Raw genomic sequence first — 72,089 nt, forward strand, 5'->3', positions numbered from 1 at the left:
TATACTGAATTACTTACTGGCTAACTTCATTAGCATTTCAGTAATGTAATGCCTTAATTGTTCTATGAAATTGCTTTAATCTTTCTCTCCTCAGTAATGAGAAATGCCTCACCCTATTGTAAAACTTTTGAAGTATTGTGTGCAGTTCTGAATCTCCCTGACCCTTTCAAACAGCATCTCTAGAAGACAACACTTGCTGAACTTTTAAGTATGCCTTCCCAAACCTGAATTCTGCCTATCTCCTCAGCCAATTCCTTCCCATTCACCATTTCCAGTAATCAAGATTCCCTTGTTTCTTGTAGCCCTTTGATTTTGCAAGGGAAGAATTTGATACCATAAAGTCAAGTCCACACAAAGCAGTAAAAGGATATTATGGTTCATTCAAATATATCTGCTAATTCCCAGAAACTGCTTTTCCTGAATCCACACTCTTGCCTCTCCTCACCTTGAAGACTATATTCCCTGTCTCAGAAATCCTCTCTTTTCACTCTCTTCCATGAGTGCATTTATCATACAGTTATCATCTAAGTGAGCTGTAATCATTGACAAATATTTTATTTTTCCTGGATCTATATTTCACCTGGCAATTTTGTCTTTATCGCAAGTTGATTTGGGAGGTCCCCATAGAAAAATTCTTTCAAAACTGGTTTTATAACTAAATGCTTGTGTGTCTTGCATGAGTCATTTAACCTTTCTGAGTCTTAATTTCCTCAACTGAGAGATAGGCTCAGTGACTTCTGACTAAATGGGTTAAAAAGATTGCATTAAGAATGAAATGTAAAACAAAATAACATGTAAATTATAAAATGGAGAAATAAACTATGTCCTACATTTGAGGATGTATTTTATCATCAACATCTATTTCTAATCTAATAATAAAAGAATGAGAGAAAGAAAGAATGAGAGAAAGAAAGAATGAGAGAAAGAAAGAATGAGAGAAAGAATGAGAGAAAGAGACAAAGAAATAGAAAGGAGAGACAGAGAAAAATACGAAGACAGTGGAAAAAAGTATTCTATGTGTAGCCCACAATAGTTAAACTTGTAAATTAAATGATACTTGATGGGGAAAGGGCAAGATTTGTGTTGCTTTTGTTTTTGTTTTGTTTGAGTAGATTGAAATCAGCAGCTCTTGAGAAAAGTCTGCCTTTGCATTCTAAAAAAAAAAAAAAAAAAAAAAAAACCCTGAAACACATGATTTGCACATGTATTTAATACAGTTACAACAAAAAATTGAGAATAAATAATTTATTGAGTGAATTTTATTCGTCTTAAGACACTGACCTTTCTCTACAAAGATAACTGCAGTTGCCTCCAGCTACGTGACTTACTTGAGATTTTTTTTTTCATTAGTGAAAGCAGTTTTGGCAACTCTATTCTTGAAATGAGATGTCAACCAAATGCTCAAATATTTACGAATTGACATTTTGTGTCTTTTAAATATTCAGTCTTTCAAGGTGCATGCGTCCTCCCTAGTGTATAGCTATGAAGATTCAGTTGCAAAAAAAAAAAAACCCATTGAAATAAAAAGGATGTGTTATAACACATGACTTGAAATCTTAATGTGGTGCCACAGATCAGTCTAACCAATAAGCATCAAAGTTCAGTTCCAGCATCAGTATTTTTATGATAATTTTCTGTTTTTTTTTTTTTTCCATTTTCTCCTGTGACTGGGTTATAGAAGGCTCCAGGTAATGTTTGTGTTGTAAAATTGAGGCCAGTAATTTAATCCCCCCATAAAACTCGCTCACAATTACAATAGCATTGAAATGGTACATAAATGAGTTCTTCATAAAGCAGAAAAGAAAAATGGTGCAACAGTTAAGCTTTTTAATGATGGGCACTAAAGCAATGCTGCTGATTAGATTCTTTGCTAATTACCTTCTGTTACTTAGATGGGATGTATTTCAGCAGAATACAAACATCTATTCAGAAATAGTTGTTTTCTTGGTAACAATATGAAAACATTTGACTCTGAAGTTGAAAACTACCTCTCAGGATTGTATCATCCAGTCCTCAGCTTGCCGACAAATAAAATCACGTGCCATCTGAAACATGGCCAGAATGGCTTCTATTCTACAAGGTTGTATCCACTTTACATAAGGAGGTGAAAAAGCGCAGCAGTAATATTTACGCTGAAACTTGAAAACCAAAAGGTCTGGGTGAAGAGCTTTGGAAATGGGGACCAGACTAGAAAAGCACCGAGGCAAAGATGAGTTAAGTCTGTGAATAAAGGAGAAAGTAGTCCAGGATGAATTTAGAGAGTTAGGAAGAAGTGACATGGGCTTTCTAGGCCAGCCCAAGATATTAGTGTTTTAGTTTAAGGGTTATTGAAAAGCCTGGAGGGCCTAATTAAAAAATAATATCTAATTAAGTCTTAAGAAAATCACCTGTATGCCCAATGAACAATGGGCTGCATGAGTTAAAGATGAAAATAGGGAGCCATATTACAAGTCTGTAGGGAATGAATTGTGACACCTGTACCCCTTCCCATTTGATCTACTGAAGCTCTAAATGGCAAGGTCACTGTATTTGGAGATAAGACCTTTAAGACGATAACTAAGGTTAAATAAGGGCAAAAGAGTAGACTTCTAATCCAAAAGGAAAGGTGAACATATGAGAGGAGAAGACACACGAGAAGCCAGGAACATACAGAGGAAAGGCTGTGTGAGGACGAGAACACAGTGAGAAGGTGGCCGTCTGCAGCAAGGACACCAGGTCTCTGCAGAAACCAACCTTCCTGGCACCTTGACCTTAGATGTCGAGACTTCAGAGTTGTGAGAAAATAAGTTTCTGTTGATTTAACAGAATATCACATACTGGGTGATATTCTGTTATGGCAGCCTGAGCAGAATAATATCCAGGTTACTGAGTAAACTTGGTAAGTAATAAAGGTGGTTTATATTATGTTGCTTAAAATCCAAATGGGGAGAAATAATATACAGAGACAAATACAGAGAGACAAAAATAAACAAGGATAAAATGTGTTTTAAAGGTGGAGTTTTCTACCTGCTCATGAATTGGGTGTAGAGTAAGTGACAGAGAAATGGCAACAATAGACCTATGGTTATATGACAGCATCATTTTCTTATTCAGAGACAGATGGACGAGGAGCACTTCAGGGGGAAATTGGTGGTTCTTCCTCTAACATGCTAATTTTGATATTCTTTTGGAGATATAAAGACATAGGATATATGAGCAATACTTCAGAAAGTTATATATTTGGAAGTCATTTTCACCTCCTATAAAAGCGATAGTATTCCACTTGTTAAATTTCCAGTTATCCAGAATTTATTACTTAACAGATGAACTTTAATACCCACAGGTGCATGTGCATAAACACACACACACACACACACACACACTCTTGCCCAATTTCAACCAAGATTTATTAAATGGCTACTACATTGCAAGACTGTGATATCCTCTTGGATCGTGATTTTTCCCTGGTGAAACACAGAACCTAATATCTATTAAACCTAATAGATATTAAAAGTTTGCAGACAAGAGGAAATATGGATTGAGTATTTTGTCTACATATATAGACATATATAGACTATATAATTTTTATATAATATACATTTATATATATTTTCATATATTTTAAATATACTTTTATATTTAGTTATTTATAAATATATACAAATATATAAATATTTTTATATTATAAAATACATAATATATAAATATGTATTATATATATAAAGCAGACTTTAATTGTCTGCTTTTTGGTCTATATTTTATCTATATATATAGATATTAAAGTACAATGTGATGGTATTAGTCTGTTTTTACGCTGCTGTGATACATACCTTAGTCTGGGCAAAAGAAAGAGGTTTAATGGGACTCACAGATTCACATAGCTGGAGAGGCCTCACAACCACGGCAGATGGCATGGAGGAGCAAGTCGCATCTTATGTGGATGGCGGCAGGCAAAGAGAGAGCTTGTGCAGCAAACTCCCATTTTTAAAGCCATGAGATGTTATGAGACTTATCCTCTATCACAACAGCACAGGAAAAACCCACCCCATAATTCAATCATCTTCCACTGGGTCCCTCCCACAACTTCAGAAATTAGCTGGGCCCAGAGCCAGTAGACTAGGGTGGCCTGGGACTTAGGGAGACACCAGCTGACACAGGTAAGATAGGGCTTGCGCCATTCTTTCCCCAACCCCAAGTAGTGCAGCTCTTAGCCATAAAAGTGACTCTTTCCTTCTGCTTAAGAAAAGCAGAGTGAAGAGTAAAAAGGACTTGGTCTTGCATCTTGTATACCAGCTCAGCCACAGGATAGGACACTGGGTCGAGTTGTGAGGCCCACATTCCAGGTCCTAGCTCTTGGATGACATTTTTAGACATATCCTGGGCCAACAGGGAACCCACTGCTTTGAAAGGAAGGACCCAGTTTTGGCAGGATTCATCAGTCACTGACTAAAGAGCCCTTGGGCCCTGAATCATCACCAGCTATACCCAGGGAGGATGGCATGGGCCTTGGGCTCTGAGATATCTTGGCTCCAGAGGAGATCCAGTACATTCCCGGCTGTAGTGGCTACAGTTAAAGTCTCCTTCTATTTGAGAAAAGCAGAGGAAAAACTACAGAGAACTTTGTCTTGCATGCTAAATACTAGCTTGACCACAGTGGGTTAGAGCAATAAGCAGGCTCTTGAGGTCCCCATGTTTAGGTACAGGCTTTTGGACAGCATTTCTGCATCTACACTGGGCCAGAGGAGAGTCCACTGCTCTCAAAGGTGAGTTCCAGTCCTTGCAAACTGACTGAAGACCTCTTGCATTTAAGAGCTGGCAGTAGTTCTTAAGGTAGGAGCCTGGTGGGCCCCCCAACCTTCCATGGGCCAGTGGTGGAGATGGCCACAGAATGAGGCTCTGGTGTCCATGGAAAGGAGAGGAAAGAGTGGAAAGCAATTTATATTGTGGTTTGTATGCCAGCTTAGCTGCAGTAAAAGAGAACATCAGGTAAATTGCTGAGGTTTTTGACGCCAGTCCCTGGCTCCCAGACAGCATTTCTGATCACTGGGGCTTGGGGGAGCTCACCACCCTCAAGAAAGGGCCTTAGGCAAGGCCCAGTGTTGTACTGGCTCTAGGTCTGACCCAGCAAAGTCCCAGTGGTGGTGGCCACAGAGGTGCTGCATCACCACACCCCCCGTTTCAAGTGGATCAGCACAGAGAGAGAAAGAAAGAAAGAAAGAGAGAGACAGACAGACAGACAGAGACAGACAGACATTCCATACGTTTGGAAGAAAATAAGGGAAAAGGACAAGAATCTCTGCCTGGTAATCCAGAGAATTCTTTAAGATCTTATCCAAGACCACTAAGGTGATACCCTCTACAAGTCTGCCAAAGTCGCAGCATTATTAGGCTTGGGGAACAAGTGCATTTGAATACCTTGAAAACCTTTCCAAGTAAGAAAGGCACACGCAAGCCCAGACTGTGAAGACTACAATAAATACCTAACTCTTCAATGCCCAGACACCAAAGAACATCTACAAGCATCAACGCAATCCAGGAAAACATGATGACCTCACCAAACAACCTAAATAAGCCAGCAGGGACAAATCCTGGAGAAACAGGGATATATGACCTTTCAGACAGATAATTCAAAATAGCTGTTTTGCAGAAACTCATAGAAATTCAAGACAACCTAGAGAAGGCATTCAAAATTTTATCAGATAAATTTTTCCAACAATACATCAGAAAGCTCTTTCACCATGATCAACTGGGATATATCCCAGCGAATCATATGGACAAAGTCCATATGATTATTTCAACTGATGTTGAGAAAGCATTTGATAAAGTTCAGTATCTCTTCATGATTAAAAAAAAAAAAAAAAAAAAAAAAAAGGTTGGTATAGAAAGAACATGTCGGCCGGGTGCAGTGGCTCATGCCTGTAATCCCAGCACTTTGGGAGGCCAAGGCGGGTGGATCACGAGGTCAGGAGATCGAGAGCATCCTGGCTAACACGGTGAAACCCTGTCTCTACTAAAAAATACAAAAACTTAGCCGGGCGTGGTGGCGGGCGCCTGTAGTCCCAGCTACTCGGGAGGCTGAGGCAGGAGAATGGCACGAACCCGGGAGGCGGAGCTTGCAGTGAGCTGAGATCCAGCCACTGCACTCCAGCCTGGGTGACAGAGCAAGACTCCGTCTCAAAAAAAAAAAAAAAAAAAAAAGATCATGTCTCAGCATAATAAAGCCATATATGACAGACCCACAACTAAGATGTAACTGAATGTGGAAAAACTGACAGTATTTCCTCTTAAATCTGGAACATGACAAGAATGCCCACATTCACGACTGTTATTCAGCATAGTACTAGAAGTCTTAGCTAGAGCAGTTAGACAAGAGAATGAAATAAATGGTATCCCAGTTAGAAAGAAAAAAGTCAAATTATCCTCGTTTGCAGATGATATAATCTTAAATTCTGAAAAACCTAAAGATTCTACAAAAAAATTAAAACTGATCAACAATTCAGTAAAGTTGCAGGATACAAAACCATACAAAAGTAAGTAGCATTTCTACATGCCAACAGTGAACAATCTGAAAAGGAAATTGCAACATTAATCCCAGGTGCAATAGTCACAAATTAATTACATTTATACCCAGGAATTAAACACCCAGGAATTTACCAAAAAGTGAAATATTTCTACAATGAAAACTATAAAACACTGATGAAAGAAATTTAAAAAGGACACAAAAAATGGAAAGATATTTTATATTCACGGATTGGAAGAATTCATATTGTTAAAATGTCCACACTACTCAAAGCAATCTACGGATTCATGCAATCCCTATTGAAATACCAATGACATTCTTCACATAAATTGAAAAAAAAAAAAAAGACTATGAAATTTATATGGAATCACAAAAGACCCAGAATAGCCAAAGGCATCCCGAAAAAAAGAACAAAATTCAAGGAATCATGTCCAAATTATACTACTGAGTTATAGTAACAAAAACAGCATGATACTGGCATAAGGATAGACATACAAACACATGTAAAAAAATAGAGAACCCAGAAACAAATCTACAACCTACAGTGAACTCAATTTTGATGAAAGTTCTAAGAACATACACTGAGGAAAAGACAATATCCTCAATAAATGGTGCTGGGAAAACTGAATATCCACAATGCAGAAGAATGAAACTAATTCCCGGTATTTTGCCATATATAAAACTAAAATCAAAATGAAATAAAAGCTTAAATATAAGACCACAAACTATGAAACTACTATAAGAAAACATTGAGGCAACTTTTCAGGACATTAGTCTGAACAAAATTTTCTTGAGTAATTCCCCACAAGCACAGACAAGCAAAGCAAAAATGGACAAATGGGATTACATCAAGTTAAAAAGATTCTGGCACAGCAAAGGAAAGAATCAACAAAGTGAAGAGATGACTCACTGAATGGGAGAAAATATTTGCAAACCATCCATCTGACAAGGGATCAATAACCAGAATATATAAGGAACTCAAAGAATTCTATAGGAAAAATTCCAGTAATCCTATTTAAAAATGGACAAAATATTTGAATAGATATTCTCAAAAGAAGACACACAAATGGCAAACAGGCATATGAAAAGGTGCTCAACATCACTGATCATCAGAGAAATTCAAATGCAAACTACAATGAGATATCATCTTGCCTCAGTTAAAATGGCTTATATCCAAAAGTCAAGTAATAACAAAAGCTGAAAAAATAAATAAATAATATTTTTAAAAATCTGCAATACTTAAACCTTTTGGGCCAGACGCAGTGGCTCACACCTGTAATCCCAGCACTTTGGAAGGCTGAGACAGGTGGATCACGAGGTCAGGAGTTCGAGACCAGCCTGACCATCATGGTGAAACCCCATCTCTTCTAAAATCCAAAAACCTAACCGGGTGTGGTGACGCGTGCCTGTAGTCCCAGCTACTGGGGAGGCTGAGGCAGGGGAATTGCTTGAACCCAGGTGGTGGAGGTTGTAGTGAGCTGAGACCACACTATCGCACTCCAGCCTGGGGGACAGAGTAAGACTGTAAAAATAAAAAAGTAACAAAAGCTGGTGAGTATGTAGAGAAAAGGGAAACCTTGAACACTGTTGATGGGAATGGAAGTCAGTACAATGACCATGGAGAACAGTTTGAAGGTTCCTGAAAAAAACTAAAAATAGAGTTACCATGTGATCTAGCAATCCCACTGCTGGGTATATACCCAAAACAAAGGAAATCAGTATATCTAAGAGATACTTGCACTTCCATGTTTGTTGCACCACTGTTCACCATAGCTAAGATTTGGAAGCAACCTAAGTGTCTATCAACAAATGAATGGATAAAGAAAATGTGGTACTTATACACAATGGAGTACCAGTCAGCCATTTTAAAAAAAATGAGATCCTGTCATTTGCAACAATATAGATGGAACTGGAGGTCATTTTGTTAAGTGAAATAAGCCAGGTACAGAAAGACAAACATCACATATTCTCACTTAATTCTGGGTTCCAAAAATCACAATAATTGAACTAATGGAGATAAATAGAAGGATGATTACTAAAGGCTGGTAAAGGCAGTTGGGGATAAGGGCAAGGTGGGGATGGTTAATAGGTTAAAAAAAAAAGAATGAATAATACCTAGTATTTGATAGAACAACAGGGGGCCTATACTCAATAATAATTTAATTGTCCATTTTAAAATAGCTAAAAGAATATAAATGGATTGTTTGTAACACAAAGGAAAAATGTTTGAGGGGATGGATACCCAATTTTCCATGAAATTGCTATTATGCACTGCATGCCTGTACCAAAATATATCATGAACCCCATAAATACACCTACCGTCTACCCATAAAAATTAAATAGTAGGCCAGGCACGGTGGCTCAAGCCTGTAATCCCAGCACTTTGGGAGGCCGAGACGGGTGGATCACGAGGTCAGGAGATCGAGACCAGCCTGGCTAACACGGTGAAATCCCGTCTCTACTAAAAATACAAAAAACTAGCCGGGCGAGGTGGCGGGCGCCTGTAGTCCCAGCTATTTGGGAGGCTGAGGCAGGAGAATGGCGTAAACCTGGGAGGCAGAGCTTGTAGTGAGCTGAGATCCGGCCACTGCACTCCAGCCTGGGTGACAGAGCAAGACTCTTGTCTCAAAAAAAAAAAAAAAAAAAATTAAATACTAAAAATAATTAAAATTGAAATTTAATTTAAAAATAAACAGGATTTTAGACTTTAGATGTCTTATTTTAATTAAGACATACAAAATATTGAATGAAGGAAAATGAATAAAAGAACACAAATGGAAGGATACTAGAAAGAGAACTATGCTTAAACTATTCTTAATTGTAATTTAATGGACAATATGTTTTGTGGGAGCAGAGGATAGATATGATATCTGTAAATATTATTTAAATGAATCATGTGGTTATCCAGACATTAAAATACTTATGTTGGTTCCTTTGGAAATAAATTACATATTCAATAAGTTAGTTAAATATAGTTATTGATAATATTAATAGTATACATAATTTGATGATAGTTAACTCTAGGCTTATAGCATGTTGAATCATCATACTGATATGACAAAAATTAGAATTATTATATTACACAGGCAGTAGTCATCCCTTATTCACAGCACAGTTTGTTACCTGTTGTCAACTATGGCCTGAAGGTAGGTAAATACAGTCAAGTAAGATACTTTTAGAGAGAGACAGCAAATTCTCATAATTTTCATTACAGTATATTGTCATAATTGTTCTATTTTATTATTGTTGTTAATCTTTTACTGTGCCTAATTTATAAATTAAACTTTACCATATGTATGAATTTATTGGGGAAAAAAACACAGTACATATAGGGTTCCATACTATCTGGGCTTCAGGCATCCACAAGGGGTCTTGAATAAGGAGGGAACTATTGTAATGTAAATGAGTCATAACAAGTTTCTTTATGGCTCCCTTTCTACCTCTCCCTCTCCCTTCATTTTCCTTTGTCTCTCATTCCTTCTTTCCTTCCTTCTCTCCCTCCTTCCCTCCCTCACTCCCTTCCTTTTTTCCTTCCTTCCTCCCAACAGCCATGTAATCTTGAATGCAAATCCTTCCTTGATCAAGATACCCCTTTCAGATGAGTTTTAACCAAAATGTTGATTGCAGGCTGAGAGATTCTGCAGCAGAGAACCCAGCTAAGCTCTATCTTGATTACCGACTCACAGAAACTGAAATAATAAATGACCATTACCTTAGGATGCTAATTCTATGTAATTTTGTTAGGTAGTAAGAGATAACTGATAGAGTAAATGTGGCTGGAATGTATTGAGAGTTACAGAGCTGGAATAAGATAAAGATGGGGACATAAGCCGGGGTCAAATTTTAGCAGTCTTGTAGATTATGATAAGAACTTTAGCATTTTTTCTACATGCAGTGGGAAGTCATTGAATGATATGGAGTAACAATGGTCACATGACCTGAATAACTTTTTTTAAAAGATCACTCCAGTCACTATATAGTGGAAAAATTGTGTCTGAATAGGTATAAGAAACCTTGAGATTAGTAATTCACAGGAGAGACAGCAGCTCTGTGAACTCCAGTAGTCAAAAGTAGCTTTGCAAAGGAAGAATTGCACTTACCTTTATAAATTGCTTAGGATATGGATGGGTCAAAGAGGAGAGGGAGAATAGTCGATGATAGGAAGAAAGAGTTGAGAGTAGTTTTGAATATGGGAATGGATGAGCCTTATGTATAGAGAATGGTTATGATTTGATTGCAATAGGGAGTCTACATTAATAAATAAAAAATAATTTGGATCAAGAAGAAACTGAATTTCATCACCTTATCAGAAAAGAGCAACAGAATGGGACTTGGAGAGTCAGAGACTCAGGGTGAACTCACATTCATAACTTATTGATAATAAGCCTCCCAGAGAGGCTCCTTAGAGAAGCTCTTCCAACTGTAGCAATGTGATCAAGGTAAATACTTTTATCATTCACACACAGGGAGAAAATACTGAATCTATTAAGAGAATAAATTAGTTATGAAAACAGATTATGTGCATCATATGACAAAGTATCCATATGGAGTACACTACATCAGAACTCGGGTAGAGCTTTAAACATGTGAATGATAGAAGATAAAAGTATAACATTCTTTAATTTTCAACCGTTTCAATGAGCTGGGAGATCAAACTTTAGACATTTTCTGTCTAAACTGAGTGCAGAAATAGGAGGATTAAGAAAACAACAGAAAACGTACTGAAGTTGATAACTGAGGACCTGAATGAAAAAACACCTCACTTTATTTTGTGACAACAAAAACAAAACAAAATAAGAACAGAATTTCATATTTGAGATATGAAATTCAAATACAAATTACCTTTCAATATTTGTATAGTTCTGTGGAAGGTAAAACCCTCTCTTCTGTCTGATTTCTGTTTAGAGAGAAAGCACAGAGAGAGTTTCCTCTCAAATCATATCCTAGGTTTCTCAGGAACAATGCCTTTAAAATATGTCAGTCTCTTGCAGCTGGCAAAGTAACTCATCGGAGCTCAGGTACATGACAGCCTCTACTCTTGGAAGAACTAAGTGGAGGCACAAAAGGCCTCTTGTGAAAAGCCTCTGGTGTTTTAATATTGCTAATTTCTACCCATCTGGCAACACTATGTGTAGGAAAACACAGGGTACAAAAACTGGTGACCACTCAACCATATAAGTGCTTCACAGTTAGCACTTTAAGAATTATTTACATTAGATCCCAAATAGAGTTTGCTTTTACTGTGGTTTGGTGAAGTTTAACCAAACAGTCGTCGAAGACAAACATTAGGGTTTGTGTCAATATCAAGCCTCTTTCCAACTTGGGGACTTTGACTAAGAACTTACAGTTGTTACAATAAATTATTGTAAATACAGGATGGTTTTCTTTTCTCATAGAGTTGTAGTGATGATTATATGTGAATACACACTTAAATACTTTTGCTGGCACAAACACTATTAGGTAATTTTTAGTTACTTTCAATGCCACTTGATATTTATACTATCCCTATAATCCAGATATGACCTTTATTTTTTCAGATAAGAAGCAATTTAATATCTTCAAACTTAAATCTACCTAAATTTAAACTTATTTTTATAATTTATATTTATATAATTGATGTTATAAATGAGGAAAAAAATCCAGCCATAATTTATCATCAATGAATGAATGCTACTCATACTCTGGTACCTTAAACATAAACTTCACATCTAGTTACATATTTAGAATATACAGGTGTTACACTCATTTTTAAAACTTATTTTTCCACTTACAATGTACTCTATACATCTTACCATATAAATATATATATAACATATATATGTTAATTGTATCATTTTTATTTTTCACTGTTACTTTCCAAGTACTTAATACAAATATCTTTAACTACTGGACACCCAAAGAACATTTGCTCTGTGAATGAAATAATTATCTTTGTTATTCTGTTGTTTAAATTTTTCATAGTTTATTCAATAAAATACACGCTGTTAAGTATGTACGAGGGTAGACAAATATGAACATAAACTTTTTTGATTATTTCCTAAAATTCCTCCATTTTTAAAAGCGTTTACTAGAGGTGAATTAAAGGGAGAAAAATATTAAGAGCCAAAAATTATTTTTGTTTTTCTTCCATCATTATACAATGCTACTATCTCAGCTAAACTTGATAAAGTGTAAAGAATAAATATTCTCATTATTGTCAAAGTAGAAAACTCTGTCTTTAAATTCTATTTTATTTTTCTTATTCTTAATAAATGTCAGCTCCCCACAAGCACTAGTGAAAGATGAAGAATATTCATTAATAAGTTATGTCTTATACAAAAATCTCATGGTGATGAAATTCAATATGTAAAAATGTATGTTGACCAAGATTTGTTATAAGTTGCTAAATTTAAAATTGCTTTTAAAATCACAATATCCAGTGAAGATATGCTAATAGCCAATAAGTACATGAAAAGATAGTGAGCATCATTAGCCATAGGAAAATGCATATCAAAACCAAAATGAGATACTAATTTACACCCACAGGATGGTTAAAACAAAAAGACAATTACAAATAATACCAAGAATGTGGTAAAATTGAAACCTTCATACTTTGATTACAGAATTATAAAGTGGCACAGTTACTTTGGAAAACTGCCTGGCAGCTCCTCAACTAGTTAAAGAAATTACCATAAGATGCAGCAATTTCACTTTTAGATATATACCCAAGAGACCTGAATGTTCATGTCCACACAAAATCTTGTATGTGAATCCTCATGGCACCATTAATCATAAATACCCCAAAATGGAAATAACTCAATTGTTCATAAATTGAAACAAAAATAACAAAATGTGATACATCCATACAATGGAATATTATTCAGCCATACAAAGAAAGGAAGTAACGATTTATTCTACAAGAGGAATAATTCTTGAAATCATTATGCTAAATCAAAGCAGCACAAAAGAGAAACAATCAGTGCTGTTTAAAATGGTGGGATCAAGCAAGCTGGCTTCACTCCCCTTACCTTCATATACATACCAATATATATCTATATCTATCTATCTGTATATGTACATATATATATACACACACACAATAACACACACTATATGTTATATATACACACAAATATGTATATTGGAATGAATATATACACACACACAGTGCTGAGATTATCAGCAGCAATATCTCAATATCCAACTCAAATATGAGGATGAAACAATTCGCAGGGCCACAAAGAAGTGTACAAACTCTAAAAATCAGACTTCCTCATTCGCAACATCCCACCCTCCATCTGCCTGGCACCAAGCACATGAAAAATTTTCCCATAATATATGGTTTCTACAATGAAATAAATGAGATTGAGATAGACAACCCTGCTTCCCCACTGTCTTGGGTTTCCTGTGCCTCAAGCCACGGAAGCATCACAAGTAACTTACGTGAGAAATATCCCTGATGATAGCCAGAGACAGAAGGGAGGTGAGACTACCATCCTTACCCTCAGCCTCAGGCCTGGAATCTCTCCTCTGTAACTCAGCCCAAGATTTCAGATCAGAGTGGTTATGCAGTAGCACTGCATTGTAGGGGGTAGGTTCCACAGGTCCCCTGGGCACAAACCTCTAGCCAACTCTTCCAAACTGCTGTCATATCTTCTCAGGAACCTTCCCCCAATCTGGACAGGCAGTATTCTGATATTCTAATAGAGTTGAAACAAACCTGGGCTTAAGGTGCCATCTAGTGCCAAAGAGAGCGAGCGAGCGAGCAGAAACAAAAATTAAAGGGATATTCAATAGGTAAACTACAAAGACTCTCTATGCAAATATTTCCAATAAACAAAACAGTCAGAGCAGACTGGAATGAATAATTAGTCCCTCAATGCAAAGACAGACATTCCTCAAACAAACAAAAAAAAAAACAGCAAGCAGGAAAACCATGATCTCCTCAAACAAAGCAAAGAATCAGTGACCAGCCTGAGTGAGATGGCAAAATGTGAGCTCTCTAACCAATAATTCAAAATAGCAGTTTTAAGGAAATTCAGTGCTTTCCAAGTCAACACGTAAAGCAATTCAGAAATTTATCAGAGAAATTTAACAAACAAACTGAAATAATAAAAAAGATTTTACACAGAAATCTTGGAACTGAAAAATACATTTGCTGAATTGAAAACTCATTAGGGACTGTCAACAACCAAATAGATCCAGCAAAGAATCAGTGAGCTCAAAGATAGCCTATTTTAAAATACACAGAGGAGAAAAAAAAAGTGAGAAGGAAAAAGATTCACTACAAGACAGAAAATTGCCTCAGGCTAGGTGTGGTGGCTTATGTCTGTAATCCCAGCACCTGGAGAGGCGGAGGCAGGAGGATCAATTGAGGTCAGGAGTTCAAGACCAGCCTGGCCAACATGGTGAAACCCCATCTCTACTAAAAATACAAAAATTAGTTGGGTGTGGTGCTGCATACCTGTGATCCCAGCTGCTTGAGAGGCTGAGGCAGGAGAATCACTTGAACCTTGGAGGTGGAAGCTGCTGTGAGCCGAGATTGCACTGCTGCACTCCAGCCTGGGCAACAGAGTGAGACTCCATCCCCACTACAAAAAAAAAAAAAAAAAAAAAAAATTGCCTGAAAAGATCACATCTGAGAAAGAAGTTAAGAGAAAGGAATAGAAAGCTTATTTTAAAAAAAAAAAAAAAAAAAAAAAAAAAAAAACTTCCCAAAACTTGAGAAGGAGATAAATATTCAAGTACAGTAAGGTCGGAGAAACAAATTTCACCCCAATAAGACTAACCCAATAACATAGTTTGAATGCCCTCTTCAAAACTCATGTTGAGATTTAATCCCCAGTGTTGGAGGTAGGTGGGAGGTCTTTAGGTCTTGGGGCCAGATCCCTTCTATAAGGCTTGGTGCTGTCCTCATGATAGTGAGTGAGTTCTTGTGAGATCTAGTTGTTTAAAAGTGTGTGGAATCTTCCCCTTTACTCTCTCTTGATTGTGCTGTAGTCATGTGATATGCCTGTTCCTGCTTCATTTTCCACCATGAATAAGAGCTCCTGAGGCCTCCCCAGATGCCAAACAGATGCCAACTCTATGCTTGTTCAACCCACAGAAAAATGAGCCAATTACACCTCTTGAATAAAATAATCAAACTCTTGAACCTCAAGGACAAATAATATATTCTAAAAGCAGTAAGAGAAAAGAGGAAAATAACATAAAAAAGATCTCCAATTTATCTGGCAACAGACTTCTCAATAGAAGCCACACAAGCTAGGAGGGACTGGGACAATATTTTCAAAGTGCTGAAAGAAAAAAAAAAACAAAACAAAACTGCCATCCAAAAATCCAGCAAAGCTATCCTTTAAATATGACGAAGTCTTCCCCAGATAAACAAAAGTTGAGACAATTGACCACTACCAGAACTATCTTCCAAGAAATGCTAAAAGGAGTTCTTCATTCTGAAAGAAACAACAAAACAAAACAAAACACTAACGTACAAAAGGAAAATATTTGTCATTTCTTTAAAAATACTTGTTGTATCTATGAAATGTTTTTTGCAAACCTCATGATAACCACAATGCAAAAACTTATAATAGAATCACTAAAAATAAAAAAGAAGGAATTAAAATATACCACCAGAGTACTTAACCACAAGGAAGATAGGAAGGAATAGAAAAGTTACAAAATAACCAGAAAATAATTAACAAAGGAGTAAGATTTTAGTATCCATAATAACACTTAATGAAAATGAATACAATCCTTCAATGAAAAGGCAAAGAGTGTCTGAATGGATAAAAATATAAGACCCAACTATGAGCTGGGTCTACAAGAAACCTACTTCACTTATAAAGACACAAATACCCTGAAAGTGAAAAAGATATTGCACGTAAGTAGAAAACAAAGAATATGAGTAGCTATACTTAGAAAAAAAACTACAGGTTCAAGACTATAAGATGAGAAAAAGAAAGTCATCATACAATGATTAAGAGATCAATTCTGCAAGAAGATATAACAATAATAAATATACATGCACCCAACACTAAAGCACACAAATGTATATAGCAATCATTGATAGATCTAAAGTGAGAAATAGACTGCAATATAACAATAATAGGGGACTTCAACATGCCTCTTTCAGTAATGAACAGATCATCTAGACAAAAAAACCAACAAGACTTTGGAATTATTCTACAGACTGGACCAGATAAGCTTAACTGACATTTATCAAGCTTTTTACCCAGCAGCTGCAAAATACACATTCTTTTCATCAGTGCATGGGCCATTCTACAGAACAGACCATACTGTAGGACACAAAACATGTTTCAACAAACTTAAAAAAGTAGACATCCTACCAATTATCTTTTCTGACCTCAATGGAATAAAACTAGCAATTAATAACAAGAGGAAACCCAGAAACTACACAACACCTGAAAATTAAGCAACCTTCTCTTGAACAGTGAAGGGGTCAATGAAGATATTAAGACGGAAAATTAAAAACTTTTTGAAACAAAGAAAAATGGAAAGACAATAATTTCTTCCACAAATATTTCTAGGAAAACTTGGTAACCATATGCAGAAGAATGTAACTGGACACCTATCTCTCACCATATACAAAAATCAAATAAAAATGGATAAAAGTGTTACATCTGAGACCTGAAATTATGAAACTAATACCATAAAGCTTTTGGAAAATACCTCAGGACATAGGAAACTAGTAGCACAAAGCTTTCGGAAAATACCTTAGGCAAAAATTTTGTGTAAGACCTCAGAAGCACAAGCAACAAAAGCAAAAATAGAGAAACAGGATATGTGAAGCTAAAAAGCTTCTGCACAGCAAACAATCAACAAAGTGAACTGGCAACCCACAGAACTGAAGAAAATATTTGCAAGTGATCCACCTGAAAAGGAATTAAAAACTGGAATATATAAGGAGCTCAAATAACTCAATAGCAATAAAATGAATAATCTGAATAAAAGTAGGCCACGGATCTGAATAGACATTTCTAAAAAGCAAATGTACAAATGGCCATTAGTATATGAAATAATGCTCAACATCACTAATCATCAGAGAAATGCAAATCAAAACCATAATGAGATATCATATCACTCCAGTTAAATGGCCTGTATCAAAAAGACGGGCAACAACAGATACTGGTGAGGATGCGGAATAAGGGGAACCCACATACACTGTTGGTGGGAATGTAAATTAGTACAGCCACTATGCAGAATGGTAAAGAGGTTCCTCAAAAAATTAAAAACAGAACTTCCATATGACCCAGCAGTTCCACTACTGTGTGTATATCCAAAAGAAAGGAAATCAACATATTGAAGAGATATCTGCACTCCCATGTTTATTGCAGCAGTATTCCCAATAACCAAAATATGGAATCAATCTAAGTGCCCATCGGTGGATAAATTGGTAAAGAAAATGTGGCATATATACACAATAGAATATTATTCAGCCACAAAAAAAATTTTTATTTTTTACTTTGCAGTGATTGTGAAAGTTAGCTGTGGGTTTGTAATATGTGGCCTTCATTATTTTGATGTATGCTTCCTCAATACCCAGTTTGTTGAGGGTTTTTATCACAAGGTGATTTTTTTTTTTTTTTTTTTTTTTAGAAGGAGTCTTGCTTTGTCACCTAGGCTGGAGTGCAGTGGCACAATCTTGGCTCACTGCAACCTCCACCTCCTGGGTTCAAGCAATTCTCTGCTTCAGCCTCCCAAGTAGCTAGGATTATAGGCTCCCACCGCCATGCCCAGCTAATTTTCATATTTTTAGTAGATATGGGGTTTCACCCCATATCTTGATCAGGCTGGTCTTGAACTCCTGACCTTGTGATCCACCTGCCTCGGTCTCCCAAAGTACTGGGATTACAGGCATGAGCCACTGCACCCAACCCATAAAGTGATGTTTTACATTATCAGTCCCCAGGTGTGCTCCTTCTCTGGGTCACTACTCTGCCTGGGGTTGTATCCTCACCACCTACACGATGTGCTCTCTGACTGTACCACACTTTCCATGCATCTGCACAATCGTTAAGAGAAGACACTCGCTGAGTTTTATTCACCAGAATATCCTAAACCATAGCACAGTGCTTGGAATCCAAAAAACATTCCATAAATATTTTGCTTATGGGATAAAAACATTGAATGTTTTTAATGAAAGCATATATATATATATATATATATATATATATATATATATATATATATGAATGTGCAGCATTTAATAGTGTTTGAGTTGATCATGGTATTGTGTACAGGCAGACACGGATCAGCCTAATTTATTTTAACCACCTAAATAAGTCTCAAATATCAAAACATAAGTCATTTGCTCATATATGACCTTTCTCGATGAATTATTAATCTTTCCGTAACTGAGCTTTACTAGTGTTCATGTCAAATCAACTCTGAGAAATGTCAGGCATCTCAAATAAACAGTCATCCTCCCAATGGAGTGACAATGTCAGAAAAGGAGTCAAGTGAATAGACAGGTATGTCCTAAGGAAGAAAATATAAATTAACAATGACTTTATCAAGATTCTACAAGGCAAACAGATTTAATAATCACCTTCAGCCATTTCTCTCTATACAGAAACACTCTCTTCTTGGTATCTATTTAATTAAATAGTCTTTACACAAAATCAATAATTAGTCACTCTGAAGAGTTGAGGGATTTTAAGGTCAGTAGAAGTCATAAACAGTCAGCTTTACTGAGTCAAACCAAATCACTGAATAAATTACAAAGAAAATTCAGACTTGGAAAGGGTGGCTCTATGCAACTAAAAGGAGTTTCTAGTATTATTGATCATTCGTAGGGCAATTTTGTCAGTACAAAATCTACTTCCTTAATAAATAATACAGTGAAGACAAACAAACTACTTAATAGCATGCAAACATTGCTTTAAGGGTAATACCTTGACTTCTTTGCTTCTTGAAAAGTTTGCGGTCATAAAACTAGCAATTATTTATTCTATACCTATACCTATTCTATACCAAGCAATGTGCTAGGTACTTTAATATATAACTTCTAGTATAACTGCTATTAACATTAGATATTATAATACATCATTTTGTCAGAGTCTAGTGTGTTAACTATTACACAATGGAACTCCATATAATCCGGCATTTTGGAAAAGAGTAAACTGATGATGATAGGAGAGAGAAATTTGCCCACATAAGATACATACTAAATGACAGAACTGGAATTCAAATACAAGGCTATTTGACTCAAAAGCCAAAGGTTTTCCTCTAGTAAATTAGATCAACTGAATATATAAATAAGATAAATTAATGGATGAATTATTTTATGAGCTTTGTACAACATGGCGATATAATCACTTTATTCCAATAGCTCTTTAAAATATTATTACAGAAATTGCAAACACTACATATTTTAATGATCCCCAGATAACCATTATCTAGTATCAACAATTATCAACTCATGAATTTTATATATATATATATATATATATACACACACACTATTTCTCCCATATCTGGATTATTTACAGGAAAATTTCAGACATATCATTTTATCCTTAAGTGTTTCAATGTCATCTCTGAAACATAGGATTTATATATTTTTAAACATTCACACGATTGTCATGTATTAAATAATTTGTTAACATTATAAAGTATCTAGCCAGCATCTAATGTACCCAATTACTCCATTAATATTATCTCTTACAGTGTGGTTTTATGCATCAGAATGCATAAAAGTCATAGATCATGATCTAGTGATGTCTCAAAAACCTTATTAATCTATAGAATGTCTCTGTCTCTCCCTCTCTGCCTGTATTAGTCCATTTTCATGCTGCTATGAAGAAATACCCAAGACTGAGTAATTTATAAGGAAAGAGGTTTAATTGACTTACACTTTCTCATGGCTGGGAAAGCCTCAGGAAACGTACAATCATGGCAGAAGGTCAAGGGGAAGAAAGGTACCTTCTTCTCAGGGCAATAGGAAGGAAAAGTGCTGAGAAAAGGGGGAAATGCACCTTATAAAACCATCAGATCTTGTGAGAACTCACTATCCCAAGAACATCATGGGGGTAACCGCCCCCATGTTTCAATTATCTCCCACCAGTTCCCTCCTATGACATTACCATGGCATAATGGTGGGGAATATGGGAACTACAATTCAAGATGAAATTTGTGGGCACACAACCAAACCATATTATTCCATTCCTGGTCTCTCCCAAATCTCATGCCCTCACATTTCAAAACACAATCATGCCTTTCCAACAGTCCCCAAAGTCTTTGCTCATCCCAGCATTAACCCAAAAGTTCAAGTCCAAAGTCCCATCTGAGACAAGGCAAGTCTTTTCCGCCTATGAGCCTGTAAAACTGAAAGCAAGTTAGTTACTTCCCAGATACAGAGGTACAGGCATTGGGAAATAAACCCGTTCCAAATGGGAAAAATAGCCAAAACAAAGGGGCTACAGGCCGAATGCAAATCTGAAATCCAATAGGGCAGTCATTAAACCTTAAAGTTACAAAATCATACCTCCTCTCTCTTTTCTTCTCTCCTAATTTTTTTTTTTATTATACTTTAAGTTCTAGGGTACATGTGCACAACGTGCAGGTTTGTTACATATGTATACCAGTACCATGTTGGTGTGCTGCACCCATTAACTCGTCATTTACATTAAGTATATCTCCTAATGCTATCCCTCCCCCATACCCCCTTCCCCACAATAAGCCCCAGTGTGTGATGTTCCCCTTCCCATGTCCAAGTGATCTCAATGTTCAATTCCCACCGATGAGTGAGAACATGTGGTGTTTGGTTTTCTGTTCTTGAGATAGTTTGCTGAGAATGATGGTTTCCAGCTGCATCCATATCCCTACAAAGGACACAAACTCATCCTTTTTTATGGCTGCATAGTATTCCATGGTGTATATGTGCCACATTTTCTAGAACCAGATCATTTGCCCTGCAGTTTCCCTTGGTTCACATTTTGCTCATTGCACCCACAGTGTATTATTTACTATGACCATTTGTATTCTGTATTTTCTGCAAACTGATAGGTCTGAGTCAGGGTTTCTTAATCTCAGTACTGTTGACATTTTTAAAAATTAAGTGATTCTGATAACTCTTGGTTGTGGGTGGCCTTCCTGTGCTGTGTAGGATGTTTAGCAACGTTCCTGGCCTCTACCCACTAGATGCCATTAGTACCTCGCCATTTGTGACAGTGAAAAAATGTCTCCAGATATTGCCAGATGTCTCCTGGAGACAAAATTGCACCTGGTTGAGAACATTGCTCTAGGCCAAAGTTTTTGTGGTTTTGTCGTTCTGTTTTATTTACTATTATTAGGTTGGTGCAAAATTAATTAATGGTAAAAACTACAATTATGCACCAACCCATATTATTTTTAGACTAATTCCTAGGAGATGTTGTCTTTTGTCAGTTCTCTCTTTTACTGATGGTGGCAGCCTTCAATGAACAGTTTTCATACCTATAAAATCATTGCGGGTTGCAGAATGGTGACTTTCTACTTCTACCAATTCTTTCGTATTTGTTTTCCTTTTTTATTTGTTTTTGGCTGAGATATTTCTATTAAGAGAATGTTTTCCTTATTGATTATTTGGTTAGTCTGATATAAAGTTTGTATAATAAAGGCAGAATAATGCTTGATCTTTTTTCCTGTTACCAGTTTACAGAAAAGTCCCAGCCTTCTCCAAAGATAACTAGAACTGATAATTTTTGTCTTTATAATAGTGAATTTTTGATAAAATCATATTACATAAATTTAAATCCATTGTAATTAGTATTCCTATAGATGATCTACTTATCTTTGGCAAATATGACCTCTTCCATTTGATTACTGAATTCTTTAGTTTTGATATGACTACACTAGTCTTTGAGTACTTCCTTAATATTTTGTATAAATACATGTTTTAGGTTAATCCTTTATATTTTCTGCATAGGCTTAGAATCAGGCATTTCTCCAAAAAGCTCTCGTTTCTTTTATTAAAATCCGTTACTACTTAACTGGTAATAATTATATTTTATTCCTTAAATTACTACAGAAAACTATTTATACTGCTTAGATGGGATTAAGGGGAAAATAATATTTATTTTTGCAAATCTTATTTTAGCAGTACCTATAAAGATATTGAAGACACAATCCTTGTACCAGCAGCAGCTAGTAGAGTATTTTGTGAATAGTTGGTGTCTCAGAAATGGTTGCTATGCAAAGGAATAAATGGTTTCTAGTGGAGTAATATTAGTGACATTAACATCTGTGCTGAGATATCAAATGGACATATTTTCAGTAACTTTCTTTCTTCCCCAACATTCAAACTTGGTTGCAAAGAAAGCTACCATTTTGAAAAGAACATAGATCTTCTTTATTAAAGGAACTCAAAATACATTAAGCAGGGTAGCCATGATCTTAAGTTAAAAATAAAGTTATCTGTCCACATTATAAAAGAATAAGAGTCAAAGAAAATCACATTAATTTTCAGTACCTGTAGAACAAATTAGCAAATGTTGTGACCATCTGTGAAAGACACCAGGGCCACATAAGACATGAAATTATTTAATGTGTTAAATCCATTTAAAATGTTTGTATCCTGTTAGTTCTAACATAATTACTATGTTAATTTCTGTGTGTTTTGCATATTAAACGGAACGCACTCTGGGAAGCTAATGGCCGCTATGTCAGCTTTTTTATTAAATCACAAAATAAACATGCACAATGCTGCTTCCAAAGATAATTAGTTTACTATTTCTGCCAAAGTTTAAATATTGGGTATGCTTTGAAGATTTGACTTCCATTTGATGTGGCGGTGGGCATGTGGTAGTTTCTAGATTCTTCAAATAATCTTCAAGGCAAGAGCGTTTTTAGAGGAGAGAGAATTAAAACGTTTTGTTTTCATGCTTTACCCTTAATTTTTAGCATTGCAGTTACAAAAATAACAAAAGTCTATAGCATAGCTCTACATAGAACTATACTAGATAATGGGGGATGGACCAGACAAGTATAAATGTTTCTTGGTGCAAAGCATTTTAATCAAGTGTGAAATATTAGATGCAAAATAGTCTAGATCACACTGCTTTTGTTTGTTTGTTTTTTGAGATGGAATCTTGCTCTGTCACCCAGGCTGGAGTGCAACGGAACAATCTTGGCTCACTGCAACCTCCACCTCCCAGGTTCAAGTGATTCTCCTGCCTCAGCCTCCTGAGTAGCTGGGATTACAGGAGCCTGCCACCACACCTGGCTAATTTTTGTATTTTTTATGAGAGACAGGGTTTCACCATGTTGGCCAGGCTGGTCTTGAACTCCTGACCTTAGGTGATCTGCCCACCTTGGCCTCCCAAAGTGCTGGGATTACAGGCTTGAGTCACTGCCTGGCCGATTCCACTGTTTTTGAGCAAAAGCCACATGAAGTTGACGAGAAAGCCCTTGCCTATTCCAGCTCCAGAAAGAATATGTGTATCTGTTTGACAAAGATGAAAACTAATCAAACTAAACCAACATCAAAAATAAAAGCAAGACAAATAAGCCTATGAACAGTTGCAGGCTGTCTCCAGTGAGTTTCACTCACATTCTTCTCCATAGAGAAGCCTGATCCACACAGCACTGCTACATGCTTGCCACGGTAGGCATTTAATGTCAAGATCACTGCTTCAGAGAAGACAAAGTATGCAGCCTGCGTTTCCTCATCTACTTCTCACACCTTTTCTTAGGAATAACCTGGGAAGATACTTTTGTGTGGTGGACAATTGCTATTGTGGGGCCCCTGATAGACTTCTTTTAACCTCAGCTCCATTGACTACATTTGATATCATCTCAGGCATTTCCCTTTAGTTCTCTGAGTCCTAGTTTCCATTCTTATAAAGTAGAAGCAACACTCAACTTGTCACGTATCTTTTGCAACATCAAGTGCGGTAACTATGCAAAGAACAATCCAGCTCCTGGCATGTGACACATGCTTTATATGTATGCAATTTACATATACTTAAGTTATGATTAATATTTGTTTATTTATCAGTAGTGGCCTTTTAGGGGGATAGAAATGCCCAGCTTTTTTTCTTTAATTCCAGACAGACAGACCATGGATGATCTTGGCTTCTAATGCTAAAGAAAGAATGTTAATAATATTAAGTTATACTAATTTTATGTTACTATCTATTCCTGTTAAACAATATAAAGTAATTGTTTTATTTGCCATCTGACACTATAAACTTTTAATTTTTGAACATATTTTACATATTTTTTCTCATTTGGTCTTTCCTCATTTCATCTGAGTAATGAAATGAGGACCAGTATTGATGTATGTAGTGATCTATACCAGGAAATCCACAGTGGTTAATGGAATTGACCAAAGCTAGTGTGTGACAAAGTCAGGAGCAAATCCCAAGTGTTATTGCAGTTAGCTCAAGACTGGCTTCACGGCCAGGTGCAGTGGCTCACGCTTACAATCCCAGCACTTTGGGAGGCCAAGGTGGGCAGATCACCTGAGGTCAGGAATTTGAGACCAGCCTGGCCAAGATGTTGCAACCCCGTCTCTACGAAAAACAAAAAAGTTAGCTGGGTATGGTGGCGCACCCCTGTAATCCCAGCTACTGGGGAGCCTGAGGCAGGAGAATCCATTGCCTCCCTAGAGGCGGAGGTTTCAGTGAGCCAAGATCGCACTACTGCACTCCAGCTTGGATGACAAAGCAAGACTCCTTTTCAAAAAAAAAAAGAAAAAAAAAAAAAAAGGAAAGAAAGATTGAAAGATTGAAAGATTGGTTTCACCATTCAGATGATGACTTTCCTAAGGTGAGTTGAGTATTAAGTACATTTCTCCCTTCTGATTGGAACTTTCTCCTTTCTGATTTCTTCTTTAGTTTTTTTGGTTGCATTCACATGAGAAAATTCCAAAATTCAGCAGGTGAAAGACTTTCAGACTGATTTGCATCTCTAGTAACTATAATGAGGTTAGCCTTTTTAAGGTTTTACATAAAATGTGTACATAAAATCATCCTAAAGCCTTTGCATTCATAAAAAATGCTTATTATTTTTGTTGACTCAAGATCATTCTTGTTTTCATCAATGATTACCCTCAGCTATAATAAAGTGATACTCAAAGGCAGCATTCCCTAAAGTGCATTCTGACAATGCATAATTAAGCCTTCCTAGACAACTGCATGCAAAATTAACCTCCCTTTTTTCAGTGCTTTGAGTATTTGGTCGTCTTCCATAGCAGTTTTCATAACATCATTTTTATCCAGGTTTTCTACTGACATTGTGTAGAGGCATTAATTTGTTTTGTGACTTTTGGCCAAGTCAGCCAGTGTCCTTAATATTCAGTCTCCTGATTGTAAAATGGAGGACAACAATACCTTCTTCATTGTGTCTTTTGAAAGGATTTAGATGATTAATTTTGCAAAATATCTGGCACAAGGCTTACCATTCAGTAAATCCTCAACACATATGGGTATCCTTCACTTCTGTATCCAGATTATTTTTAAATGCCATATTAAAAAATTAAGTAAATCAATTTTGTTTATTTTTCAAGTTTATTCTAATCACTACTTTCTTGAATATATCAGTGTAGTATTAAATAATATTTTGAGGTATATATATATATAGAGAGAGAGAGTTATGTACTTTTGTTCAATAGCTTTGGATAATTTAGGTTTACTTTGCCCCTTCTTTCTACTTTACCAAATTACATTTTCTCCAGAGCAGTTCTCAGCTACACTACCTTAAGGAGTCATGGTAGTATTCTTCTCAAGAAGTACAGAATTAAAACTACAGGTCAGTCTTAGCTGACACTCTTAGGAGCTCACACATTTACTCATGCCCTATTACTCTTGAACCAAACATTAGGGCTAAATTATGTTTGACGTCTGGAAACATTATTTCCCAACAGGGTTTTTGATCTTTCACATAAATAAAGACCTGGCAAACCTCTCCCTGCTTTCTGTCCCTAGCCCGGACAGAAGAATATTTCGAGTAAATGCAGTTTAAGACTAAGTTGGGAATGTTCTCTTTGTTTTAAATTCTTACCTTTTAATTTTCATGGGTACATAGTAGGTATATATATTTATGAGGTACATGAGATATTTTGATACAGGCATACAATGAATAATAATCACATCAGGGTAAATAGGGTATCCATCACCTTAAGCATTTATCACTTCTTTGCCTTATAAGTATTTTAATTATATTATTTTAGTTGTTTTTAAATGTACAATAAATTATTGCTACCTGTAATCATCCTGCTGTGCTATCAAATACCAGATTGTATTAATTCTAACTGCATTTTATACCCATTAACCATCCCAAATCCCTCCCCCACACCCCTCACTATCCTTCTCAATCTCTATTAACCATCTTTCTACCATCTCCATGAGTTCATTTGTTTTAAATTTTAGCTCCCACAAATGTGTGAGAACATTTGAAGTTTGACTTCAAGTGCTTGACCTATTTCACTTAACAAAATGTTCTCCAGTTCCACCCATGCTGTTGCCAAAAACAGAATCTCATTCATTTTATGACTGAGTGGTACTCTATTATGTATAAGTATCACATTTGCTTTATCCAATAATCTATTGATGGACACTTAGGTTGGTTCCAAATGTTGGCAATTGTGAATAATGCCACAGTAAACATGGGAGTACAGATATCTCTTTGATACACTGATTTTTCTTTGGGGGTGTATAACTTAGCAGTGGAATTGCTGAATCATATGGTAACTCTATTTTTACTTTTTCGAAGAACTTCCATGCTGTTCTCTATAGTGACTGCACTAACTTACATTCCCACCAACAGTGTATGAGAGGTTTCCCTTTTCTCCACATTCTCACCAGCATTCATCATTTCCTGTCTTTTGAATGAAAGCTATTTTAATTAACTGGGGTGAGATGATATCGTGTTGTAATTTTAATTGGCATTTCTCTAATGATCAATGATGTTGAGCATGGGAATATTTTTTTAGGGTCTCCACTTTATTTATAGCTGGTGCTCAATATTCATAATGTGACATGCTCTTGGAACTTGTAGGGTGACCCATTGTCCAAGTTTACCTGGGACTGAGAGCACTCCTGGGATATGGAACTTTCAATGCTAAAGCTAGAAAAGTCTGGGGCAAATAAAAAACATTTGGTCATCCTGTGTTGGAAAAGACCATGAAGTAAACAGTTTCAATGCACAACACACCATCCATTTGTTGAATTATGTTTGTTGTTTATCTCTTGTACTCTGTCACATCTTTTCCAGGATGTAAACTCATTGAGGAGAGAGACTTGGCTTTAGTCCCTGTTATAAGCCATGTTAGTTACACGGTAGGTTCTCAAAAGGATTTTGAAGAAAGAAAATATGGGAGGGAAGGAGGGAGGAATGGAGAGTTGGGGAGGTAAATGGGTGAAAACAACAACAGAAGAAAGGAAAAAGAAAAGGGGGGTTGAGTATATGCTTATTTATCTGTTTCTTTCAATATCTTTGGCACCATTAATGGAAATTGATACATATAAGGGGAATATTCCAGAAACTTAAGATTTTTCCTAGGCTGTGGACAATGAGTGATCCCTTGAGCCCTAAAACATGGGTAAGCAAGAGTTGCTTACAAACCACTGATACCATGACTGCAAGTACTGAACAATGTTAAATATTTCAAAAAGGCATACTTCCTTGTTTCAAACTGTCATAGGCAATAAAAATCAGATTCACCTATACCTGCTGTCTTACAAGTCTAAGAATTCAGACCAATATATAATCATTGCTAATACTTTCCATTCAACCACACACTGCTTAACTCTGTCATGTTATTTTCTCCTGACTGAAATACTAAATCCTGTATTACGTATACTTCTGCCCATTTTCCCTAGATTCATGAAAGTACTTTATATTATTCAGCCTAATTCTGAAAGGGTCTGACTCTGAGGGGTCCGTCCAACTGAAAATGAGATGATGGCTCCAAATCCTTGGCATGACATCCATGACGCTTCGATGTTGGAAGTGAAATGATTTCTCAATCTTGTTTCTTGTCACTCCCCTTCACAGATGGGTCAACATTCAATCCCATGGAATTCTGTCTGATTGGGTCTTGAGAGTTGGGTTTAGGCCTGTTTATGATTGGGTCTTTCCATACACGACGTACCATAATTTGCTTTGGCACAGGCTGTGACATCTGCATGACCACTTTTGACATGTCCACCCCCTAAAAACTTTTCATGCATGTCTTCTGAAAAGCCACTGGTCAAAAGTGGTCCAATTTCACTGTAGAATTTAATATTTTAAATTGGATTTATTTATTTAATCATTTTACTTACCATGATCTCTATGAGAGGGTTGAGACTTTCATCTGCATCTCTCAATTCTTAATATCTAGCACAATGCCTGGTCCAGAAATACAACTATGGAGATACTAAATAAACACCAACAAACAATGCTACATAAGGCTTTATAAAAGTATTAAGCAGCAGGCCACGGCAGGTAGATCATGAGGTCAAGAGATCCAGACCGTCCTGGCCAACATGGTGAAACTCCGTCTCTACTAAAAATACAAAAATTAGCTGCGTGTGGTGGCACATACCTGTAATCCCAGCTACTTGGGAGGCTGAGGCAGAAGCATCACTTGAACCCAGGAGGTAGAGGTTGCAGTGAGCCGAGATTGGGCCACTGCACTCCAGCCTGGCGACAAAGTGAGACTCCGTCTCAAAAACAAATAAAAATAGAAATAAAAAAAGTAGCAAACTTAGACATTATTAATTGTAAGGCATAAAAATATTTTTAAAAAACTTCAGTGGCTTTTTTTGGTTCTTATTCATCCTCTTATTTTCAGTTTTTTAAAAATAATTTAATCAATTCTTCAAAGTTTCAAAAAGTTTAGTATTTATTTTAAAAGCAGTTTCAGTGTACCTGATTGTGTACTTTTTCTTTCTAATGAATTTACTTATGTTTTATTGAAGTCCTTTGGAAAAATTTTAAAATCTAGATGCAGACCAGGTGCAGTAGCTCACACCTGTAATCATAGCACTTTAGGATGCCAAAGTGGGGGGATCATTTGTGCCCAGGAGTTCGAGATAAGCCTGAGCAATATGGTGAAACCGTGTCTGTACCAAAAATATAAAAATTATGTGGACATGGTGGTACGTGCCTATAATCCCAGCTACTCGGGAGGCTGAGGTGGGAGGATCACCTGAGCCCAGAAAGGTCAAGGCTACAGTGAGCAGTGATTGCACCACTGCACTCCACCCTGGGTGACAATATGAGACCCTGTCTCAAAAAAAAAAAAAAAAAAAAAAAAAAAAAAAAAAAAAAAAAAAAACTAGATCTGTACAAGTAGGAAGACATTTGCACCATACCTATAGCTGCTTCTGGGATATTCATTGCATAAGGTAGGGTTTTCAATGTGTTTTTATGGAGCCTCCTCTGTGAAACAGGCTGTCACATGGAATAGTCATGGTAAATGTTTTACAATCTCCTTTCAAAGTAGACTAGTTTCAAATTTATGGCTGTACTATAACAATTTTGGACATCAGCCTCAGTTTGCTGCACTTTTAGACAGGCAAAGTTTTAAATGAAATGTAGTGGCATGAATCTACAAAAGTGATATCAATGTAAAAAAAGATCTGTTTTTTATCCAAGTATTCTGAACTCCTTACATCTTCTTAAGATTCAAAAGTGGCTCTGACACATATTGTCAGTGTGACCTTGGGCAAGCCACTAGAACTCTGTAAGCCACAGTTTGCTCTTCTGTGAACTCCTACAAATAATACCTTCAGTGCAAGGTTTCCTGAAGATAAACAAGATATAATATACATGTTTGCAGAGTACCTGTTTCAAGAAACTGTAATTTACTTCTTTCATCCTTTTGTTCCTGGAATTTTAAACCCCTGCATTTCCCATGAAAGCTGTCTCTCACATTTTCCCAGCCTGGAACTTGCTGTCTCTCAACCAATTTTCAGAAAGTCAACCTCTGGGTAATTTCCCTCGTATCTTGACTGAGATGTGTTCTTGCTCTCCAGTATTTGCCTCTGTCTTCCCAGGCTCATTTTTAAGCTCACTATAGATGATATCTATGAAACATTTCTGATCATAGTCTATTTCCTTTCTTTTCAATATTATACAATCTAATCTTTATTATTTCAGAATATGCGGTTGTTGTAAAAGAAGCAATATGCACTGTTGTTTCAAACATTTTTCTCTTTTCTTTGTGTGTGTGTGTGACAGAGTCTTGCTCTGTCACCCAGGCTGGAGGGCAGTAGTGCGATCTCAGCTCACTATAATCTCTGCCTCCTGGGTTCAAACATTTCTCTTGCCTGAGCCTCCCGAGTAACTGGGATTACAGGGGCCCACCACCACAACTGGTGAAATTTTTTTGTATTTTTAGTAGAGAAAGGGTTTCGCCATGTTGGCCAGGCTGGTCTCAAATTTCTGACCTCCCGAGGTGATCTGCCTGCCTCGGCCTCCCAAAGTGTTTGGATTACAGGGGTGAGCCACAGTGCCTGGCCAAACATTTATTTCTTATATCAGTATCCAGCTTCTATGCCCCTGAAATGGCTAAACCTCTTTGTCAACCAATAGGGCTTGCCCTATCCTGGCTCCACACTATGTTTTGGACATTTTAATTTGGGAGATTAACTATTGACTATTGTGACAGTTCTGTAGGAAAATAAAGACCACACACACATACACACACAAATTTCTCTCTGTAGGCATTTAAATATGGCCTGACAAATAGAATGTAAGAAAACATCATTGTGTTAAACACAGCCACCAATAGTTGTGAAAATCTACATCCTTACATTTATATTTGTGGAATCACAAATAGATCTTTTTAAAAATTTAAGTTTAGGGGTACAGGTGCAAGTGCGATATATAGGTAAATTCATGTTAAGGGGGTTTGTTGTACAGATTATTTTGTCACCCAGTTATTAAGCCTAGTACTGATTATCATTTTTTCTGATTCTGCTCATCCTCTCACCCTCCACCCTCCAGTAGGCCTCACTGTCTGTTACTCCCCTCTATATGTCCATGTGTTCTTCTCAGTAAGCTCCAACTTATAAGCGAGAACATATTCTATTTGATTTCTCTTCTTGTGTTAGTTTGCTATTGATAATGGCCTCAAGCTCGATCCATGCTACTACAAATGACATGAGTTTGTTTTTATGGCTGCATAGTACTCTACAGTGTATATGTACCACATTTTCTTTTTATAGAGTCTGTCATTGATGGGCATTTAGGTTAATTCCATGTCTTTGCTATTGTGAAAAGTGCTGCAATGAATATATGCATGCATGTGTCTTTATGATAGAATGATTTATATTCCTGTGGGTATATACCCTATAATGGGGTTTCTGGGTCAAATGGTAGTTTGGTTTTCAGTCTTTGAGGAATCACTGCACTGTTTTATATAATAGTTGAACTAATTTACACTCCCACCAACAGTGTATCAGTGTACATTTTTCTCTGTGGCCTCATCCGCCCCTGTTATTTTTTGACTTTTTAATGATGGCCATTCTGACTGGTGTGAGATGATGTATCATTGTGGTTTTGGTTTGCATTTCTCTAATGATCAGTGATACTGAGGCTTTTTTGCATGTGCTTGTTGGCCACATGTATGCCTTCTTTTGAAAAGTGCCAGTTTATGTGCTTTTCACACTTTGTAATGATGGTGTTTGATTTTTGATTGTAAATTTAAGTTCCTTATAGATGCTGGATATTAGATCTTTATCAGAAGAATAGTCTGCAAAAGTTTTCTCCCATTCTATAGGTTGTCTGTTTACTCTGCTGATAGTTCCTTCTGCTGTGCAGAAGCTCTTCAGTTTAATCAGATCCCGAGATCCCGTTTGTCAATTTTTGCTTGTTTCCATTGCTTTTGGCATCTTGGTCATGAAATCTTTGCTCATTCCTATGTCCAGAATTGTATTGACTAGGTTGTCTTCCAGGGATTTTACAGCTTTGAGTTGTACATTTAAATCTTTAATCCATGTTGAGTTGGTTTTTATATATGATGTAAAGAAGGGTTCTAGTAGTTTCAATCTTCTGTACTTGGCCAGTCATCCTAGCACCATTTGCTAAATAGGGAGACCTTTCTCCATTGCTTGTTTTTGTTGACTTTGTCAAAGATCAGGTAGTTGTCAGTGTGTGGCCTTATTTTTGTGTTCTCCATTCTGTTTTGTTGGTCTATGCATCTGTTTTGGTATAGGTGCTATGGTGTTTTGGTTACTATAGCCCTGTACTATAGTTTAAAGTTGGATAATGTAACACATCTAGCTTTGTTCTTTTTGCTTAGGATTCCCTTGGCTATCCAGGCTCTTTTTGTGGTACGCCAACAACAGTCAAGTGGAGATCCAAATCAGGAAATCAATCCTACTTACAAGTGCCCCCAAAGACTAAAATACCTAGGTGTACAACTAACCAGGGCAGTGAAAGATCTCTACAAGGAGACCTACAAAACACTGCTCAAAGAATTCAGAGATGACACAAATGAAAAAACATTCCATGCTCATAGATAGGATGAATTCACATATTTAAAATGGCCACGCTGCACCAAGCAATTCATAGTTTCAATGCTATTCCTATCAAATTACCAAGGCATTCTTCACAGAACTAGAAAAAGAACTATTTTAAAATTTATGTGGAATGAGATCGCTTCATAATCAGCAAGTGGTAGCATTTTAGAGTTATGAAGGATCTCACAGATGTAGAAATTAAAGTTCAGAATTGACAACAGAAATGGCCAAGGACACAAAATTTCACTAACTTATTAAAGAAAGGCAGTCAGTATTACTTTTTGTGAATTTAGCATTATCCTCCATGGACTGTTCTTTTAGGCAAACTCATGTTCTAATACCCCACTAAGTTTCTGAAGGACCTTTAGGGGATTTGACACTTTCGATCTTTATAATAGCACACAGCGTTGCTAGGTTTATCCTCATTAAAACAACATGTTAGACCAAATGGCTTGTTTGAAGTCACACAGATAAGGAGTAAAGCCACTGTTTTGCCATTCTATATATTTCGTTAACATTTACTAAGTGCCAGATATTACTTAAGACACCAGGGAAGCACTGGTGAACAAGACAGAAAAAAAAAATCCTGGTCTCGGCCGGGCGCGATGGCTCACGCCTGTAGTTCCAGCACTTTGGGAGGCCTAGGCGGGCGGATCATGAGGTCAGGAGATCGAGACCATACTGGCTAACATGGTGAAACCCCGTCTGTACCAAGAATACAAAAAAATTAGCTGGGCGTGGCGGCGGGTGCCTGTAGTCCCAGCTACTCAGGAGGCTGAGGAAGGAGAATGGAGTGAACTCGGGCGGCGGAGCTTGCAGTGAGCTTAGATCTCGCCTCCGCACTCCAGCCTGGGCGACAGAGCGAGACTCCATCTCAAAATAATAATAATAATAATAATAATAATAATAATAATAAATAAAAATAAAATAAATCCTGATCTCACGGAGCTTTGACTCTAGTGCATTGAAAAATAATAAAGACAAACAAGTAAATATATTAAATTTTCAGAGATTGAGATAAAATCAACACAGTGGTGGGATTGAGATGAGAAAAAAATTACTTTAAATCTGTTAGGAGATGCTATCTGAGGAATGACACCTGAAGTATAAATAAAGGTTGAGAAAGGAGTCAGCCTTGCAAAATTCTGGGAGAAGTGAACTTCAGACATAGGGAGGAGGAGGTGAAAATATTCTTAGCAGGACTGAATCTTCAGTCTCCCAATTCTCAATCCCTTGCTGTGTCCAAACTCACATTTCCTTTCTCTACCTTTGTTTAGAGCAGATATTTGTAGATAAACTCGTGTTTATGTAAATCCAATATTTATTGATACTTCAGTTGTGCCTCCATAATGACTCATTCCATTTATAAATGTCACCATCTGGTACTCTACATATCCGCTATAGAGCAAGTTGGAAGATGGAGCACTGTTTCATTTCTCTTCCAACATTGTTTACTGCCCAGCACATTAACATACAACTCAATTAACTACAGCTCAGCTCTAATGAGGCCAGTTGTAAATTCAATTCTTGTATGAGTCACTTAGCTTTTTATTCTGACCAAAAGCTCCCTCCTCTAACTGATCAGAGTCTCATTAGTTCCCTCTAGGTCAGCAACAATGCTAGCCTTCTTTACTACTCTATCTCCCCCAGTTCCTCCCTCTATTCCTGTTAGAGGGCCCTCCGCAGAGTAAATGCTTAGTTAATAATGTCCCAATCAGTTTTTTTTCATCTTTTTAAGTTGTTTGCAGAATAGAACTTTGATTTGTTGTAAATTGTATGTTAATATTTTTTCTTTTTTTTTTTTTTTTGGGTAAAAACTTAGCCTTTACAAAACATCAACCCAACCTTTTGGGTCTGTGGCGAGTTCACTGCTATTCCCATTCTTTCATGCTTACATCCCCCTGTGCTTTAAGGAAAATTCAACTGCCTCCTCTGCTGTGAAGCTGTTCATGATTCAGCCTCCTCTTCCAAAAGTCCCATCACATGTTGCTGTCTGACATCTGACATGTTGTCAGAGCATCTGTCCCTTCCCACTCTGTGTGAAAGAGCCCGCTCTGCAAGTTCTAGCTTCTTGAGTGCAGGTTTGGTCTCTAAATCCTCCTTAAAACCTCCACAGAATCTACTTCTCTGGGGAGGAAGATTAGATTTGGAGGTAACCAGAAATGGGTGAAATTGTTTTCTACCTCTTTCATTAAATAAGAGAAATTATTCAGAGTCCTTTGATAATGTGAGGTTCAGTTTTATCACTTGAAAAACAAGTGTGATAATCTCCATCTCGGGTGCTCATTGTTAAGTACCAAATGAGAAAATGTATATACAGAAAATATTGTGTAAGATTCTAGTTCTGCTACTTAACAGAAAATATTGTGTAAGATTCTAGTTCTGCTACTTAATAGCCTTGAGATTAGAAAAGTTATTTAACCTGTCTTAACCTCAACATCTTTATCTATAAAATGTAAAAATTGATGGTTCCAACCTTTTAAACTCATTTTGAAAATTAAATGAGAAAATGAATATAAAGTACCTGACATAATTCTCAGTATATATTGATAGTTTGATAAATGCAATTTGTTTATTTGGCTATTTTTATGGTTATATATCAGTCACAGTGTCTGGTACATAGTAAGAATTAAATAAATACTATTTACTGAGTATTGTAGCTAATACTCAGATATTTATTGGTTATTGGTTGTGTGTTTAAACCATGTGCTAGCCACTCTGCTTAACATTTGTGATACAGAAATGCACACATAAGATGTAATTCCTGCCAGATGAAGTTTATGGTCAATAAAACATACATTAAACATATAATTTTATCCTGCATATAAAATATATTCAATGCATGGAATTGCACAAATGCAAGCTTTTATGGGTGAATGAGATATACTGAAGCGTAGTCAGGGTTCTCTGTATGGATTCTGAGTCAGAAATGCTATCCTACTGCATGAAAGCATTTTTCAACTCTTTTTAAGAAACACGAATTTTTCTATAGATAATAAACCATCAAATCGAGAAACCCAGACAGTTTACATTTGGCTCAAAAAGCAATAAATTCAACAGATGTAAAACACATCTACTGGGCAAAACTCTTTCCAGGAACCAAAACAAAGTGGAAGAAGGAGCATTTCTGGCAGTTTTCCCCAATTTTTTGTTGCTTATAAAAACTGCTTTTGCAAGATGTACTGCGGACAACTGAATTATGAGCCTTAACTTTAGTACTGTTCCCCCAATTTATCTTCTGTGACTCAACAGAATCTGACCGGGAGCCAAAGTCATAATTCAATTGTTCTAAACACTTATTATCAAGGGAAAGAAAAGTATCGTGTAAATGAAAACTTGGAAAGCACACATGTATGTATATACACATATACTCTGTGTGTGTGTGTGTGTGTATATATATATATATATATATATCTTCAGACTTTTACAAAGAAGATGCTAAGACTTTCTGGTTTACAGTTTTCTGCCACTGGAGGGAAAATAATTAAAAACAAAAGAGAAGGAATTCCCATCTTCTACTACCTAGATCATACTATGAATCACTCTTCAAATTATCATTCTCCTTCTTTCTACATTGATGTATTTATTTCACCCTCAGCAGTAGAAATAATTAATCATCGCTCTATCGATAATGCCAGGTTGATATTTTGAACCTTTCAGCAATCTCTTTTTGTACAATGCATATTATGACTTCCTTTTGTAATTACCACTTAGAAAAACAATCATACTGTACATATGTTTTGTGCACATTAAAATAACTGAGACCTTTAAACCGATAGTATCGTCACATCAATCCAATGAAACTAAAAAAGAAACAGTAAATTTTCTTAATGTAACATTGAGTATATGCATTTTTCTATAAAATTAAGAATATATATATTAATAGACTCTGCTTCTGTAATAATGGTATTACTTATAGGGGCATTGTGCACAATGAATGTACGTGAGAGAGAAAGGGAGAAAAGGCAGTAAAAAGACACCTATGATTTCAGCAAAAATATAATCTGCTGCTAGAATCATGTTGTTATATTCTGTTATTTTGCCTTTGAATAGTGTTTCCAGAATGTTCATACTTTGTACACACTTGCTATATTCTGCATTTAAATGTAACATAAGCTTGTTCTCATGATATTTCTGGAAACATAATTTTCATGGCTGTTTAACAATCCCATAGAATGTGTGCACATATGGTAGGATGGATAGAAGTTTCCTGTCTCCATCCCTTGGAATCCCTCCATTCTCACTCGTGGTTGGAAAGATGTCATTCATGTGAGCAGAATAATTAATTGAACTTACGTTGTGTGTGGTTAGCAATGCTTTTAAGGGTGAAGTAGGATGTCTTCAGTGCTCCATGATGAAGAATTCCCACTGACACCACTCAAACTAAATGCCAGTGAAATGAGATGGGACTTCCCAGTAGACATGCGAAGTAGAGGGACAAAGCTGGACCCCAAATGAAGAGGGGATAGAATAGTAGAAGAGGAGGAAGAGGAGGAAAAAGAGGAAATGGGATCTAGGCCAAGGGTCTTCTGAGAATCTAGGAGAAGATGATGCCTGAAGTACAGGTGACGAGGGAGAGTGGAGGAAAATCTGTACCATCCAACTGACTCGGGTATAGTTGCAACCATAACCATAACCATAACCATCTAAGCTGAGATTCTGTTGAAGATTAACTGAGCTTAAATGTCCTTTTAGTAACTGTGAAATATGAGTGTGGACGTGAAAACTTTGATTTAAACAACAGGTTGTTGATAGAGCATTCCGTGTCTGCATGTTTATAGACTCTGATAGACCTGAAATCTTGAAGTATTCTTGATGTCTGCAGTAGGATGGGATGGGGGAGAGAAAACCAAAAATCTGACTGAATATAGCCACAGATTGTCACTTTATTATCTCAACTCAACTTATATTTTGTTTCTGCTGCCTATTATTTATTTACTTATTTAATTTCTTCCATTTCTACCTCCCCTATAAGCCTGATACCAAAGTGTCCAGCACTTAAACACTGTGTGTGGACAGGCAAACCTCATTTTTTTGTGTGATTTGTATTACCGTGTTTTACAGATATATCATTTTTTATAAATTGAAGATTTGGAGCAACCCTGCAATGAGCAAGTGTATCAGCACACCACTTTATCCAACAGTATGTTCTCACTTCACATTTCTCTGTCATGTTCTGGTAAGGCTTGCAATACTTCAAATGTTTTATTATTATATTGAAATTACATACTACATATATTCATATGTATTATATTATTATTGCGGTAATCTGTGATCAGTGATCATTGATGTTGCTGTTATCATTGTTTTGGGGTGCCACAAACTGTGCCCATATAAGACCGCACATTTAATTAATGTGTTGTGTGTGTTCTGACTGCTTATCCATTCCCCCATCTCTCTCCCTTGCCTCAGGCCTCTCTATTCCCTGAAACATAACAATATTAAAATTAGGCTTGTTAATAACCTTAAATGGACTCTAAGCATTCAAGTGAAAGGAAGGGTTGCATGTTTCTCATTTTAAATCAAAAGCTAGAAATGATTAAGCTGAGTGAGGAAGGCATATCAAAGCCAAGATAGTGAACAATCTAGGCCTTTTGCATCCATTAGCTGAGTTGTGAATGCAAAGAAGTTCTTCAAGGAAATTAACTGTGCTACTCCTGTGAACACACAAAGAAAAGCAGAACGGCTATATTGCTGCTTTGGACAAAGTTTTTGTGGTCTAGATAGAAGATCAAACCAACCACATGTCCTTAAGCCAAAGCCTAATCCAGAGCAATGCTCTAACTTCTTTCAGTTCTGTGAAGGTTGACAGAGTTGACAAAACTGCAGAAGAAAAGTTTGAAGCTAGCAGAGTTTAGTTCACCAGATTTAAGGAAAGAAGCCCTCTTTGTAACATAACAGCACAGCACAAGGTGAAGCAGCAAGTACTATTGTGGAAGCTAAAGCAAGTCATTTCGAAGATCTAGCTGAGATAATTGATGAAGGTGGCTACACTAAACAACACATTTTCAGTGTAGACAAAACAGCCTTATCTTGAAAACAGATGGCATCTAAGACATTCATGGCTAGAAAGGCAAAGTCAATGCCTGGCTTCAAAGTTTCAAAGGACAGGCTGACTCTCGTTAAGGGTAAATGCAGCTGTTGACTTTAAGTTGAAACCAATGCCTATTTACCATTCCAAAGATCCTAAATCCACAAAAATTATGTTAAATCTACTCTGTCTGTGCTCTAAAATGTAAAAAACAAAGGCTGGATGACAGTACATTTGTGTACAGAATGTTTTACTAAACTTACTTATGTATGTACATATGTATTTATTTATTTTGAGACAGAGTCACACTCTGTTGCCCAGGCTGGAATGCAGTAGCACGATCTCAGTTCACTTCACTCTCTGCCTGCTGGGTTCAAACGATTCTCCTACTTTAGCCTCCTGAGTAGCCAGGACTACAAGTGTGCACCATCACACTTGGCTAAGTTTTGTATTTTTAGTAGAGATGGGCTTTGGCCATGTTGACCAGGCTGGTCTCAAACTCCTGACCTCAGGTGATCTACCCATCTTGACATCCCAAAGTGCTGGAATTATAGGAGTGAGCCATCACAACTGACCCTACCGAACGTTTTAAACCCACTACCAAGAGCTACAGCTCAGAAAAATAAATAAATAAAAATATATATATATATATATATAAGTCTTTCAAAGTATTACTGCTTATTGACAATGCACCTGGTCACCCAAGAGCTCTAATGGAGATTTACAAGGAAATGAATGTTGCTTTTATGCCTGCTGACATAATGTCCATACTGCAGGCCACAGATCAAGAAGTAATTTTGAGTTCCAAGCTGTATTATTTAAGAAGTACATTTTAAAGGCTATAGCTGCATAGGTAGTGATTCCACTGATGGATGTGTGCAAAAGAAATTGAAAACTTTATGAAAAAAATCATCATTCTAGATGGCATTAAGAACATTTATGATTCATGAGAGGAAGTCACCATACCAAGTAATAGAAGTTTGGAAGAAGTTGATTTTAATCCTGCTGAATGAGTTTGAGGGATTCAAGACTTTAGTGGAGGAAGCAAATGCAGATGTGGTGGAAATATCAGGAGAACTAAAATGAGAAGTGGAACCTCAAGATGTGACAGAATTGCTGCAATCTCATGATACCATTATAATAAAGAGTTGCTTCTAGTGGATGAGCAAAGAAAGTGGGTTCTTGAGATAGAAACTACTTTTGGCAAAGATGCTGTGATCATTATTAAAATGACAACAAATGATTTAGAATAGTGCACACGCTTAGTTAATAAAGCAGTGAAAGGTTTTGAGAGAATTGACTTCAATTTTGAAAGTTTTATTGTACGTAAAATACTATCAAGAAGCACTGCCTGCTATGGATAAATTTTTCATAAAAGGAAGAGTCAATTGATGTATTGTCTTCACTGTTATCTTATTTTAGGAAATTACAGCCAGGTGCGGTGGATCACGCCTGTAATCCCAGCACTTTGGGAGACTGAGGGGAGCAGATTACTTAGGTCAGGAGTTCAAGACAAGCCTAGCCAACTTGGTGAAACCCCATCTCTACTAAAAATACAAAGCTGGGCGTGGTGGTGGGCACCTGTAATACCAGCTACTCAGGAGGTGAGGCAGGTGAATCGCCTGAGCCTGGGAGACAGAGGTTGCTGTGAGCCAAGATTCCACCACGGCACTCCAGCCTGGGTGACAGAGTAACACTTTGTCTTCCTCCACATCATCCCCCACCCACTCCCCCGAAAAAAGAAAAGAAGTTGCCACAGCCAGCCTCGCCTTCAGCAACCCTGATGAGTCAGCAGCCATCAGCAGCCATCAACATCAAGGAAGACCCTCATTCAGCAAAAAGATTACAGTTCGCTGAAGACTCAGATAATTGTTAGCACTTTTCGGCATTAAAATATTTTAAAATTTAAGTATGCATGTTGGCTTCTTAGACATAATGCTATTGTACATTTTAGTGTAAATATAACTTTTTTATCCACTGGGAAACCAAAATATGCATGTGACTTGTCTTCCTGAGATAGTCACTTCACTCTGGTGGTTTGGAATGGAAAATGCAATATCTTTGAGGTATGTCTGCATGTATATGTCTGTGTGTGTATGTATATCTATCTATCTATATATATATGATGTATGACATGTCGATTTAATTATATCATTGAAACTTTTCCCATACATTGATGGAACAATCAAACAAATATTGGCCAGAGAAATAGTATGAATTTAAAACAAACAAAATATACCCTTTAAAAAAATAAAAAAGGTTTGTGCCATGGTTAAATCCCTGATATACTGAAAATGTCGATTGAAACATCCAGTGCTCAAGAAATGTGGGGAAATGAATAACTTACCATTTGGTCCAAAGTTTTCTCAGCAATCAATGCAAGAAAATTAAAAGGTTGAGAGGTGGAGATGGGGTTTGTTCTTTAAAGGGAAGTGCCGATCTAAAGGGAGAGCCCGTTGGAAATTAATTAGAGCCCAGTTGGAAGTCAAAAATATAGAACCTAAAACAGTCCTGTGCTCCCCCAACCCATGCCACGCGGATAAAGCCAGAACGCATTTTCTGATACTCCGATCCTGAATTAATCATTCATTCCACCATGCACACATGGCAATTCACGTCAAACACCATTTGGAGTGCATATTGCACTGACTTCTTTTAAACTTAGTTGTATGCTTGCCTGTCTTTCCTCCTGAATTATAAGCTTTTTCAGGAGGTTAGCAAACCTCTCATGTAGAGCATAATATGAAAAAATGTTCTGTATTTAACTGGTAAGCACTTAAGATTAAAATGTGATTTCTTCAAACATGAGATTCTTATATGTGAGAAAAATATATAAAATGTTTAAGCTTATTTAATATTATTGTTGATATTACTAGCTTTTTGTGAAAAAGGAAAGCATATGTACTGACATTTGTACATGAGTAAGAAAGTGACTGGGAGGAACAGACAGATCGACAGAAAGAGACAGAGAGCTGGCTCAATATGTCTTAAAGATTTCTTTTTTAAGATAGTCTTTAACTTGACATTAAAATAATTACATTGAGGGATTTCCCAGATATATTAACTAATTTAATTTAACCAAGCACTGAAGTTTATATGTTTAAAAATATGTGTGATTTAAGTTAACAGACATAAGAATAAAAATATGATAGAAAGTATACGTAATAAACCATTCAAATCAGAACCAACTAAAACATTTTTTTCTAAACCAACCTGTCACAATTTCAGATTTAAGATTTTTGTATTGGGTTCTATTTGGCTCATTTGAGGATAAGCAAAAATATTTTCACTTCCAAAAACAAACTGCGTTTGGCATGGTGGCTTACGCCTATAATCCCAGTGCATTTGGCAGCTGAGGAGGGAGGATCACATGAGGCCAGGAGTTTGAGACCAGCTTATGGAACATAGTGAGACTCCATCTCTACAACAAATTAAAAAATTAGCCAGGTGTGGTGGCACACATCAGTAATCCTAGCTACTTGGGAAGCTGAGGCAGGAGTATTATTTGAGCCCTCGAGTTCAAGGTTGCAGTGAACTATGATCACGTTACCGTACTCCTGTCCGGGCGATGACGGAGCAAGACCTTGTCTCTAAAAACTAAACAATCACAGTGTGAAAACACTCACCTACAAGTCCCCTTCTTCTCTAACCATTAGTGTATCAATGATATTTTAAGTTTGGCCCAGAAATAAACATTTAATAAATATCTACTACATGCTGAACATCAAACCATATTTTTAAGTTGCTATCTTTATGAAAGCAATGTAAGGTAAGTAATATTATCCCAATTGTGTGTAGAATTCAATTAGAGTATCAGTGATATACTAATTGTTAGAGAGGGAAGGGACTTGTAATTACCATTTGGTCAATTTAACTTGAGTAACTATCACTAATCTATGAAACCTGATAGTGTTAATGCAATTCCTCTTAATACACTAAGTTTGAAAAAAAAAGATATTTGAAACTAACATTTTATATCATGTCATGGCTTACAAAGCAGTTTTACATATTTCACGTAGTAAGAATAACTAAACTTTGACAGGAGAGCAGATTTTAAATGTTCCCCCCACCTCACACAACACAACACACACACAAAACGGTAACTATACGTGGTGATGGATTTGTGAATTTGTGATAATCAATACATGTGTATTATATACCAAATCATCACATTGTACAGCTTGACTATATGCAATTTGTCAATTATTATTAAAATAAAACAAAAACAAGCAACAAAAATAATACAGACATTAATTATGTATTGAGCACTGACTGTCCAGTATAAAACTAATTTGTGGTAGATGATTTCATTTAGTCTTATGTAAATACCATAAGGTTGGCATTTCTATCATTATCTCAATTTAACTAATGGGAAAAATGTATCTTAGAGTATTAACTTGCCAAAGGTTACACAGTAGTGGCAGTAGGATTTGAACAAGGGCAGTTTAATTCTATAACACATGGTTTTCAATACTACAGCAAACTATCTCTTTTAAAATAATGGTTTGAGAAAAGTTTACTCCAGTAATATTTAATAAGTATCTACTATCTAGTGAGTGTTGAGCCGTATTTTTAAGTTGGTATTTTATCTTCATTAAAGCAATGCAAGATAAGTAATCTCATGCCCGTTTTATGTAGAATAAAGTTAAAACTCAGAGCTGGGATAACTCATAGGTAAAAACCGGCATAGCCTGTCTTTTGACTTTGGATTTCAGAGTTTTTCCACTAGGGCTTACGGTTGAACACCAATGGGTTTCAAAAGTAGGAAAAGAAGCCTCAAGGGTCCAGATACAGAGGACTCTTCCACGTGGACAAGTCTTACGGAACTTGAATCTGGAAAACCTGCTGTTATTATGGGAGCAGTTCAATCCCAGAAGAAAATGATTCAAATGTATTATCTCTGTAGTCAAGTCTTAGCAACTGCACAACAAACAGGTTGGAAATAATAAGGCATTTGTGTGTGTGTGTGTTTTAAAGTGGGCAATGCACAATCACATAGTCAATTACATCAACTCCATTGAGTGAAGGACAAATACATATATCAAAAGTTAAGGGAAGAGAGAGTTGGTTGGTGATGCAGAGACTCTCAAAGATTGGTTACCAGGTTTGACTTTGTACCTATAGAGAGGCTGATTTTTAGGCAATGAGTCAGGAATATTTTAGAGGCATGACAGTCATCAAGATTCAATCTTGTTTTCATTTGGTTTCAATTGTCCTCTACACTTTCACTTTCTTCTAATGGCTTCGGCCGTACTCTTTTTGGTGTGATCTAGCTTCCTGGAGTTTGATTGATTTTAGATGGCCTGTAAGAATTTTTCTGGGCATATTATCTTTGGCTCTTCTATTCATGGCTGCATTGGTTAATGCAGTAGATGTAAATGGAATTCAGCAAATTTTTCTGGCTCTCAGTAATCTAGGTAAATGGTGGATTGAGTTTTCCACCCCTTTTGAAGTTAGGTGTGAACACATGTGATGGTTAATTTCATGTCAACTTGCTGAGTGTTTTGGATGAAATTAACACTTGACTGTTAATTTGAGTGAGCAGATTGTCCTCTATACTGTAAGTGGGCATTGTCTAATCAGTGGAAAGCCTGATTAGAACAAAAAGACTGGCCTCCCCAAGCAAGAGGAAATTCTCCAGCAGATTACCTTCAGACTACATCTGCACCATGGGCTTTCCTGGATCTCTGCCTGCTGGCCTGTGGATGGGAACTGTACCATTGACTTTCCTGGGTCTCAGGCTTGCTGACTCTCACCACAGATGTAGACTTGTCAGTTTCTATAATCGCAGGAACTGATTCCTTACAATAAATCTCTTTCTATATAGATACACATCCTATTGGTTCTTTTTCTTAGAAGAATGCAGCATGTGACTTGCTTTTGTTATAGAAATGAGCATTAGAGTGATACATCACTCTCAGTGAAATTTTTAAGGAGGTAGTCACAATTCACCAGGTGGCCTTTGTATCACAGTGGAATGTAGAAGTACATGATAAAATAAAATGTCTTTCAGTCTCGATCCCAAAATGGTCACAAGTAATAAAATGCTTATTTTTATCTGCAAAAATTTTACTTGGTTAATAACTGAGAGCAGGGTTTGCTTGTTACTTTGCCTAAACCTAGCCTAAACTAATGCAAGTGGACTAATTCACCCTAATTCTGGCTTTTACAACAGAAACTCTCTTGTTTCTATCTGGGATTGCTAACTCTAAACCTGAAATGTGTATAGATTTAGAATTGATAGACATATAAAGTATTAATTACTACAAATTATAAAACCTACAAGCTGCATGCTTTTTGTAACTTAATATAACATCATGTTCAGAGTCAGTTCTTTCACTTCAATGTTTCACTCTCTTCAAACACCTAATTGTTACCCTCTTACTTTTATGACAAAGAAGAGTGTGCTTCAGACATGTGCCTCACAAAAACTCCATATTATAACATTGTCCATGGAGAAATACATTTTTTCTGAAGTTGACTGCACTTATTGTTTGTGTATTTCAAGGGCAGTATCAAAATCAACCTTTTCAGTCCCATGTAACATTAAATGCAACTTTCAACTTCCCAAATCTGAAGGCTAAAAATTACCTGTACAAATCATCATGTTTAACAGAATCTGGCACTTAAACATTTTCATGTGCTAAGTGTAAATGATTCAGACATATTCTGATTGAATGCTTGAAGTTGATCATTAAAAAAAGACAAGAAAAAGAAAAATGAGGGGATGTGTGTTATGCTTTGCTTCACAAGGAACATTTGGAAATTTTCCTGACCTCTTATTTTTATTTATTTAAATTAACGATGGCAACATTCATTGCCATCTGGCCCCCAGGCACAGTGAGCTAATTAAAAAAAATAAAAGAAACTTCAAAATATCATTTAAACCATTTTCAATAATTCAGACAATGCAAGTGTTGAGAAAGCATCATTTGGATTGGCAGAGCAGAATAGCTAGACTCCAGGGGTCAGCAAATCTGGATTTAGCCAGTGCTGTGTATTGAAAAAATTTAGATCAGGATGTCCCCAGGAGAAAATGTACTTTCCCCCCGCAAAAAAAAACATGGGATGAGATGGACACTGGGCTGGGCCCAATCTAAATACTATTTGGAAGCCTTCCCACTCTTTTATCTCTGAAGCTCAGATTATCAAGTTTGCTAGCAGTGTTGGTGTTTGGTATTTGAGACTCTGCATATTAATCCAATTTGAAATCTTATTCCACATTGAAACACATCCTGACAAAGCATTAACATCCTGTATGCGCTGTTCATTCTCTGATAAGTCATTGAACATCGAACGTTTTCCATTTAGTCTGAAGCGACTACTCAAAGAACAATCCTAATGTCATTTAGTTCTTCGCTCAGTCAACACACATTTTTGGCAGCATAGGAATATTGTTTTCCATCATCTGTGCAGAACAGAATCTGGGTTTTTGTTCAGGGTCTGGTAGAATGTGTTTAAAACCCAGTGTGTACCTAGGTTTTGATTCTTGCTCTGAGCCCTAATTATACATTGTTTGGAATTTAAAGTGGTTGCACTGAAATCTTTTCTGTCACTGACATATACCAATAAAGTTCAAAATAAAGTTTGGTTCAGTGGTAGGTAGTTGATTGTTTCATTTTTATGGCAATGTAAATCCAACAGCATTTCATTCAGTTCATTTGGAAGGTATAGTCTAAGAGAAATAATTTAACAATCCATGAAAACAGTCATATACACCAGCATACAAACAAAATGTGACTAAGGGGCTTCAATATACTGAAAATGTTTCTCAAAGTAACCATTGGAATAGTACCATTCCCATTGTAACAGATGACAAAACTGAGGCTCAAAAATGATACATGACTATTAAGCAGTAAAGCTAGATTTTTAATTTAGGCCCAGGTTGTGTCGAAGCACACGTTCTACTTATTAAATAAACAAGTTCCAATAATATTCTCTCATTTTGTATGGAGATGAATAAATTCCTCTTATGCTGAGATTGCACTAGGTTCTTTACAAAGAAAGCAAAGGATGGTAGGAGGTCTTGTTCTTCCAGAATTTTTAAGTATAAATTACAAGGGAGAACATTTAGGAAGCAATTTCTATATTACTATAAGGATGTTATTTCTCAAACATAAAACCAATTACATGCCACTTTGTTTAAACAGCTTTGATGCCTCCCTATGTCTACAGGACAAAGTGTAAATTATTTAACATGACATGAATTGAACCCACGCCCATCTCCCGATCCTCGCCTCTAAAATGCTAATCTCTTTGTCTTAGTTCCAGCTACATTGAACTATTTATTTCTTCTAGAATGTGACTTTTTTCACTTTTCTAAAATTTTACTCATTTCTGATTTTTCTACCTAAAATTTCGTTTCATCCTTTAAAAGGCAAGCACTTGTCTTTGAAGAATTATTTCAAATACTACATTTTTCAATAATTCTGTACTTTTTCATCCTTCCTGAAACATACCCATGCTTCCAAAACGCATCAATGGCAGCTCTTATGTGTATATACTTTCTTCCTGGGGTAGATAGAATTTGACTGTCTCAAGGTATGTGGTAGAATAGTAGCCATTCAGTTTTTGGTTAATACGCAAAAAAACTAAGAAAAAAAAACAGATAAAGGGTAAGTGAAGATAAAAAACAAAAGCACAAAATTAAAACCATTACAAGAAACCATCCAGATACCTCTTTTTCAAAATCATAATTTGTATTTTAAGTTCTGAGGTACATGTGCAGGATGTGCAGGTAACATCCAGATGTCTCTTACAGGAGAGCGATAAGATACCCTTTAGTTCCTCCATGTGACAATCCAAAGCAAATACATTCTATAATTACAAAGATTAGCTAGATGTATTTTTGAGGGGAGTTAATTTTGAACTGGGCATTTATTGAAACGGTAGATACTTATCAACAAAAAAGCACACAGGCCTTGTTAGCTGCTACATATGCAAAGAAAGAAATTGCAGTCGAAATTCTACAAACACTTTAGTTATTGCTAGACAGGAAAAGCACAGGGTCCAAATATGTACCTCAAATCTAGCCTATACGATTATCTTTCTCTCTCTCCCTCTCTCTCACACACACTTTTTAAAAATAGATTTTGCTAATTATGAACACAAGCTGACCAATAATCTACACATTATAACAAAACTTTGATTGTGTTTCTTAGAGTTCCTAGGTGGTTTCTTTCCTGTGTCTTATTTATTTATTTAGCTTGTTATGGTAATAACTGGAATATTCACATCCAGTATCACTTCTGCTTCAGTAAATTCCCTTGGTTTTTCCCTTGGAAAAATATAATCATACAATTAAAACTCAAAAAATGATACAATAAGCTCCAGAACAATATACACATTGGACTGAGATAGGATTAGCTCCTTCTGAAAGTGGTGGGGCTTAGTACAAGAGATATTAGAGCAGACCCCTGGAGTTCTGCTTAGTGGAGTCTGTCCAAGAATTGCCACATTGAAAATGAAACAGAAAAATGAAGAAAAATGAAAGTGGTGATACCACAGAGGAGGAGTAGAAAAAGAGGAGGGAGGCTAAAGTAACCAGAAGGAAAACAAATTATACTTGTTTTCTGTTCTATGTATTTTCTGTTTCCCCTTCCCGGGATGAAAACCTTGCTCATTCAGGAAATTGGCAAGGATTCTCTGATTTGGAACTACAAAGATAGATCAGGTAGACAAACATATTGAGAAGACTCAAAAAGGCAGCCAGTCTGCAGAGATAAAGAATTATTCCAACAACCTCCACCCACCACCTGCCTCCATGCCAGTTTAGGGGGCATTCACCGATAGAGATTCACCTTAAACAAGATAAACTGGAGAAACATGGATCTGTGTGTTGAAAAGGCCCTGGGATGATGGAAATCCTTATGGTTAGTTGAGTGAAGAGGCATGAATACCCCAATGTCAAAACATGATAGTAAGTGAAGACATGCCAGAGGAAGCAAGTGTTGGTGTCCAAATGAAGAGAAAAGAGTTGGCTACTGAGATGGTGGCCGACCGGCCTGCCTTCCTGCCTGCCTGCCTTCCTTCCTCCCTCCCCCTCCCTATCTCTTACTTTTCTTTTCATGATGTTTTGCTCGTTACCCAGGGCTGGAGTGCAGCTGTATGATCTCAGCTCACTGCAACCTCCATCTCCCGGGTTCAAGTGATTCTCCTGCCTCAGCCTCCTGAGTAGCTGGGATTACAAGCATCCACCACCATCCCTGGCTAATTTTTTGTATTTTTAGTAGAGACTGCATTTCACCATGTTGGCCAGGCTGCTCTCGAACTCATGACCTCAGGTTATCCACCCGCCTTGGCCTCCCAAAATGCTGAGATTACAGGCAGGAGTCACCGTGCCTGGCCGATGGTGACCACTATTTCAGAAGAGGCTGCACTGTATTGTTTTTAGGAAGTCACAGGTCTGGAATCAGACCAAACTAGGCATAAATCTGGTCACTTCTGTATCTTAAGCAGATGATCTTATCCTATCTGTATCTACAGCTTCATCTTGGGCCACTTTCCAAAGTGGCCACTTCACCACACTTAGGCCTCACAGGCCTGCTTCCCATCCATTGAGTCCTTCCAGCTACTGACCTTTGTTTTGAACTGAAACCTGAAGCCAGCCTGTCAAGTACATCCATAATGTGAGTAACAAATCCAAGTCCCTCGTGTAACTATACATTTTATAACAGCTGCATTAAAAAATTAAATAGGAAAGTGTATTGGTCTGTTTTCACACTGCTATAAAGATACTACCTGAGTGATTTATAAAGAAAAGAGGTTTAATTGACTCACAGTTCTGTGTGGCTGGGGAGGCCTCAGAAAATGTACAATCATCACAGATGGCAAAGGGGAAGCAAGGCAAGTCTTACATGGTGGCGGGGCGAGAGAGAGAGAGAGAGAGAGCACGCACAGGGGAAACTGTCATTTATAAAACCAGCAGAACTGGTGCGAACTCCCTCACTATCAGGAGAACAGCCTGGGAAAACTGCCCCCGTGATCCCATTATCTCCCACCAGGTTCCTCCTTTGACACGTGGAGATTACAACTCGAGAGAGATTTGCATGGGGACACAGAACCAAACCGTATGAGAAAGTTACTTTTAATACGTTTTATTTAACACACCATGTTGAAAACATCAGCATTTTAACCTGTAATCCATATTAAAAGTGAGGTATTGACTAGGTATTATTTTTAGTTTCTTTTTATTTCTTCGTAAGATTTAGAAATTTGTTGTGTATTTCACACTAACACACACCTGCACTTATGCTAGTCACATTTCGTGTCCTGCATCAGACAATGTAGATTCAACCCTTGCTTTTTTTATTCTCTTCGGCTATGGTTTGAGGGTTCCCTCCAAAACTCATGCTGTAATTTTGTCCCCAAGGTGGCAGTATTGAGAAGCAGGGTCTTTAAGAAGTGACTGGGTCATGAGGGGTCCGCCTTCATGAAAGGATCAATCCATTCACGGACTAATGGAAGAAAGGGTTATCATGGGAGGGGAACCTGTGGCTTTATAAGATTTGGCAGAGAGACCTAAGCTAGGATGTTAGCATGCTCAGCTCCTTTGCTGTGTGATGTCCTGTGCTGCTTCAGTACTCTGCAGAGATTCTCCACCAGCAAGAAAGCTTTTACCTGATGCAGCCTCTTGGGCTTGGACTTCTCAGATCCCATAATGGTAACAAATAAATTCCTTTTCCTTATAAATTACTCAGTGGCAGGTATTCTGTTATTAGCAATAGGAAACAGACTAAGACATTCTCCCTCTACTTTTGCTTGGACAGCTGTTCTAATCTACTAGAATGGCTTAGAGGAAAGCTATAATTTCAGATCACATTTTACCTTCGTATGATGTACTCCATGGTACCCTACATTCCTTGATTATAGTGGTTTCATGCTAATGAATTACTAGTGCTTGCAATCAGTTTAAAAGCTGTCATCCTCATTAGATTGAAGGCTCCAGGACTACTCCTTTTATAGGTATCCTTATATCTCCAATGCTTACATAATGGCCAATAAGAGGAGGTATTTCACTAATGTCTGCTGACTAATCATTATTTAGTACCTCGGAGCCTTTATCATCTGTGAAGTGGGGATAAAATAACAATCGTACCTCTTAAAGTTATTGTCAGGATTAAATATATTCCCATATGTATGTGTGTGTACTTATAATCATGGCTGGAATATTATAACTGCTATATAGTGTCTAGCTCATGGTAACAGTTGCAGCAGAGCTTCTACCCCTAACTTTGTGAGGGTTAAGAATGTGCTGAGGAGTGTGTCTGGCACATGATGGTTGACTTTTAAATTATTTTTAGGCTTAGTCTATTTATTATTTCATATATGTGTTAAATAATATATTACATTAATTAAATCTCTTAGTATTGCTTTGGATACCCTGCTTTGGACATAACATTCTTAAGAGTTCCAAGAAAATAAAGAGGATGCCTCATTTTGGAACAGTCTGCATACCTAATTGCTAGAAATGGCAGAAAAGGGCATTGATTAGGACTCACATGAGATTGTCTAGTGAGTATGGCTAGGAAGTAAGACCATTTATTTGTAAACCAGAATTTCTAGATTCGAGTCTTTCTACTTCCATTAATATATTATATGATTTGGTAAGGTATTTAAGTTTCTATATTTGTATTTGCCCAATGAGAAGTAAGATTAGCAATTCTTCATTGCCTATTTCGGTCAGCCAAGAACATGTGCCCCCATAATTGGTCCTTTTCTTAGTCCCCTTGCAGAGACACAGCCTGCGGCCAGCTTATGTACTCTCTTTTCATTTCCCTTACTCCTTTAATCAGAAATAGAGATGTGACAATGTTGAGTCTCCTGTGGGCTAAAGTGGACTGGGAAACACTGGGCTATACCATAAAAGGCCTGTCTGGCAAATGCTAATAATCCATATTACATATTCAGTCCATGTAACATAAAAGCAGAAATCTACAGAACAAAATAATTGTACATACAACCCAGTGCCCAGATGAGTATTTAAAAGCCTTTTTTAAAGCACCCTAAGGAATCTCCACACTGCTTTCTCCACAGTGGTTTTACTCGTTTACATTCCCACAAGCAGTGTAGAAGTGTTCCCTTTTGACCACATTCTCACCAATATCTATTATTATTATTTTTTATTACAGCCATTCTTGAGTAAGGTGGTATCACATTGTGGTTTTGATTTGCATTTCCCTGATCATTAGTGTTGTTGAGCATTTTTTCACGTTTGTTGTCCATTTGTGTATCTTCTTTTGAGAATTGTCTATTCATGTCCTTAGCCTACTTTTTGACAGGATTTTTTTTTTCTAGCTAATTTGTTGAATTCCTCATAGATTCTGGATATTAGTCCTTTTTGGATGTATAGATTGCAAAGATTTTCTCCCACTGTGTGGGTTGTTTACTAAAGCAGACTATAGCCCTCAAGAGGCTGTTACATATAACTCACTATGAAGAACTTAGTAATGTCAATAATTTTTTGTTCGGAACAGATATCTGATATACTTACTGCTTTCTACAATAAAAAGATGGTTGCATGGTGGAATTTTCCTTACTGAGGGGTTCAGTGTGGTTAGAATGGCGAACAGAGATGTAGAGAGCCTACAGGTTGCAGTGTGGCAATTCTTCTAAATTGTAGCTCAAATTACAACCAAGAGAAAACTTAATGGTTTCATCAAGGAAGTCAAGACACAATGGGATTTCAGAGCAAGGAAGGCAAGAAACTAGAGACACATGGAGGAGAAGAAAGCAAAGCAAGTAGGTGGTGGAGAATGGTTGTTGTCCACATTTGGTATGAGATGGCTTTGTATGTGTGTGTATCAAAGAAAAGAGACAAGGCAGATTAATCATGCATTATTCAAGGGCAAGGAATGAGATGCAGTCAGATGTGAGTTAGGCTGAATTCCAAAGCCACTATTTAATAGTTGTGTGACCTTTGTTTACTTACTCAAGCTAGTAAGCTTACACATTCTTACCTGTAAAGTAAGGGAAAATACCTATATTAAACATTTGTATTTGTTCATTTGGTTTTGCTTAAATGGTACAGAATAGATTAAATGGTACAGAATAGATATAACAAATGGTACAGAATAGATATAAACAATAGTACCTTTGTGTCCCCTTCTTTCATTCATCTGAATGTTATTGTGCTTGTAGAATTCTGCATTTAGCTTGACCAATCTTCTGTAGATTTCACACGGCACACTTAGGAATACAAGCCAGATTAAAGAGAAAAATGTGTCAAAATTGCAATGATGTGTGCTTGTGCGTGGGTGTGCTGGGAAAATTAAAGGTGCTGATTAAAACTTCCCATTTCTTGAATAATTTATCGATCAATTTTCTAGACTTTTAGATACCCTTAAAATATTTTCACTCTTAGGAATTTGTTTGTGCATACAAATGACTATTTAGGGCCACATAGAAGAAACAATTTCTGCTGCCAAATGTACCGATTTTTTGTGTGGAAAAAGATCACATTTTAATATTCCTGAAGTTACAAGATCACAAGTGCTGGGGATGCATATGATTGACATGAAACTCATTGAACAAGTAAAGGCATTGCTAAGTAATTGAGTCTTCAACAATTAAAGTTGAGCATTGCTGGCATACTGGCTAGATTGAACAAATCTGGGATATAGCATACATTGACCAGATCCTTGCCACCTATAGATATTAACTAACCTTTCATTTAATTTTAGACAGCTCTGAATTTTCTGAGTGTGGACATTGTTATTCATGATAAACATGTATAATATTATGTAGTATATGGAAAAAGAATGGGGAAAGACTTATTTAAATTGCAGCTGATTAACTCTCTCTGGAAAGCTGTGTATGGTCTCTGAACCCACATTTTTCTGAAGTTTTAATCTCTGACATCCCTACATCATAAAAGAGTTGTAAGTTATCATATGAAAATAAAAATATACCATATTGTATAATGAATGGTGAGATTAAAAAGGGGTGTTATTCTCAATCCAATTTTACAAGGATCTATTGTTTCAAATCACCCATGTCATTAATTATGGAAACTTGTTCATTCATTTAGCATATACCTATTGAACCTCTATTTTAAGTGGAGCAGGTGCACCAAATTTATTTTAATAAGAAAACCATGTTCAATAGATAATTTTGAGTACATTTAGTACCAAAAAAAAAAGTTGCTGCTATTGCAGAATATTTTTGAGGAGAACTTCTGGGTCATTTGTCCAAGGTGATGCTACAGTGGGTGGAAAAGGAGGTAATAAACATTTGAGGAGAGTGGAGAGGTTATAAATATAGTCACGGAGAGTGGGAAAGCAATAAAATGAAAGGAAGATAAAGCAAGATTGTTAGATTGTTGCAAACCAATTACATTTTGGTAACCATTAATTTATAATTAGATCAAGTCACTGTTGGGCTCTTGGGTTTCACAGAGCCAATCAGTGCAGTTTTAGTAAATCAGTTTCAAGGCACTGTATAGAACGTCTCACTCTATGGTGATTTTTAAGGTGTCAGAGTTTAGAAATTTAATTGCAAGATGGTGATTAGAAGGCAGATGAAGTTTTGTCAAGGACTATGTCAATTGCTTTAAATTTGAGGGTTTTTCTTTTTTTCTATTCATTACTCATAGCAACCCAATCATGTTTACATTATTAGTGAAATGTTATGTATGATGGAAACGAAGCTTAGTAGAGTTAAGCAACTTTCCCAAGAGCACAAATGACAAGAGCCAGGGATGAAATCAGATGAACTCATGTCTCAAGTTTACACTGTGTTCTTTCACTATGTTGTCTCTCTAAAGGGCATGCTTTACATTATTCCACGATGAGTAAAATTCTGATATGCACTTTGCCTGGAAGATGACAACAACACTTGTCCTCCAAAATCTCTCTTAGTCAACAAGACTACATTTCTTCAAAGACTTGTGCAAATATCTGGCGATGCCTGTAGTGCTGTTCCGTGAAGCATGAGAAAGGTGACCTTGGCATGGGAGGGTTTGAAGACAGGCATTTCTCAACATTTGCATCTGCACTGAAAGCCCCTGGAAATGGCCCCTGTAGACCACCAGCTTTTGAGCATGACCACATTTTGATAGACCTGCCAGAATACATTAGCTACAAAACACTTGGTCAGGATTGACCTACTGACCTGATTAGTGGCTTGGCTCAATATTATCCATCTGGAAGCTGAAGCGTGTCTGCCAAACACAATGGTCAGAACGTTGGCAGGGCTGAAATTGAGCTGTTCTTCCTAATGGTGCCCTGCTAACAGGTTCATTTACCTCCTAGGACCACTACTTGAATATTATGGTAATGTCATGCTTGGTGGGGTGGAAAATACAAAGGGTTTGAAGCTAAACACACTAGAGTGTGAACTGATTTGACTGCTTAATAGTTTGTCAATTATGGTGTCGCCTTAAGGCTCGGGTTTCTGTTTGTGATTTGTGTTGTTTCTAATCCATGAAATGGGGACAATGATTTCTCTCTCATAGAGTTGTTTTGAGCATTAGAGATAGTGCCCTGTAATACAAGTAGAAAACATTTGTTGGACGTTGTTACACAACATTGTATCAGCTACTTTACAGAGAATAACATTTAATTGGAAAAAGAACATTACTTAGGCCTCATTAGTATCTCAACTTTAAGGAAATGGAAACGAAAGTTAGAGAGGTAAAATTTCCTTCCTGACATAACAACCTAAGAAACACTAGGAGTCAAATTTGGTTTTAGTAGATTATGACTCACCATTTGCCACTGTTGTCTTTGCTGCCTTCTGGTTTGAGGGACTGGCTAGAGATCACTTAGCAAAATGTCAAATGACACAGCCAAAAGCTTCAGAAAGTTTGCCTAGATATAGTTTACATCACTTAGGCTCCTTGCAAACATGACAGAGAAAAATGCTAACTGGTCTACTGCGATCCTCAGCTGCCGTCAATTATGTTGAGCTTCCTCTAGACAGTGAACTGGTGGAGTCACTTAAGCTCAAAGTAATTTACCATTCACTAGGCTAAATGTTTTGCAGAAGAGGTCTCTATTGATGTTCATTATCCCTAAAGTGAGTCCCTTTGGTGATAGATGAATTAAACATGAGAACTCTTCTTAAAGCATAAAAATTGCCCCAAACAACATTTTCCAAAGGGAAATGCAGACCTATTTGTGTTTGTGTGTGTGTGTGGTATGTAGTGCTCTCAGTTTGTTTAATAAGAGAATCCACCTGCTAAAACTCATTATCTTAAATATGCACTGTAGTAAAAATTTATCGAGACAAATTAAGAACATTGACAAAATGAATTGTCATAGTTCACGTAGTATATTTCCAGAAGCATCCAAAGCATTAGATGAAGCAGGGTGTTTACTGCAAACCCAGCACAAAGAGATCTCAAATCTAAATTTGTTTACAAATGTACTAAGATCTTTAACCTATTTCTAATTTTGAATAAATCTACTATTATCAGTAAAGACCAAGTATAAGTTTCCATTTTATGAAAGAAAACATCAGGGTCAAGACTTTAACTGTGACTGACAAATGAATTCTGCCTGCCTCAGAAATGCACCCACCCTTCCATTAACTTGATAGGCAACTTTGAACAAAGTATCGACCTCAGTAAACTTGGAATTGGGCATTTATTTATTAAATGAGGGGGTTTAATTGCATGATTGAAGGAGGAAAGTTTTAAGCAAAAATAATTTTGAGAATTTGAGGGTCAGGATGTTATCTCTGTCGCTTACTGGCTGTTTCCTCATCTATAAGTAAGAAAATACTTTTGTAATTTGGGAGCTGTGAAGGTGAATTCATGCTACACATGCAAAGGCTTGATACAACATAAGTAATTAGTAAATGCCACTTCTCCTTCCTTCAAAATCTTAAATTCCACAATTTCACAATTTTATAATTCTAAGCCCATGAGACCAGAGATCTTGATTTTCATAGGAAAGTCACTTAAGTTCCCTGGGCCTCACTTTCAACACACATCTAATAAGAAAATTAGCTCTCTATTGTGAAGAAGGCTTAAACTCCTCTGATGCACTGGAAAGGACCTCTGGGACATTCTGCGGAAAATATTTCTAAGGCAATGTGAAGACCCCATAGAATAAAAATGCTGTATGAATAAATCTGCCAAGAAGCAGGCATGCCACATATATTCCATTCCAGAATAGATGATTCATAATATTCTCTCCAGGATTAAAGTCCAGGGTGATGGAATTGGTTGAAGCTTGCACAGGAAATCAAGTTTCAAAGAAAGATGATGTGTTCCATTAGTCCTAACACAGTGACAAGATGATGTCATAAGCAGACATTAAACAAAACACATACGACATGCTGAGGCCTGTGCTAGGGTTAGTGGGTGATACAAATTTAAGGAAAAATTCTGTCTTCAAAAAGCAAACTACTAACTACTGAGGATTAATTAATGAGCATATAGACTTTTACAGGAGTCTCTGCATGAAGGCATCAACAATGTCCACAAGTACACTTATGCTCATGGAATGGACATTTACAAACACACTACTAGAAAAAATGTTTCTACTAACTGTATAATAATTTAGATTTAATGAGAATTTTTATGTGCCTGACACTAAGTTAAATTCAAGAACTCATATGACCCCATTATAAATCATAAATCAGGTAACATTGTAAATCCTATTTAATGTATTTTTAAACTGAAGTTTAGAAACGTTGAGGAATGTGTCCAAGTATATATTCAAGTGATGACCTGAAGCAAGATTTTCTTGCCAACAAGTTGGTTCCTTTTGCACAAAGTGTAAAATTTCTTTTCATAAAAATGGAATGGATGCTTCGGTGATAGAAAGGACTCATCTGCATCACGGGTGCCCATTTAAAGGCTAGAAGACCAATTTTCCCTTTGGTATTTTGGTGCTAAGAGAAAAACATCTCTCTAACATCTTTAAAAAATTTTTTCAAGATACATATTTTAGTTAAAAAATTAAAACTGAAAAGCAATACAGAGAGATCTAAGTAAGCCTCTTAATTTTCAAATTGAGAGAACCAAAAATAAACAAAGTAGAGCCCAGTCTCGGAATCAGAGTACAACTTCCAAACATGATCAGAAAAGGTAGTCACCAGCCATCTATCAGGAAATTGGCTCTTTTCCTGAACTCTTTCAATTTTACCGCACTTGAGCGCTGTGTTGATGATATCATTTACAACATGGATGAGATGCAAATGTGTTGAAAATTTCTGGTTCTGGAAGTACTCTTGGTTATCTAGATTTCATTCTCAGGGATTGACACACTGGAAGAAAAAGAGTGTTCAAAGATAAAGCAAAGGGCAGCAGTATATTGGTCAAATTAATTTGAGTTTTTGCTTTGAAGGAAGTCTGAAGAAACTAAGCTTAAAAAAAAAAAAAAAGACATCAAAAATTCCAACCCAACACTATAACTGTGCAGCTGGATAGAAAAGTTTAGCAATAAGTTAGGGTAGAATATGCTAAAGAGATGCTGACAGAAAAAGTTACATTGTGTTAACATCCACGGCCACCCAAGCTAAGAATATTCATGTGGAGAACACTACAAAATAATTAAGGCTCTGTACTTTGACAAATTAAGTGGACACCATTAAAATGGTAGCATTGCTATCAGGGCAGAGAAAGCAAGTGTAAGACATTGTCCAATCTCTGGACATGTATTTGACTCATAGATTCAAATTTAATTCATTCGTGACCTAAGTACTTATTTTGGTTATATACACACACACACACACACATATACACATACATACATATATTGTGGTTCATCAAATAGATTCAGGTGCAGGGAACTTGCCTGAGATCCTACATCTGAAATATTAAGGACCCTTGGTCTCAAATATATAAGGCGTCCAATAACAACTATAGTAAGGACTAGATTATCAAGATGGCTTGCTTAGTAGTGAGTCATCAGAGTATAAAACAAAGACCTTTTTAAAGCCTATCCTATAGTCATAGGATTAAGACTTCATTAAGTCTATATTTGGGGCCCTGCAGCCCCAGGAGGAATGAGAGGTGGAAGTCCAGGGTAAAGGATGAGGAGGTGCTGACTAGCAGTAGTGCATTTATCACTGTATTGTGAAATAGTCATTCCCAGTTTTTGCTATGAGAATTGCACTTAATGCTATGTTTCTGTGTTCTAAGGTTTAATTAGAATCTGTTTCTGTAATAGTGTATGAAATGAACTTTATGCTCACATAAGGATCTCAAATAATAAGTAATCATCCAAGAAATTGAATTTTCTGTGATAAAATAAAAATGGTCATTTCAGTTATAGCATGAATCTTAGATCCAGATGAAACTTAGAGAGGGGCAGTCTTTTTCTGCCCCATCATGTCGCAGTGAAACATTTATACAATAGAGAAGGTAGAGGACTCATTTAAGGTCACACAACTGCTTGGTGGGGCAAGGATTATGTCCTGGTTTTCTAAATGACTTTTTCCCCAACAGATATCATATCGTCAAATTTGTCAAAACGACCACATTTTTCTATCTCCCAAATGAACCATCCTTTCATTGTCCATTTCCCTGTCTCCATGTAGCTTTTCACTTGACTAATTACTTAGAACCTATCCCCTTCAGTGTCTCCCCCAGGAGGATTTTATCCCTCTTGTCTTGACCATGCTAATAACATCAACGGGTCTAGGAGCTAATGCTTTTCTCTTTCAACCTAGTGAAGGCACTTTTATTACTATGGATGGGGTGGCTTTCTAAAGAATAGGGCACTTTCCCAAGAATATGGTAAAATCAATCTTAGTCAGAAAAAAATATTTAGGACTCTAACATATCTGCAAAATCAATTTTCCTGACATGTAATTCTAATCATATAATTTTCCTAGTCCACAACTTTCAACATCTTCTAATTGTCAAATAAATTGTCATAATTTATCATTCTGCTATTCAAGAGCTCCCCAACATTGACTGATCTATCTTTTGAGCCATTTCCTCAATTCTGCCTCAGAGCCCCAGAATCTCGACTGTGATTAACTGAGTGGTATCCAAGTGTGTTATCTACAATGTCCATCTTCACACTTTAAACTTTTCATCAATACATACGTAGTAAAATAAATGGAAAAATAGATCTGGTGATTCTGCCACATTTTACATCCCATTGTAAATTAACACAGAAGTATTTTAGTTTGTTAGTTTCTTAGAGTTTGTCTAGGAATGGATTACGTCTATATGAATAATTAGTGGTTCCAAGTTGCTAAAACTGATGACCAAGCTCTTGATCACAGATTGCACCATTAATGTGCAGCAGGCACTCATCAGTAGTAGCCGTCACTTATATTTTCTACGTCAGCTTGCTCTCAGTGGATACATAGGGGGTTATGAATATTGGAAGTATACTTTATAGCTGGAAGACTGGAGTTAGATGCAACTTTAATAGTCAAAAAGGATTCAATATTTAAAATGTGACCTCTATAGAGGAAATTCTCCAAAGCTGAAGAATGAGAGGATAGGCACAATTGCCTTTACGTTTTCTTTATTTAGTATTTCTATCAGAAACTTTGAAATTTTAAAATAATATTGAGTCTCAAACTTTTCCTAAGTGAAGAGAAGGGCATTTGGAAAATGCCAAATCTAGCTTTCTTTTAACAAACTCATTGGTTTCAATAAACACGTGTATGTTGAAATTGACATGTTTTGGAGGGTCAGATAGACATGATTTAAATGGAATTATAATAGCCTAATTTCTTCATGAAAAAATTACTAAAATGAAATTAGAAGATACAAGCAATGAACATGTAGTAAACATGATAGCTTCCCCTCAACTACTGGCCCTCTTTTCTTTCTCTTTCAGTCTAGGGATGGATATATTTTATGTATAAATATTAAGTATAATTTGCTACAAGATTTTAAAAAATATATTCCTGACATAAGTGTAAAGAACTGATGTGCACCTGTAGTCCCAGCTACTCGGGAGGCTGAGGCAGGAGAATCGCTTGAACCCAGGAGGCAGAGGTTGCAGTGAGTTGAGATCGTGTCACTGCACTCCAGCCTGGGTAACAAGAGCAAAACTCTGTCTCACAAAAAAAAAAAAAAAAAAAAAAAAAAAAAACTTATGTAAACCAGATGTGAACAATGACTGATAGGAAAGATGTTTGGTGAATACAATTCTTTCCTATGCATGTTAACTTAGACATTTAGACATTTATCATTAATCATAATACAACAAAAAAGTACAATTTAAACTATGATTGCCTGCTGCATGTTTTCACGTTGCAACGCCTGGACGGAACAGAGTTTTGAAGCAGCACATGTGTATAGACACACACATTTTAATCTCATTTATAGGTTTCCTTTTAGGATATATGCTGCATGAATCTTTCAACTCTCAAAACTTTCCAGTATTCACACGGGGTTGCCAAACCAAAAAATGACTCATTATTTTTTGTACAAGAAAATACAAATAAAAAGAGAAACTTCGGTATGGAATTCCAAGAGAGGAAACAGGATGATGCTGGTATTTGCTAATAACAAATCATTCATCTCTAGGTAACAATACCTTAATAATCAACAGTTCACACAGAGAAATGTAAGCCAAACCAAATCAATATCGCTTAAGATCACTGCCCACCTATTTTTACCCAGTTAGGATACTGAGAAGAAATTGTAATATATTGTTAAGTGGACTTTACCATTAGAGAAACCTAGGATTCAATCTGTACTCTGACACTGAGGATCTTGTTTCTTTAGGCAATTCCCTGACGTCTCTTGAGTTTCAATTTACAATTATTATATGTCAACCATGGAAAAGAATATAAAAAATGGAAAATAATTCCAGAAAATACTGTTAATATATAGAAAGCAAGAGACGCATTATGAATGTTCTAAAAATAGTTGCTCTTATTCTTATTGACTTGAAATAGGTTAGTTCTAGCCTACAAAAAAATCAATGCTAACTCATGAAGGCTTCTTTAATTCAGGCTGCACAATGCCAACAGAGGATTAAATAAGATTTTCTTCTCCCATGTCTCACAACCATGTTCATTTAATCACAGTTCAATAATGCAGTATTTTAATACAATTATTTCAATATTCACTGTGCATTTGTGTAAATATAAACACACACACACACCCCTACACATTTTATTTGGATTGATGTTATAAAGCAACATGAAGTACTAAACCATAACTGCCAGCAGTAACTATGTGTTATAGATAGATGTTATGTTACATGTATGTATATATACACGTATATGTATATTTACCTTCATCTCTCTTACATGCATATATATGAGAGATAAAATGTGTATGTGTAGGTATTTATATAGTGAGTAGACATAGTATTTAGTTTCCATCAGTGAAAAGATAATCAGTATTAAATGTAGTAGCAAATGGCCACTAAATAATGTGTTTTATTAATTAGATAAGCATCTAATTTCAATTGTACTTTATTGCTGAACTTATCTCCAAGAAAACAAGTTTAGAAAATTAACAGATAAATCTAATTAGAGTGTATTGCTTCCTGGCACTGTTTGGGGTTAGCATAATGGTTGATTTTCCTGCTTGCAAATAATGCATTGGAATTGTATTACAGTATATGAAACATGTTTTATTTAGAGATAAAAAAAATTTCATTTTAATAAAAATAATTTGAAAAATATTTTTGTCCAGAAAAAATGTGAATATAGTTAAAGTGCAAAACTAGATTACGATAACTTTACTATTAAAGTGATACATTTTAGCATTTATGTCATTAAGCATGTTAAATTGTACATGTCACTCTTGTTGTGTGTTTTAATAAAGTGTTAATTTAGAACAGTTTTAGATATTGTTTGAGTTCTTATATAACTCCCATTTGGTTTCCAGTATAATTAACTTTTTTTTATTAGAATGGCACATTTGTTACAATGAATGAACCAAATTTGATACATTTGGTTTGTGCATTATTCATGTTTTCTTAGTTTTTACCTAATGCTCTTTTTCTGTTTCAGGATATCGTATTACATTTAGTAGTTAAAGATCCTTAGGCACCCATTAATTCTAACAGTTTTACAGACTTTTAAGTTTTTGATGACCTTGACAATTGTGAGAATTGGTCAAGCATTCTGTAAATTGTACCTCAATTGAGATTTGTCTGGCATTTTTCTCAAGGCTAGAGTGAGAAAGCAAGTTATGTGCTTTTGGGAGGAGAACCAAAAATTTAAAGTGCCATTTTCTCATGTGATATCAAGGGAGGGTGTTCTCAACATGACATCACTATCGATGTGAACCTTGATGCCTACCTGAAGCAGTGTTTCTCAGGTTTCTCCACTGTAAAGTGACTATTGACTCTTTCATACTGTACTCTGTGGAAGGAAGTCAGTATACACAGCCCACACTTGAAAGTGAAGAGTTATTTTTCATCTCCTTAATAGCAAAGTATCTATTTAAGTTATCTGGAATTGGTCGTAAGAGAGCTGTCTATTCTGGCCATTTAAAAAATGTATTCATGGGCCAGGCGCAGTGGCTCACACCTGTAATCCCAGCACTTTGGGAGGCCGAGGCGGGTGGATCACAAGGTCAGGAAATCGAAACCATCCTGGCTAACATGATGAAACCCCATCTCTAACTAAAAATACAAAAAATTAATCGGGCATGGTGGCGGGCACCTGCAGTCCCAGCTACTCGGGAAGCTGAGGCAGGAGAATGGCGTGAACCCGGGAGGCGGAGCTTGCGGTGAACCGAGATCGCGCCACTGCACTGCAGTCTAGGCGATAAAGCAAGACTCCGCCTCGAAAAAAAAAATTCAATAACTTATTATTATTATTGAGACAGGATCTCTGCCACCCACCCCGCTTGTCCTTCTGTATAGTCCCCCAGGCTGGAGCGAAGTAGTGTGGTCACAGCTCACTGAAGCCTTGACCTCCCACGCTCAAGAGATCTTCCTACCGCAATCATTTATTCACATTGTATGGATTCACAGATTTTTATATTTTGGGCTATAATACAATAAAACTTTATTTTGTTGCTCAATTTATTCCACCGTTGGTTATTGGGAGCTTTTTCAATTGACTTCTGTGTATCTTTGACATAAAATCACATATTGCCATTATTGTGATTTTTAACACTGTTTTACTTTCTGCATTACAGGATACTGGAGGTTTATTTTGTATCTATAATACCTTAGTCTTAGAATCAGTCTAATCTTTAATGAGATCTGGTTCCTTTCATTGGAGAATGGTATTAGAAAACAAGATCTAAATAGTATGCTTGTGTCTACTGAGGTGGTGGTGCTTGTATACCCTCTAAGCTGAGAAGGCAAGAAAATGTATATGTATATTAACTCATGGATATATATTAACTTATGGAGATATATATATTCCTATCTATAACCACCTCTATCTATATTAACGTAAACATGAGTTTATATTGATGCCAATATTAACTCATTGCGCCTCATAGATCATTCTAGAGTTCTTACATGTCTGTAAACTCCCCCTCCAGCACTGAGAAACCTTTCACCACTTGCTATTCATTTGTTTCATTTTACAACTCTAGTGTGAATTTATAGCAGTAATAGAATGATTAGCCAGTACTCCTGTAGGAAAGGAGTTTTTCAACTAGGGTACACTCTCTATGTATAGTTTCTTTTCCCTTATTCTTAGACTACATGCATTTCCAAATTACTTAGGTCAAAAATATTTTTCTCCACCTCATTTAATGAAATAGTTTTGTATATATTTAAAACAGTTCCATTGTCCTGTCCCATTCTACCCATTCTACATTCCACCTGGGGACTCAACCATATACATGTATATGGACATATACATATATGTATACATGTATACATGTATATATACTTATGTGTATATACACATATATATGTATACATATCTGTCCATATATACAAAATATATATATACACACACACATACATACACTAGGGATGTGGTGTTTGTGTATTTAAATCTTTACATACACCAGGGTTCAAGTTTTTTTACACTGTAAAGTTCTATGTCTTTTGCCAAATGTAGGGTGTCATGTATCCTCCATGACAGTATTATACAAAATAGTTTTATAACCCTAAAAATATCCCCTGTGTTTCAACTCCTCACTTCTCCTTCCTTCTCCGCTCCTCTCTGGTCACCACTGATCCTATAATCTCTAAGTTTTACCTTTTTCAAACTGTCATACATGTGAAAGGATATGGTACATAGCCTATTCAGATTTCTTTCACCTATCATTAGCACATGTACTCTCCCTGTCTTTTCATGATTTTTTTTTTTTTGCTGAACAATATTCCATTGTATGGATGTATCAGAGATTGTTTAAAAATTTACCTATTGAAAGATACCTTGGTTGATCCCATTTTGGGGCTATTATAAAGCTAATATAATCATTTACTTGCATATTTTTGAGTAGATATAGTTTTCAAATCAATTGTATAAATATCTAGGAGCAGAATTGCCATATTATATGGGGAAGGCTGTTCTGAGCTTTGTCAGAAACTACCAAATCGTCTTCCAGAGCAGCTGAATCATTTCACATCCCCTCCAAGAATGACTGAGAGTCCTCTTGATTAGCACTCTCACAAATGACATTGTCTTGTATTATTAAAATTTTACTCATTCTGTTATGCATGTAGTGATATTTTACTGTTGCTTTCATTTGAAGCCCTGTAGTGTAACGTGACTTTTTTTCATACATAATTGTTATCTATAAATCTTTGTAGACATGTCTGTTTAGATCTTTTGCCCAAATTTAATGGAAATGTGTGCTTTCTTATAGTTGACTTTTAAGACTTCTTTGTATGTTTGAAATAAATTATATATTTAAAATACATATATTTTTTCCAAGTCTGTGACTTTTTTTTTTGCATTCTCTTAATGTCTTTTGTAGAGTAGAAGTTTCTAATTTTAACAAAATCCAACTTTTTCTTGGATCAAGCATTTCTTGCTATATTTAAAACACACAGACAAACCCAAAGATCACCTAGATTATATCAGGTGTTCCTCTTAAAATTTTATAGTAGTGTGTTTAACATCTAAATGTAACATCCATTTTGCATGTATTCTTGTGAAAGGTGCAATGCCTGTGTTTAGGCTGTTTGACATATAGACATATAATTGTCCCAGTAAAATTACTGAAAATACATCATTTCTTTATTGACTAGCCTTTGCTCCTTTGCCAAAGATCAGTTGACTATATTTTTGTAGGTCTACTTCTGGACTCTCTGCTCTATTCTGTTGATATAAGTGTTTATGCTCTCTTGATTTTCTGTATAAGTCTAGAAGTCAAGTAATACAAGTACTCCAGCTTGCTCTTCTTAAGCATTTTGTTGGCTATTGAAGGTTTTTCAGTACAAACTTTGGAAGGAGCTTTTTGATATCTATAAAGCAGTTTACTGGGAGTTGGTTGGGACTATACTGAATCTATAGATTATTTGGGAAAGAATGGACATATTAGCAATACTGATCCTTTAATCCATGAGTATGGAATCTCACTCCATTTAGCTTTTTAAATTACTTTATATTACAGTTTTATAGTTTTTAACATACAGATTTTGCACATATTTTAATTTATACCTATTTCATTTTTCCAGTGCTACTGTGATATAGTTTGGATGCTTGACCCCTCCAAATCTCATGTTGAAATGTGATTTCCAGTGTTGAAGGTGGGGTCTGGTGAGAGGTGATTAGATCATGAGTGTGGATCCCTCATGAATAGTACCATCCCCTTGGTGATAAGTGAGTTCTCACGCAGTTAGTTCATGAAACATCTGGTTGGTTAAAAGTGTGTGGCACCTCCTCCCTCACTCTCTCTTGTTCCCTCTCTGGTTGTATATCATGCTGGCTGCCCATCACCTTCCATCATGATTAGAACCTTCCTGAGCCCCTCAGCAGAAGCAGATGCTGGTGCCATACTTGTACATCCTGCAGAATCGTGAGTCAATTACATTTGTTTTCTTTATAAATTTCCCAGCCTCAGGTATTCCTTTATATCAATGCAAAAATGACCTAATATATATTGTAAATGATATTTTATGAGTTCAAATTTTAAGCATGCATTTCTAATATATAGGAAGGAAATTAGCATTTTATATTAACATTGTATCTTGTAACCTGGCTACACACATTTATTAGTTCCAGGAATTGTTTTGTTGATTTTGTAAGACTTTCTATTACATTATGTAGCTTGCTAATAAAGAATGCATACTTATTCTTTCCCAATTTGTATGCCTTTTATTTACTTTTCTTGTCTTATTTAACTCTAAGGACTTTCAGTATGACGTTGTAAATGAAAGTCGAAAGAAGATATCCTTGCATTGTTGCTAATCTTAGGAGAAAAGTATCCAATTTCTCACCATTAAGTATTATCTTAGCTGCAGGGTTATTGAAGATGTTCTCCATCGAGTTGAGGATGTTGCCTTCTATTTCTGAAAATTTTTATTTTGCCGAAAGTTTTTATCATTAGTGTTGGAGTTTTTGAATCCCTTATCAATTAATATGCTTATGTTTTCTTCTTTAGACTGTCCATGTGATGTCTTATGTTGATTTTTGAAGGTTAAGCCAACTTTGTACATCTGAAATAAATCCGACTGGTCATGGTGTAGACTTTTTATACATTGCTGGATTTTCTATAATATTTTGTTGAAGACTTTTGCATCTGTGTTTATGAGAAATGTACTGTTTTCCTTTCTTGTAATGCCTTTAGCTGTTTTTTATTATGGTAATGTCCTTATAGAATGAGTTTGCAGATATAAGCATAGTTTTCCTCTACTTATATTTTCCAGAATATATTTGAGAGAATTACTATTATTTTTACCTTAAATGTTTGGTAGAATCCACCCACAAAACCACCTGTTACAGGTTCTTTCTTAAAAGGTTATTACTGACTCAATTTCTTAAATAGATACAGGCCTAACTATTTTACATATCTCTTTTTGTGTGAGTTTTTGTAGTTTGTTTCTTTCAAAAAATTGGTCCATTTTCTATTATCAAATTTTGGGCTATAGAGTTGTTTGTGTTTTATTACCCTTTTAATAACTATGAGATGAGCTGTGATGACCTGCTATGGTCTGAATGTTGGTGCCCCCCAAAATTTATATATTGGAATCCAATATATGCAATGTGCTGGTTTGCAGAAGTGGGACATTTTTGGAAATAATTAGGTCATGAGGGCTCTACCCTCAAGAATAGGATTAATATGTTTCTATTAAAGAGGTTGAAAGGAACTGTCCTGCCTCCTTCCACCATGTGAGGCTGCACCAATAAGGCACAATGTTTGAAGTACAGAACAAGTACTTACTGGACACCAAATTGTCCAGTGACTTAATCTTGGACTTCCAGCCTGAAGAACTGAGCAATATGTTTCTGTTGTTTATAAATTACCTAGTTGAAGGTATTTTGTTATACCAACCCAAATGAACCAAAACAGAAATTGGTACCATAAGTGGAGTGCTACTATAACAAATATCTAAAATTGTGAAAGCATCTTTGAAACTAGATAATGGATAGAGGCTGAAGCAGTTTGGAGGTGCATGCTGGAAGAAGCCTGTACTTTGAATGGACCATAGAGGGTGATTCTGGTAAGGGTTCAGAATAAGAAGTGAGCTGTAGAGAAAGCCTCAATCATTTTAGAGATGATTTAAGAGATTGTGAACAGAATGTTGGCAGAAATATGGATGCTAAAAGCCTTTCTAATGAAGCCTCAGTTGGAAATGAGAACATTCTATTGGAAACTTGAAGAGAAGACATTTTCATTAAAAAGTGGCAAAAAACTTGGCTGAATCATGTTTGTATCTTAGTGTTTTGTGGAGGGCAGATTTTGTGAGCAACAAAATGGGATATTTTGCAAAAGAAATCTCTAAGCAAACTGCTGAGGGTATGGCATGACTTCTCGAGTGCCTAGAGTACAATGCAAGAAAAGATAAACTAACTAAAGGTAGAATTTGTCATAATTCAGGGAAGGAGGACTTAAAGATTTAAAAATTTTCCAGCCTCACTACATTGTAAATAATGAAAAACCCCATTCAGGAGAGAACACCAACGACGTGGCCAAGCTACACTTGGATAAGGAGATTAGCGTGGATAGGCAGAAGCCTGCTACTATTCATCAAGACAATGTATATATGATCCCAAAGGCACTTCAGAAATCTTTTGGGATGCTCTATCACAGAGCCTAGAATATCAAGACTTGGGAACAGAAAATTTTCAAGGTTCTCTACCTGCATTCTGATGCGGTAATCCTTGGCCGTCCCCGTTGTGGCTCAAGTGGGCCCATGTGTGGCTCAGTTGCCCTTCCAAAAGGCAAACTGTAAACCCTGGTATTGTTCATGTAATGCCTTTGCACCAGGGTGCAGAGTACATAAGCTGTGAGGGTGTGACTCCTCTACCTAGATTTCAACAAATGCCACAGAAAGCCTCAGAGTCCAGGCAAAGAATTGTCACAGGGGCAGAACTACTGAAGATAGCACCCAATAGGGCAATGCCTAATGAAGCTGTGTGGACAGGGCTGCCACTAAAACCCCAATCTGCATAAGTCACAGGCACAACTTTCCAACTCATCCGAGTTTTAGCACTGAGCGAAACTACTGGGATAAAGCCCCTTGAAATCGTGGGGTTCCAATCCCCACCCAGGTATGTCAAGAAAAGAAGCAGGACTTTGCCACAAAAATTATTCTTGAACATTAAGATTTTATGTTTGCTTTGTTGGCTTTTGGATTTGATCAGGACCTGTTATTTTGTTCTTTCCTACTTCTCCCTTTTGGAATGAAAATCTTCATCCTATGCCTGTCCCACTACTGTCTTTTGAAAACAGAGGACTTGTTTGATACCACGAGCCCACAGCTGAAAGGGAATTTCCTTTACAATTAATCACATATTTGAGTCTCATTCACATCTGATTTAGATAAAACTTAGGACTTTAGACTTCTGAATTTGTTCTGGAACAAGCTAAGATTTAGGGGCTATTGAGATGGAATGAATGTATTTTGTATGTGAGAAGAGCATGATTTTTGTGGGGGTGGGGGCCTAATATCTAGTAGGATAATATTAAGAAATGGGGCTTTTGTGGAATGATTAAACCACGAGGATTCCATCTCCATGAATGGGATTAGTTCTGTCATAAAACAGATTGAAGTGAGTGGTCTTGCACCCTTCTACCATGTGAGGACTCCACAAGAAAGCACCAGCTTCAAAGCAGAGAGCGAGTCTTCACCAGACACTGAATCAGCTGACACCTTGATCTTGGGCTTCGCAGTTTCACAACTGTATTAAATACATTTTACATTTCCGTTGTTTTAAAATTACCTAGTCTAAGGCATTTTGTTACAGAACCCTGAATGGTCTAAGTTATGACCTCTCTTTTGTTTCTAATACCGTTATTTGTATCTTCTTTTTTTCTTGGTTAGCTTGATTAGAAGTACAACACATCTACCACTTTTAACTGAAATTTTCAAAGAATTGACTTTAGAGTTTATTGATTTTTCTTTTTCTTTTTTCAATTTCATTGAGGTCTGCTCTAATTTTTATTTACTTTTTTTTTTTCTGCTTGCTATAGCTTGAATTGTTCTTCTTCCTCTATTTTCCTAATATGGAAGTTATATTATTTAAAATGTTCAATGTTTTCTAATTCATAAATTTAATGCTACAAATTTATCTCTAAGTACTGATTTTTCTGCATCTCACAAAATTTAATGGTATACTTTTAATTTAAAATAGAACGCTTACATATTTCTTGAGACTTCTGACCCTTGCTAGAAGTGTGTGTGTTTTATCTCTAAATAATTGGGGGCTTTCCACATATATTTTCAATATATATTAATTTTCAGTTTAATTTTATTTTGGGCTGATACCATAATTTGCATTATTTCTATTCTTTTAAATTTGTTGAAGTAACATTTAAAAGAACATCTATTCTTTTAAATTTGTTGAAGAACACATGGTTCAGAATGTGTTTTATCTTGGTGAATATTCCATCCTGTTGCTGTATGAAGTGTTTCATAAAATGTCAATTAGATCAAGTTGATTGATAGTACTGTTCAGGTCAACTATACCCTTACCAGTTTTATATCTGCTTGATGTATCCCTTACTGAAAGAAGATGTTGAATCTCCAATTACAATAGGAAGTTTATATATTTCTATCTATTTCTTTTCCATCAGTCTGTAATTTGATACTCAGTTGTTAGGTTCATACACCTTTAGGATTATTTCTTGAGGAACTGACTCCTTTTTGATATATAATGCCTCTCTTAATCCTCCATAATTTCCTTTTTCTGAAGCCTCATGTGCCCGAAACTAGTTTAGTACTCCAGCTTTCTTCTGATTCACCATAACCGTGGAATGTCATTCTCCATCAGTTACATTTAGCCTACCTTTTATATTTGAAATCAGTTTCTTGCAGACCAAATATATGATGGCATCTTTATTTTTTTATCCACTCTGATGGTGTCTTTATATTTTGATGATCATAATTTGCAGTTATTTAATATCTTCTGATTTTTTTTTTATTAATTGTATTTTTTCTTTGTTCCCCCCCACCCCATGTTTTTCTGATTTATCTGGTTCAAATTGAATGTTTTATATGATTCTATCTCCTCTCCTAGCATATAAAACAGACTTTAAAATATATTAGTGTTTTTCCTAGAGTTTTCAATACACAATTTTTTACTAAGCTAGCTTCAAATAATACTATACCAGATCATGTATTGCCCAGTTTCCTAATAAAGATATTCCCAATTTCTTCCTCCTATCCTTTATGACCATTGTTGTTATTCCTTTTATTTATCTATATGCTATGATCATTCAATGCATCATTACTATTATTAATCTAAACCATGAGTTATCTTTTAGGTAAATTAAGAATAAGAAAGAAAATATCTTTATGTATTCCTCCTTTCATATATTTATTTTTTTACATAAAGTTTCTTACCTATATCATTGTCCTCCTCTCTGAATAACCTCTTTTAACATTTCTTGGAGGACATGTCTGCTGATAGTAAACTCCTTCAGTTTTTGTCTGAGAAAGGTTAAATTTCTCCATTTTTGAAGAACAATTTGATTTAGTATAAAATTTTAGTTTGGTGATTTTTCTTCCAATACTTTAAATATTGGACTCCACTCTGTTCTTGCTTACAGGACTTCTGAGAAGTTCACCGTAATTCTTATCCTATTTCCTCTGTAACTAGGTTGTTTTTCCTTCCTCTCTAGTTTCTTCAAGACTTTTTCTTTGCTTTTGGTGTTCTG

This window comes from Macaca nemestrina, chromosome 18 (assembly GCF_043159975.1).
Source record: "Macaca nemestrina isolate mMacNem1 chromosome 18, mMacNem.hap1, whole genome shotgun sequence".
Lineage (NCBI taxonomy): Eukaryota > Metazoa > Chordata > Mammalia > Primates > Cercopithecidae > Macaca > Macaca nemestrina.